This window comes from Phyllobates terribilis, unplaced genomic scaffold, assembly GCF_046119375.1.
Source record: "Phyllobates terribilis strain yellow unplaced genomic scaffold, ASM4611937v1 Scaffold_2__4_contigs__length_985480577, whole genome shotgun sequence".
NCBI lineage: Eukaryota > Metazoa > Chordata > Amphibia > Anura > Dendrobatidae > Phyllobates > Phyllobates terribilis.
This window is the reverse complement of record NW_027362762.1, coordinates 236,597,861-236,669,949: the sequence shown is the minus strand read 5'-3', so window position 1 is coordinate 236,669,949 and position 72,089 is coordinate 236,597,861.

The window sequence follows — 72,089 nt, the reverse complement described above, 5'->3', positions numbered from 1 at the left end:
CTTGCCTACCGTACCAACGTCCTCCGTGTTTCCTCTGTGCTTTATAATTATTGGGTATCCAAGCTGGACACATGGCAAGAACTGTCTCTCTATGCCTTGGAGGTCCTGGCCTGCCCTGTCTTTAGCGTTTTGCCAGGACGGGTCTTTAGTGCCGCCAGAGGCATTATAACTAGGTGTACACGCCGGTCAGCTGAAAATGCTGATAGGCTGACTCTTATCTAAATGAACAAGGGCTGGATTGGGCCAGACATCTAATCCATGGGATGATAGCAGCGGAACTTAAAATCAAATCCAGTGGCTTTTTTTGGGAAGTCTATTCCCATGCACCTCTTCACACCCAGACATGGGTATATGATTCCTGATTTTGGCTATTTTCTGTTGTCCTTTTCCTCATCCTCCACCACCATGTCACCAGGGTGACCATGATTTAACACCCACATAATATTTTTGTAAGTATGTTTACGATGCCCATCAGAATTTTTTTAGATGCCTACCTCTAACATTCTGTATGTTATACAGCATGTTCTGTTCATGTACACCCCCCAGGTGTAAATGGTTTTCAGCCCATGCACTTAGTAGGAGACCCATTCCTTAACAATGGTAACAATTGTTTTAATGAGGCCCTCCTCTATGTCTCTTCAAAGGGGTATTGTTTTTTTTCCTGAATTTGGGCAGCCCTTTCAGTCATTGCATACGCAATAACAATATAGGAGACCTGCTCCTTAATAATGGGAAATTATTTTTTTAAATCAGGCTCGCTATGTGTCTTCAAAGGTGTATTGGGTTTTTTCAAATTTTGGATAGACCTTGGATAGAGTTAGTGCATATGCTATAACAATATAGAAGACCCGCTCCTTAATAATGGGAACATTTTTTTTACTGAGGCCCTCCTCTGTCTCTTCCAATGGGTATTGTAGTGCATCCTAATTTTTGGCAGCTCTTGCAGTCACTGCATACGCAATAACAGAAAAGCAGAACCGCTCCTTTATAATGGGAACATTTTTTTTACTGAGGCCCTCTTCTATGTGTCTTCAAATTGTTATTGGGGTTTTTCCAAAATTGAGGCAAATGTTGCAGTCACTACATATGCAATAACTGTATAGGCACCCGCTCCTTAATAATGGGAAATTATTTTTTAAATCAGGCCCTCTATGTGTCTTCAAAAGTATATTGGGGTTTTTCCAAATTTTGGACAGACGTTAGAGTTACTGCATATGCTATAACAGTATAGAAGACCCACTACTTAATAATGGTAACAACAAGCATAGCCAGCTGATGGCCCTCTAACAATAGTAAGGGCCAACTGCTTTCCCTTTAACAATAGTAAGGGCCGCCTGATGGCCCTATAAAAATAGGTTTTGTGACTTTCAGAGTCCCTCCTTCATAAATGAAACAGGATGTGTCTGATCATGTCTCACAAACCACATGGCCAGATAAGGTAGTACAATGTTAAAATGACATTTACTGGTGAATGTATTTTTGACAGTTGAAAGCAATGCAAAAGTGCAAAAACACATCAAAACGCTACGTGTGAACATAGCCCAAGGTGTGGAGGAGCATTTTTGGTTTTGGTTATTTATTTTGCCTTATATACAAGTCATTAACCTGGAAAGGATGTTCCTTAACATTTTTCCCAGGAAAATCCATTTTGGTTTTGTTTTTGTATGTTTTATTGTGAGTCCGTAAAAGTGGCCTAATACTCTGACAACATTGTTCACAGTAGTGACCTTGGAGTCAGAGATGCTTCCAAGGGTCTTTCCCATGCTGTTCCCATGTCATTTGAATACTGCTCCCAATGCTTGAGTTTCCGATAGACTTACATTGGGCTCATTGGTCAGGTCGAGCACCTGATCAATCCAATTTGCTCGACCTGATCAACGAGCACCAGAGTATTTTAGTGTTCGCTCATCACTAGTACCTACACATTGCACATATGTAAGGGGAAGCAGAGATATCCCTGGAGTGTCATTGCGGGATGTCACATTAGTGGAGGAAGACTGCCATCTGCAGGCCATGCGTAATGAAATGTAATCAATTTGCACTGGAAGGTTTGCAAAGAGAGCAACTTTGGGTGCTGGACCTGATCAGGTGATTGGCAGCCCCGAGTTCCTGGATCTAAAAGCCCTGAGCACCCAACAGCAGAGAGATTTGGTGCCAGGGAGAAGAGCGGAGCAGACACAGTCCAGGGATGGCACAAAGGCCAGTGTGACAGACCTCAGGGGGAAGTCCACGTCACCAAGGTGCCGGTCACTGCCTAGCAAGGCCCAGACTATGCACGGAAGGACTCAGAGTTCCAATTACGGCAGTCAGGGTCAGGATCCATGCTGGTCAAGCTTCAAAAACACAACATCTCCTGTCAAGAGCTGGGGCCTTGTTATTTCCGCTCCAAGCCCAAAAGACTAATGTCAACGGTCAAGCCGAGAAGATCCATGAGGAGACTACAACGGGAGAGGCACGCCTGTGACTGCAGAGAGGCAGCGCAAGTTAGCAGGGCCGTCACTTCCATCTATAACATACGGTACCGGAGTCGGCTGGGATTAAGACAACAGGTTGGGAATGGGCCGGTTGGTGAGTAGGACGCGCGCTTCAATAGACTACATCAGAAAGACTTATGGCCTAGTGGGAAAACCCGGTAACCCCTGCTATGGCAGAGGTACAGAAAGAACTTATGTGGTAACTCCCGTGAATGAGCACACCCCCTTTGTGAAAAGGACATTAGTATTATATATTGAAGGACTTCCATTGCTGTTTCAATTTTATCGTTATTTGGTTCATTGTTGATTTCCTTTGTTATTATCACCAATTGTTTAGAGCTACTGTAAATTACTGTAACATTACTACTGCATTTAAGCAGAATTATACTGCTCACTGACTGTTCTTGCTTTGTGTCATCTGTGTGTTGCATCCAGACACCTGCATTACACATATACTAACATTTGTTCTGGCTGATTTCTTGTGTTTGGCTAATAAAGTTTCATATGTTTACCTATAATACTGATTTAGAAAAGTTAAGAAGTATGCTAAAGATCCTACAAATTTGTTTAATTTATAATAGCTTTAAATGTTGAGGTCTTTGGCAAATGATACAGTAGCACACATAATGTATGACATGTGTCCTTCCATAATAGGATTGGAAACACTAAATGTGTTTAGCATACAACAATATGCAGGCTTTGCAAAACATCACTCACAATTAGAGTTTGAATACATTACATCAAAACATTTAAACATTGTAATGATTTTTGTATTAAACTAAGCTGGAAATAAGACTTCTTGGCACACAAAGCAAGGAAAGTAGAGTGAAAACTAATAATAGTAATAATAAAGCAATATGTTATTTTTGAGACTATGTGGACCTTGATAAATAGCCCCCTAAGACTATTTTGAAAGCTTGTTGGCTAACAGCAGGGAGTAGAAAAAGTTTGATTATTGTTCTCCTTGTCTGTAGAACCAATTGAATATGATTTAGAAGCACTCAGTGTAAAAGAGATTGCCAGAATTTTATCTGATTCTGACCAAAATCAATTTACTGAATTCTACAGATATAACATATGGCATTCCCTGCAGGATGGGCCCAAGCATCATGACATGTTTCAGCCTGTGTGCTGGCTAAGAATAGAAATTCAAAGGGTATTTGAAATTGCATTACAAATATGCCTGTGTAATCTGGAACGACGCATGAAACAGTTGGTATGACAGGTTTTATTTAACTGGCTTTGTTAAAGTCAAGGGGAAACTAGTATGTTATGGTTGCAAACAAAATAATTCAAGACTGTCCTCAAAATATTATTTTATATGCAGATAAATAATACTGCCATTGCTAGCTGTCTGTTTGGAGTTATTACACATCAATTCATCCAATTCTAGATATGTTGTAAATTAATTAATGAATGAATCAGTTTACTTCATGATTGAGAAGACTTTTCTTAACCCCTTCACAACATCCACCATACATGTACGACACCGCGGGAGGTGCGATCCAAATCACTGTACATGTATGTAGTGACATTCGCATGGGCTCATTCACAGCACCAAAGCATTAATCAACGGGTGTCAGCGTTATATGATAGCTGACACCCTGTGGCAATGCCAACAATCTATGCTAGTGCCAATCTCGGGTGTTTAACCCCACTGATGCAGCTGTCAATAATAACAGTGAGATCGATTGACATAGCAGAAGGAAAGAGCTTTCGCTCTGTTCCAATAGGCACAACAATGGCTGCAAGGACACCCAGGTACGGTGGCCTGTAAGTTCCTGCAAAAGCAATAAATAAATAAAATAAATAATGCAAAAAGCAATGACTCTGTTGTTCAATCCACAAAAAAAAGTAAGTTCCCACTCAGGTCCATCATCTGGCAATGGAAATATAGGTGGCTTCCATGTTACAGGTAGCACAAAGGCTCTGGAAAAGTGTTTCAGCAGCTTGCCCCCCAAAAGAAATCCAGCAAATAATGCACTCTCAAATCCAAATGCCGCTCTTCCTAATGAGTCCCACAGTGTGTCTAAACCACATTAAGTGTCCACATGTTTGGCATTTCTGTAGCAATGAGAGCCCACTTAATTTAAGGGCGCATATTTTATGAAGCACTAGCTGGGCATTATGTAAGGGCACTTCAATGTATTGGGTACCATATTGGCAGATTTGCAATTTTTACTTGGCAACATCCACTGCTGCTCGTTTCTTGAAAACACCCATAGAGTAAAAATTGCCACTACACCCAGAGGGGTGTAATTTTAAAAATGGGATCACATGAGTGGGGATTCAGCTCTTCTGGCACTTAAGGGCTCTGTATATTGAGTTCTCAAACTATTCTATGATAATTTATTCTCCAAAAGTAAAATAGCGCTCTATCCCTCCTGAGTCTCACCATGTGGCTAAGCAGTACTGTAAAGCCACAAATAAGTAATAAGGTATTGCAACATTCAGCAGAAATTGTGTGACAAATTTTATGTTCATTTTCTCCTATTATCCCTTTTAAAACTTAAAAACTTGTTGCCAAGCAAATTTTATTGGAAAATTGGTAATTTTTGTGAGAAATATATATTTCTTCATTTTCTTGTATCAACGTTATAAAATTCTGTAAAGCACCTGCGGTTTCAAGATGCTCATCACACCTCTAGATTAATTCTTTGAGGGGCGTATTTTCCAAAATGGGATCACTTGTGAGGGTTTCCACTGTTTAGGCACATCTCGGCTCTGCAAACGTGACATGATGTCCGCTATCCCAGCTAATTTTGCACTCCAAAAGTAATATGGCACGCCTTACCTACCGAGTTCAACCGTGCGCCAAATCAGTAGTTTTCCACCACATATGGGGTATCGGCATACTCAAGAGACATTGAACAATGGTCCATTTTTTCCTGTTACCCCCGTACAAATGAAAAATTTGGGGCAAAATTAACATTTTTGTGGAAAAAATGTATGTTCTTATTTTCCCTGTTCAATGTTATAAAATTCTATGAAGCATCTGTGGGATGAAGATGCTCACCACACCTCTAGATAAGTTCCTTGAGGGGTGTAGTTTTCAAAATGGGTCACTTATGGGTGGTCTCTATTGTTTAGGCTCTGCAAACACAACATGCCATTTGCTATCTATCCCAGCCAATTTTGCATTAAAAAAGACACCAGACACTAGTTTTCCACCACATATGGGGTATTGGTGTACTCAGGAGAAATTTCACAACAAATTGTACTGTCTATTTTCTTTTGTTACCCTTGTAAAAATAAATTAGGGCTAAAGCAACATTTTTGTGGGAAAAATTTAATTTTATATTTTCATGGCTCAACGTTATAAAATTTTGTGAAGCACCTGGAGGTTCAAGGTGCTCACCAAACATCTAGGTAAATTCCTTGAGAGATGGCATTTGCTATTGATTCCAGTCAATTATGCATTCCAAAAGGCAAATGGTGCTCTTTCTCTTCCAAGCCCTTTCGTACTCCTAAACAGTAGTTATCCACCACTTATGGGGTATCAGCAAACTCAGCAGAAATTGCACAACAATTTGTATGGTCCACTTTCTCCTGTTACCCTTTCGAAAATGCAAAATTTGGGTGTAAAGCAATATTTTTGTTGGAAAAATTAAATTTTTTATTTTCATGGCTCAACGCTATAATTAGTGTTGAGCATTCCGATACTGAAATATCGGGTATCGGCCGATATTCGCGGTATCGGAATTCCGATACTTAATTCCGATACTTTTGCAATATCGTATACCGGAATCGGAAGTTCCCATAATGCGATGAGCCATTTTCATTTTATTCAGCCAATGAGGATCCTAAGAAGTGTGGGCACATCCTGTTAGGCATGTAGGCATCTTAACTAATGGCATGGCTGTGATTGGCTGCTGAAATGATGTCATGATGCACTATAAAAGCCGCCGCCGCCATTTTGAGCTCACTCTGCTGTGAATTCAGTTAGGGATAGGACGCTGTTGTTCTGAGGGACAGTTTTAGCTACCTATTTGGTCTATTCTGCTTTACCCAAGCTACTTTATAAATCGCTGTGCCTTGCAACGCTAGTGCACAGTTCTCTGTGCTGTTCACCGCTTTCTGCAAGGTCTGTGTGTGTGAGTGCAGCTCACCCTGTAGTGTGTGCTTCAACCATGTCTGGTTGTAGTGCACTCAGTGTGTGTCACTGCCTCATACATTGTCCTTTTTTGCCAATTCATAATTTTTCCAGATATCTCCTATTAGTGTGGTGGTTCCATCCGTATTCAGCTAAATTGGCTCCAAACACACTATATAGGAGTAGATAGAGAATTTTTTTTGGTCTTGCAGCACTAGTGCACAGTGCTCTGCATCTGTACTGTTCACCGCTGTCTGCAAGGTCTGTGTGTGTGAGTGCAGCTCACCCTGTAGTGTGTACTTCAGCCACGTCTTGTTGTATTGCACTCAGTGTGAGTCACTGCCTCATACATTGTCCTTTTTTGCCAATTCATAATTTTTCCTGATATCTCCTATTAGTGTGGTGGTTCCATCCGTATTCAGCTAAATTGGTTCCAAACACACTATATAGGAGTAGATAGAGAAATATTTTTGGTCTTGCAGCGCTAGTGCACAGTGCTCTGCATCTGCACTGTTCACGCCTGTCTGCAAGGTCTGTGTGTGTGAGTGCAGCTCACCCTGTAGTGTGTGCTTCAGCCACGTCTGGTTGTAGTGCACTCAGTGTGTGTCACTGCCTCATACATTGTCCTTTTTTGCCAATTCATAATTTTTCCTGATTTCTCCTATTAGTGTGGTGGTTCCATCCGTATTCAGCTAAATTGCTTCCAAACACACTATATAGGAGTAGTTAGAGGAGCCTTTCTGCAGCATTGGGCCCTGCAGCCCCAGCCAGATTAGTATTAGCCTCTTTTTTGTAGCCTCATCTATTGCATTGTAGGTTACCTTCCTACATTGTAATAGCTACAAAAAGTTTGTGATACTATCGGTATTACATCTTTAGGCACATCCAGTGTCTTTTTGTGACAAAAAAAACCTAAATAAAGTTCACCAAACACTCCACTTTACAGTTGTGTAGACCACATTAGCTCATTTTAAAGTCTAGTCCACACTTTATAAAATTAGTGTTTCTTATACCTGTTAGCAGCTGTTCAGGAATAAGCACACTAAGCCCTTAGTACTTTTCTGCCTATCTTTATCAGTCTACCAAGATGAAGAAGGCAGGGAGTAAGGCATGTGGTCGTGGGTGTGGGCGTGGAGTTTCTGCAGGGAGAGGACGTGAGGATTCTGTGCCTACAGGGAGAGGACATGGGGATTCTGTGCCTGCTGCGGGCACCAGTGACTCAGCATCCCCCAGTTTTACCAGGGAACAGTCCTTTATGTGCAGCTTTGTAGGAGCTAGCCGTACCCCACTGCTGCGGGAGGACCAAATTGAAGCCGTTGTCAGATGGATGGCAGCTAATGCATCGACTTCAATAAGTTCCAGATCCTCTCAGGTCCTGAGCACTGAAGAGCACCCATCTGTCTCTTCACTAGAGATGAGCGGTGTTCGACTAGAACTGTTCGCCCATCTCAAATTAGAGCTGTTTTGGGCGGTGTTCGAGTTGTTCGACGAACCCGAACGATTTGCAAAAAATTCTGCTGTTCGAGGTTATGTTCGATAACCTCGAACATAACCCTCCTGGACGTCCGATCGTGTCCGGTCTGGGGGGTCTCTGTGGTCCAATCTCTCAATATGTTGATAGTCATCTGAGACCACTTGTGGGGACCCTCCCGTCCTATGTGCAGGACACGACGGACGTCCTTACTAGGGTTGATGGCATCTCTTTGGAACCGGGCACTATTATGGTCACGGCCGATGTTGAGAGTCTGTACACCTGTATTGATCATGATCTTGGTTTGACTTCCGTCGAGCTCTTTCTTGGGGGTTCCGACCTGGACGGCCCTTCACGGGAGTTTATCCTCGAGCTCCTCCGCTTTATCCTCTGCCATAATTATTTTCTTTTTAAAGACACGGTGTACCTGCAGCGTCGTGGCACGGCCATGGGGGCGGCCTGTGCACCATCGTATGCAAACCTCTTCCTTGGTGCATGGGAGAGGGTAATTTTTGGGGACGATGGTGTCCGGGGCGCAGACCAGGTCGTGGCATGGCTCAGGTATATTGATGATGTCTTATTTTTTTGGTGGGGTTCGGCGGAGGAGCTCGATGATTTCATGGGGCGGCTTAACACCAATGTGTGGGGTATCAAATTAACATATACGCATAGCCTTACACGCTTGGACTTCCTGGACGTCACTCTGGTGGTGGACTCACACTCCCTCATCCAGACTGACGTCTACAGGAAGCCCACGGCCGTGAACTCTTTGGTGCACGCTGCCTCTGGCCATACTCCTTCTACTATTAGGGCCGTCCCGGTCGGACAATTTCTCAGGATTAAGCGTATTTGCTCGACGGAGGCCAACTTTGAAAAGCAGGCGTCATTTTTGACACAACGCTTCAAACAGAGAGGCTATAGTAATCGCTGCATCGGCCGTGGCTATGGTAGGGCCCGTTGTACCCTCCGCAGTAGTCTATTATACCCCTCTCCGAGATCACCCTCCTCTGGGTTTCCTGAGAGGACCCGCTTCATTTCCACTTATAATCATGAGTGGTTTTCTATGAGGCGGGTCCTCTCACGACATTGGAATGTTCTTGGGGCGGAGCCCTCTCTGAGGGATGTGGTGGGACAATTTCCACTCATGACTGCCAGACGAGCTAGAAATTTGGGTGATCTAGTTACTTCAAGTCACTATGTCCCACCAGCACCTAACCCTTTTGGGTCGCGCGGTCCTAGGGTTGGATCCTATCCATGTGGCCATTGCAGGGCTTGCGCTAATGTGCTTCGTTGTTCGTCTTTTATTAACTCAGATGGTTCCCGCACATACCGAATCCTCAGATATATTTCCTGTAGTACAACACACGTGGTTTACTATGCCACGTGTGGCTGTCAGAAGATCTACGTGGGTCTTACTACACGGGAATTGAGGATTCGGGTGCGGGAACATGTTCGGGACATTAGCGCAGCCAAATCTGTGTCGGACCCCCGAGAGCTCAGAACTTTACCACGACATTTTAAACAAGCTCATGATTGTGATCCACGCAGCCTGATGGTGCGTGGAATTGATGTGGTACATCTGGGCTCTCGGGGTGGTGACTACAAATTGTGTCTTTCACAAAAAGAGGCCAGATGGATTAGCACCCTGGATACCCTGGTACCGCGCGGCCTTAATGAAAATTTGAACTTTTCCTTATTTTTATGATTGGGCCCTCTGGCTTGGTGATGTTTTCCCTCAGTGTTGACTTTTTTCTGATCTTCAGTCCGTGCTTCAGTTTTTAGCCTGTTTTTAAATGTTTTTGTTTTTAACCCGTTTTCTTTACTTTTCTAGATTCGTGGCTAATAACTTATTATCTATGTGCACCTTATGGACCTCTCTTAACCTACTGTTCAAGATATCCTACAGCTGATAACTTGGAGCATCCCTCAAGAGCCCGTTGATGATTATCACCTTTCCTGTTTTTGTGGGAAATGGTTCTATGTTGACTTGTATCCATATATATTTTGATTTATATATATCTATCTTTTGGGAAATGTTTTTCAATTATTTATGTGATTGTATATGGATCCCTGTTATATTGATGCTCCTTTAAGTTGTCTTATTTATTTATTTTTTTGTGACTGAGAGCATTCTGTCTCATGGGATGTTTATTACATTACTTAGCTATATGCTCTCTGTCCTTTGTTCGTATCTCCTTCATTTACCTTCTTTCATATATTGGTGGTGCGCGTGTCCTCTGGTCCCTGGCCGTCCCGCGCCCGTGTCTGGCTGCCCTCTGTCCCTGGCGTGCTCGTGGGGGCGTTTCCTAGGCGCGCCCCCGGGCGCGCGCTCGGGACTTGGCGGCTGTGACGCGTGCGGCGGGGGGCGCGGCTCCGAGTACACGCGCCGCTTCACACCAATGGGCTTTGTCCCTACCCACCATGTGACTAGCGGTGGGCGTATATATTCAGGTCCTGTCGGGTACACTTTACAGCGCCTCTTGAAAAAGAAGAGCGAAACGCGCGTCGGGGCGCGTTTTCACTTGTAGCACCTTCTGTGGCTCCCCTGGCATCCTGCAGGCTTCCTGTCACCCCGGTTTTTTGCAACTGGGTGAGTGTTTTTATCTACCTCTTGGGTACTCTTTATACATTTATTCATTTAATATCATGGACACAGGTTAGTTAGTACCTCCTATTCCGGTTCTGCATTTCCCCTTTTTTGTTACTATTTAACATTTTGCGATTTTTGCACATGATATTGTTTATTATGTCTATTTAAATGACTGGTGTTTTATAATGGGTGAATCTTTATATTAATGTACTGCTACCATTTGTGGTTACACATTTATAGAGTGTCCCTCTGTTTATATATTGGATTATACCCTCTCTTCCTGGATTGCCCAGCAGTCTTATTGCCAGGAGTTGCCTTGTTTCTGGCACTGCCTTTTCTGATCCCCTTGCCTCGTTACTATTACCTTCTGTACTATCTTTTATCTTTGTGATGATGAATTATAAATAAAGATTCTATCCTTTTGCTATACTACTCTTGGTTTCTCCGTTTTTTTTAATATTGGATGTGAGTAGGCAATTTGAACCTGGTGCCGGACAATATGTCATAGCACCATGTTTTGTATCATAGTATATATTTGGCCAGCTTTTTTCTTATATATGTTTCTCTGTATTTTTACAGTTCCTATTTGGCCTACAATGGACTTTCGTGCACGAGACACCACTTGGCTCGCACAGTTAGATGAGTTATCTGGCAATGGGGGTTCGGTGGTGCCGGACACAGATCAGACGCTGAGGGAGAGCATTGCCAATTTTAAGGCCCTAATTAAACGGAGATGTCGCACCTGGTGGAACCACGCCTTTCTTACCAAATATATTGAGAAATCTCTGATCCCTAGAGGTTTGAGGATACAGATTTTTCCCTCCTTTAAAATAGAAGATGAATCCTTTAAAAATAATTGGGAATCCCTGGCAAACGAGTGTTCACTCGGTTTCTTGGGTCTTCTCAAGGAGCTAAGTGAAAAATCCCTTAGGGATTTGGAATCGGAGATTGATCTTCTACAGGTACAACTGAAGAAGGACTTACCCAGTGATGATCTTAAGAAACTCCAGGAGGAAATTGACTTTGACTGCCAGAAACTTGTCAAAGAAATTCAAGTGATGAAAACAAAAAAATTTCAACGCGATACATTGGATAAGTCCATCCATAGAGTGTACCGGTGGAGATCACCGGTTGAAAATTTAAGACCGAGATCTCGTAATAATTCCTTTATACGATGTAGGTCCACCTCGATTGCCTCGGGAACCTCTAGTGATGGCCAATTACCAACTACTAGCGTGGATTCTCAGGGCGGCTCCGCTACTCGATCTACTGGATGCATTCAAACGAGACCGAATAATAGGAGGAAACAGACGGTCCCGTATCAGGTTGGTGATCCCTGTGGGGTGCTCCGTGTCATGAACCTTACCAATCATACCTTGACCGGGACACAGATGGAGGTCCTTGGTATGGGCCTGTCATTTTCCCCTACTAATTCATTTGACTATTTTACGGCCCTCAAGGACCTCCACCTGTTTGCCCGGAAACTGATCTTTAAAAAAACTTCATTTCAGGTCGGATGGTGATCAGGTCCCAGCGGTGACAGAGGAGGAGGCTTTGCAACATCTGGAGGATCTCTTATCTGAACAAATAACTCCTCCCTCAGGTGGGTTGCCACAGGTTAGGAATCCGAAGTCAACGAGGTTCCCTCCCGTGTCTATTTGTCCGGCAGTGGAAATTTTTGTTAAATTAGTGGCGGAGGACTTCAAAAAACTCTCCACACGGAGAAGGTTAGACAACTTAACCTCCGCCCAACGTCAGGCGATTCAACAACTTCAAACACTTAAGGATACAGTTATTAAGCTGGCAGACAAGGGAGGAAACATCGTCCTGTGGCCCCACCATAAATATGAGAGGGAGGCCTTAAGACAGCTGAGAGACAAGGACACTTATTCTAAGTTGTCATATAACCCCACTGCCTCCTTCTCTGCCACCTTGCAGGGTATCTTGGCCCGGGCCTGTGAGAGGGGTATCATAGACAAGAGGACTGTGGAGGCTTTGACTGTACGTTCCCCCAAAACAGCTACTTTCTATCTACTCCCCAAAGTACATAAGGATGCCACTAACCCTCCTGGACGTCCGATCGTGTCCGGTCTGGGGGGTCTCTGTGGTCCAATCTCTCAATATGTTGATAGTCATCTGAGACCACTTGTGGGGACCCTCCCGTCCTATGTGCAGGACACGACGGACGTCCTTACTAGGGTTGATGGCATCTCTTTGGAACCGGGCACTATTATGGTCACGGCCGATGTTGAGAGTCTGTACACCTGTATTGATCATGATCTTGGTTTGACTTCCGTCGAGCTCTTTCTTGGGGGTTCCGACCTGGACGGCCCTTCACGGGAGTTTATCCTCGAGCTCCTCCGCTTTATCCTCTGCCATAATTATTTTCTTTTTAAAGACACGGTGTACCTGCAGCGTCGTGGCACGGCCATGGGGGCGGCCTGTGCACCATCGTATGCAAACCTCTTCCTTGGTGCATGGGAGAGGGTAATTTTTGGGGACGATGGTGTCCGGGGCGCAGACCAGGTCGTGGCATGGCTCAGGTATATTGATGATGTCTTATTTTTTTGGCGGGGTTCGGCGGAGGAGCTTGATGATTTCATGGGGCGGCTTAACACCAATGAGTGGGGTATCAAATTAACATATACGCATAGCCTTACACGCTTGGACTTCCTGGACGTCACTCTGGTGGTGGACTCACACTCCCTCATCCAGACTGACGTCTACAGGAAGCCCACGGCCGTGAACTCTTTGGTGCACGCTGCCTCTGGCCATACTCCTTCTACTATTAGGGCCGTCCCGGTCGGACAATTTCTCAGGATTAAGCGTATTTGCTCGACGGAGGCCAACTTTGAAAAGCAGGCGTCATTTTTGACACAACGCTTCAAACAGAGAGGCTATAGTAATCGCTGCATCGGCCGTGGCTATGGTAGGGCCCGTTGTACCCTCCGCAGTAGTCTATTATACCCCTCTCCGAGATCACCCTCCTCTGGGTTTCCTGAGAGGACCCGCTTCATTTCCACTTATAATCATGAGTGGTTTTCTATGAGGCGGGTCCTCTCACGACATTGGAATGTTCTTGGGGCGGAGCCCTCTCTGAGGGATGTGGTGGGACAATTTCCACTCATGACTGCCAGACGAGCTAGAAATTTGGGTGATCTAGTTACTTCAAGTCACTATGTCCCACCAGCACCTAACCCTTTTGGGTCGCGCGGTCCTAGGGTTGGATCCTATCCATGTGGCCATTGCAGGGCTTGCGCTAATGTGCTTCGTTGTTCGTCTTTTATGAACTCAGATGGTTCCCGCACATACCGAATCCTCAGATATATTTCCTGTAGTACAACACACGTGGTTTACTATGCCACGTGTGGCTGTCAGAAGATCTACGTGGGTCTTACTACACGGGAATTGAGGATTCGGGTGCGGGAACATGTTCGGGACATTAGCGCAGCCAAATCTGTGTCGGACCCCCGAGAGCTCAGAACTTTACCACGACATTTTAAACAAGCTCATGATTGTGATCCACGCAGCCTGATTGTGCGTGGAATTGATGTGGTACATCTGGGCTCTCGGGGTGGTGACTACAAATTGTGTCTTTCACAAAAAGAGGCCAGATGGATTAGCACCCTGGATACCCTGGTACCGCGCGGCCTTAATGAAAATTTGAACTTTTCCTCATTTTTATGATTGGGCCCTCTGGCTTGGTGATGTTTTCCCTCAGTGTTGACTTTTTTCTGATCTTCAGTCCGTGCTTCAGTTTTTAGCCTGTTTTTAAATGTTTTTGTTTTTAACCCGTTTTCTTTACTTTTCTAGATTCGTGGCTAATAACTTATTATCTATGTGCACCTTATGGACCTCTCTTAACCTACTGTTCAAGATATCCTACAGCTGATAACTTGGAGCATCCCTCAAGAGCCCGTTGATGATTATCACCTTTCCTGTTTTTGTGGGAAATGGTTCTATGTTGACTTGTATCCATATATATTTTGATTTATATATATCTATCTTTTGGGAAATGTTTTTCAATTATTTATGTGATTGTATATGGATCCCTGTTATATTGATGCTCCTTTAAGTTGTCTTATTTATTTATTTTTTTGTGACTGAGAGCATTCTGTCTCATGGGATGTTTATTACATTACTTAGCTATATGCTCTCTGTCCTTTGTTCGTATCTCCTTCATTTACCTTCTTTCATATATTGGTGGTGCGCGTGTCCTCTGGTCCCTGGCCGTCCCGCGCCCGTGTCTGGCTGCCCTCTGTCCCTGGCGCGCTCGTGGGGGCGTTTCCTAGGCGCGCCCCCGGGCGCGCGCTCGGGACTTGGCGGCTGTGACGCGTGCGGCGGGGGGCGCGGCTCCGAGTACACGCGCCGCTTCACACCAATGGGCTTTGTCCCTACCCACCATGTGACTAGCGGTGGGCGTATATATTCAGGTCCTGTCGGGTACACTTTACAGCGCCTCTTGAAAAAGAAGAGCGAAACGCGCGTCGGGGCGCGCTTTCACTTGTAGCACCTTCTGTGGCTCCCCTGGCATCCTGCAGGCTTCCTGTCACCCCGGTTTTTTGCAACTGGGTGAGTGTTCTTATCTACCTCTTGGGTACTCTTTATACATTTATTCATTTAATATCATGGACACAGGGTAGTTAGTACCTCCTATTCCGGTTCTGCATTTCCCCTTTTTTGTTACTATTTAACATTTTGCGATTTTTGCACATGATATTGTTTATTATGTCTATTTAAATGACTGGTGTTTTATAATGGGTGAATCTTTATATTAATGTACTGCTACCATTTGTGGTTACACATTTATAGAGTGTCCCTCTGTTTGTATATTGGATTATACCCTCTCTTCCTGGATTGCCAAGCAGTCTTATTGCCAGGAGTTGCCTTGTTTCTGGCACTGCCTTTTCTGATCCCCTTGCCTCGTTACTATTACCTTCTGTACTATCTTTTATCTTTGTGATGATGAATTATAAATAAAGATTCTATCCTTTTGCTATACTACTCTTGGTTTCTCCTTTTTTTTTTAATATGTTCGATAACTGTTCGTGCACCAAAAGCGTGTCCTGGATGTCTGGCGCTATTTAGAGCACCAATCATGCAGGGATTGTCTGTCACTCACTGTAATGCCACAGCCATGGTGGTTGTGGCATTAGAGTGTTTGCCCAAATCGATGGGAACAGTGCTCACAGTGAAACATGAAAAGCCGGCAATTCAGCAGCGGCGTACACCAGTACCCGACAATTTAGAACCGAAAGAATAGAGCTTCACACATAGATTAGATAGATAGAAACATGTCAGTCACATATATAAGAAGTACAGTGACAGTGTTGCTTACTGTACTTGTCATTTAGTGTAAAGGATTTATTAAAAAAATATATTAGTGTTTTCATGCACCGTCTCTTTAAAAAAGCCGGCCGGCAATTCAGCATCTGTACCCGACAATTTAGAATGGAAGGAATAGAGAATCACACATAGATTAGATAGATAGAAACATGTCAGTCACGCATATAGGAAGTACAATGACAGTGTTGATTACTATACTTGCCATTTAGTGTAAAGGATTTATTAAAAAAAATATTAGTGTTTTCATGCACCGTCTCTTTAAAAAAGCCGGCCGGCAATTCAGCAGGGTACCCGACAATTTAGAATGGAAGGAATAGAGCATCACACATAGATTAGATAGATAGAAAAATGTCAGTCAAATATATAATAAGTACAGTGATAGTGTTGGTTACTGTACTTGTCATTTAGTGTTAAAATAAAGGATTTATTTAAAAAAAAATTGGCGTGGGGTTCCCCGTAATTTTAGGCTCTAGCGGAGGTTAAGCAGACAGCTGGGGCAGATGTTTGAAGCCTGGGAAGGGGGTAATACCCACGGAGCTTCCCAGGCTACTAATATCAGCCCCCAGCTGAATACCTAGCCTTTACTAGCTATTAAAATGGGGGACCCCCCAAAAAATTGACGTGGGGTCCCCACTATTTTAATAGCTAGCAAAGGCTAGGCAGACAGCTGGGGGCTGATATTAATAGCCCAGGAAGGGTGCCATGAATATTGGCCCCCTCCCAGGCTAGAAACACCAGCCGTCAGCCGCCCCAGAAATGGCGCATCCATAGGATGCGCCAATTCTGGCACTTAGCCTCGCTCTTCCCACTGCCCTGTAGCGGTGGCAGTGGGGTAATAGGGCTGGGGTTGATGTCAGCTTATAATGCCAGCTGACATCAAGCCCAGGTTAGTAATGGAGAGTCATCTATAAGACACCCCCATTACTAACCCCGTAGTCAAAGTTAAAAAAAAACACAAACACCCAGAATAAAGTCCTTTAATTGAAATAAAGACACAATTCTTTATTGTTCTAAATTAAACCATACTTACAATCACGCCCATTCCAGCTGAAGCCAACGATCCCCTGCAATAAAAGAAAAATAATAAAGCAACATAATCCTTACCTTTCCATGGTTCCCACGACAGCTTCAGCTCTGCTACATCGAGATGACAGGCTGGACCACAGCAGAAAGCTGCCATCCAGCCTGTCATCCCGCAGACACTGAGAAGCGCAGGCTTAGGGCCAGCTGATAATGCCAAGCTGGCCCTAACCCCTTTATTACCCAGTGATAGTAGCCTGGGAAGCTCCGTGGGTATTACCCCCTTCCCAGGCTTCAAACATCTGCCCCAGCTGTCTGCTTAACCTCCGCTAGAGACTAAAATTACGGGGAACCCCACGCCAATTTTTTTTTTAATAAATCCTTTATTTTAACACTAAATGACAAGTACAGTAACCAACACTATCACTGTACTTATTATATATCTGACTGACATGTTTCTATCTATCTAATCTATGTGTGATGCTCTATCTTTCTGTTATAAATTGTCGAGTACAGATGCTGAATTGCCGGCCGGCTTTTTTAAAGAGACAGTGCATGAAAACACTATTATTTTTTTAAATAAATCCTTTACACTAAATGACAAGTACCGTAAGCCACACTGTCACTGTACTTATTATCTATGTGACTGACATGTTTCTATCTATCTAATCTATGTGTGAAGCTCTATTCTTTCTGTTCCAAATTGTCGGGTACCGCTGCTGAATTGCCGGCCGGCTTTTTTAAAGAGACGGTGCATGAAAACACTAATATTTTTTTTAATAAATCCTTTACACTAAATGACAAGTGCAGTAAGCAACACTGTCACTGTGCTTCTTATATGTGTGACTGACATGTTTCTATCTATCTAATCTATGTGTGATGCTCTATTCCTTCTTGTCTAAATTGTCGGGTACCGGTGTATGCCGCTGCTGAATTTGCCGGCCGGCTTTTTTAAAGAGAGTGTCTTCTGAGCAGTTTGTCAGCTTTTGGACACCTTTGAAGGTGTTTTGTATGTGTTTTTGTTTGCCTGCCATTGGTTTTAACGGTGTTCGACGGTGTTCTAAGGTGTTCGACGAACAGCTCGACGAACAGTTCCTCAAACATCCCGGTGTTCGACGAACCGAACCGATCCTGAACACTATTGGGGTGGCTCAACACTACTCTTCACCACCTGCCAAATTGCCCAGGCAGTCAGAGAGCCCTGGACAGGCGCCATGTCTACTTCTGTTCTCTGAATCTCTTGGCTTGGAAAGAGGGGGCCAGCCAAGCAGAATTCGAGAATTTGAAGAAGAGGTAGTATGCAGTGATGCGCAACTGTTTTGTCTCTCTAAATCTGAAGAGGTGGGTGAGCCAGTGCCTATGGTCAGCAGCACACCTCAGTACGCATCTGATGATGAGACTCAGGTGCCACTTTCTGGTGCGTACTGTGCTGTCGAGACTACCCAGGAGAAGCAGTTGTTTGAAGAGGGTGGTGTAGATGATGAGGTCCTTGACCCATCATGGCGTGAGGGACAGGAAGGTGGTGGGAGCAGCTCTGAGGAAGAGATTCCCCGAACAGCCCAAAAAGGAGGGAGAGGGAGGGGGCAGACTTGGTTGCCTGTAGCCTCCACTTCGGCCCCCTTTAGGAGCATGGCTCTTCCAAAATCCAAAGCGGGCGGTCCCAAGACTTGCAGTGCCTGGTCCTTTTTTGACACAGTTGCAGATGACATTTGCTTTGTCAAATGCAAGCTGTGTAATCAGAAGGTGAAAAGAGGTAAAAGTGTCAGGAACCTCAATACCACAAATATGTGGAAACATGTGGGGACCAAGCACGTGGTGGAGTTACAAAAACACACTGAAGACCTAGGCCAACCTACAGCGCCACCTACCACCTCTTCAGCTCGTGTTGTAGCCTCTTCCTCCAGCTCACACACAGCTGGTTCGGCTTCCTCACAGGATCGCCATGGAAGAATCTCTGGCACTGTTGTACAGAGACACAGTGTAATTCCACCCACAGCCCCACTTTCCCAGTCATCCTCACACTCCCAGGCCAGTCTACAGCTATCGTTAGCACAGGCATGGGAGAAAAGGCGCCCATACTCGGCAAACCACCCCCGAGCACAGGCTCTGAATGCTGGCATTGCTAAACTACTGGCCCTTGAAATGCTATCATTCACGCTGGTGGAGACTGACACCATCCGTACCTTTATGGCATTGGCAGTCCCACAATACAACGTGCCCAGCCGCTTTTATTTCAGCAGGCAAGCCGTCCCTGCCCTGCAACATCATTTGGAGGGAAAAATTAAACATGCACTACATAACGCCGTCAGTAGCAAGGTCCACCTGACCACCGATGCGTGGACCAGTAAGCATGGACAGGGACGATACCTTTCCCTCACTGCCCATTGGGTAAATGATGTGGAGCCGGGTACAGATCTTGAGAGTGGCGCTGTACGTGTTCTGCCAACTCCAAGGATTGCAGGAATCCAGTCTGTACACATTGACTCCTCCTCATACTCCAGTTCCTCTGAATCAGCGATGCAGGAGCCGTCACGGTCTACCTCCACATCGACCCGTGAACGGTTACCTGTTATGATGACCGATATGAGCACAGCCATGGCCAAACGCCAACAGGCCGTATTAAAATTAATTTATTTGGGGAATCGAAGCCAAACAGCGCAGGAGCTCTGGAATGCCATCAAGCAGCAGAGCGACATGTGGTTTGTGCCAGCAAATCTCCAGCCAGGCATGGTAGTGTGTGACAATGGCCGAAATCTGGTGGCAGCTCTGGGCCTAGGCAACCTCACTCACATCCCATGTCTGGCACATGTACTCAACTTGGTCGTGCAGAGTTTTTTGAGGGACTATCTGGACCTTGATGCACTGCTTCACAAGGTCTGAATAGAGTGCGCTCACTTGCGGCATTCCAGCAATGCAAGATCACGCATTGCAGCTCTGCAGCGTCGATTACGTCATCCGGAACATCACATCATATGTGACCTACCCACCAGGTGGAATTCAATGTTACATATGTTGGAGTGGTTGTGTGAGCAGCAGGCAGCAGTAATGGAGTACCAGCTGCAGCAGGCGCAAACAAGTCGCAGTGCGCGCCGTTCACACTTCACCACCACTGAGTGGGCCTCTATGAAGGACATTTGCCACGTTTTGCTTGCCTTCGATTATTCCACGCGGATGGCGAGTGCAGATGATGCACTAGTCAGCATGACTATCCCCCTTATCTGCCTGATTGAAAAAACACTGCAAGCACTAAGGGACGAGGTTTTGGAAGAGGTGGAGGATGAAGAGTCACAAATGCCATCTGCTTCTCTACAGTCTGCGCAACGTGGTTCCTCACAAAGGCCTAGGCAGGGGACACTTTGTGAGGAGGATGAGGAGGAGTCAATGGATGAGGATGACATCTGTCCAGAGGAGGGAGGTACACAATGCTCTAGTAGTCAGTATCTAGAGCTAGGGTGGGGTGATGCAGAGCAGGCAGAGATCACGCCTCAAGCAGGGGACAGCATTTCTTGGCCAGTTGGCAGTCTGCAGCACATGGTTGATTTCATGCTGCAGTGCCTGAGAAACGACCACCGCATCGCCCACATTCTCAACACGGCTGATTATTGGGTGTCCACCCTCCTAGATCCTCACTACCGGGACAACTTACAAAGCCTCATAACACCGTTGAACCGGGAGCGTAAAATGCGGGAGTACCAAGACGCACTGGTGCATTCCATCATGTTCTCCATTCCAACCGAGAGCAGTGCTGCTAGTGCTTTACAAAGCAGCTCAGTGCGTCGAGGCAGTGGAGGAAGCTCTGCACAAAGAGGGAGCAGAAGCAGCGCCTCAGCACAAGGCAAGACCAGTATGGCCGAAATGTCGCAAAGTTTTGTGTCCCCGCCGCCACAAATATCTACACCATCACAGACGGCTCCAGTCAGCAGGAGGTAAGCTGGATACATGGCCAGAGATTAGTCAGTATGCATTGGAGGTGCTAGCTTGCCCTGCTGCTAGTGTATTATCGGAACGTGTCTTTAGTGCCGCAGGTGGTGTACTAACAGACCGTCGCATGCGACTATCCTCCGATAACGTTAACCGGCTTACTTTTCTCAAAATGAACAAGGCCTGGATCTCTCATGAATTTGCCAGTCCTCTTCCAGAATAAATAATTGGTGGGCAACAATATCCAGGTCTCCTGTTGTGTTCATGTTTCTACCACCTGAACTGTAATCCCTGAGCTCCAACACCGCCAGTTGGCGCTCTGAAGTGCCGTCTGCACAGTCAACACTTGCTGCCGTGTTATTGGGGTTCAGTAACGTCAGCTGTTCTCCTGCTGTGCAGACGGCAATTTCTCCTGCTCTGTCCACCTTCTCACTACTACAGATTTTAAAGTTGCTCCAATTACACCTCTGGCTCCTCTGTTTTCAGCATTATCCCTGAGCTCCAACACCGCCAGTTGGCGCTCGGAAGTGCTGTCTGCACAGTCAACACTTGCTGCAGTGTTATTGGGGTTCAGTAACGTCAGCTGTTCCCCTGCTGTGCGGACGGCAATTTCTCCTGCTTTGTCCACATCCACTGTACTAGTGATTTAAAACCTCCTCCAAATACACCTCTGGCTCCTCTGTTTTTAGTATATACCCTGGGCTCCAATACCGCTAGTTGCTGCTCAGAAGTGCCGTCTGCACAGTAAACTCTTGCTCCAGTGTTATTGGGGTTCAGTAACGTCAGCTGATCCCCAGCTGTGTGTCCGGCAAATTCTCCTGCTTTGTCCACATCCACTGTACTACTGATTTAAAACCTCCTCCAAATACACCTCTGGCTCCTCTGTTTTAGTATTTACTCTGGGCTCCAATACCGCTAGTTGCTGCTCAGAAGTGCCGTCTGCACAGTCAATGCTTGCTCCAGTGTTATTGGGGTTCTGTAACGTCAGCTGATCCCCAGCTGTGTGTCCGGCAAATTCTCCTGCTTTGTCCACATCCACTGTACTACTGATTTAAAACCTCCTCCAAATACACCTCTGGCTCCTCTGTTTTTAGTATTTACCCTGGACTCCAATACCGCTAGTTGCTGCTCAGAAGTGCCGTCTGCACAGTCAACGCTTGCTCCAGTGTTATTGGGGTTCTGTAACGTCAGCTGATCCCCAGCTGTGTGTCCGGCAAATTCTCCTGCTTTGTCCACATCCACTGTACTACTGATTTAAAACCTCCTCCAAATACACCTCTGGCTCCTCTGTTTTTAGTATTTACCCTGGGCTCCAATACCGCTAGTTGCTGCTCAGAAGTGCCGTCTGCACAGTCAACGCTTGCTCCAGTGTTATTGGGGTTCAGTAACGTCAGCTGATCCCCAGCTGTGTGTCCGGCAAATTCTCCTGCTTTGTCCACATCCACTGTACTACTGATTTAAAACCTCCTCCAAATACACCTCTGGCTCCTCTGATTTTAGTATTTACCCTGGGCTCCAATACCGCTAGTTGCTGCTCAGAAGTGCCGTCTGCACAGTCAACACTTGCTCCAGTGTTATTGGGGTTCAGTAACGTCAGCTGTTCCCCTGCTGTGTGTCCGGCAAATTCTCCTGCTCTGTCACATTCACACTACTACAGATTTTAAAGTTGCTCCAATTAAGCCTCTGGCTCCACTCTGTTTTTAGTATTTACCCTGGGTTCCAGCACCGCCAGCTGTTTCCCAGCAGTGTCTTTGGCACGGGTACTCCCTCGTGCCCAGCCTGGTTCCAGCACGCCAGCTGTTTCCGGGTAGTGTCAACGTCACTTTGCCTCCAATGCGTTGTCCTGTCGTGTTGCGATCGGGTTAGCCGACTCTATGGTGCCTGCAGTTTAGGTGACTCCTATGTGGGCTGCGGGATCTGGCAATGAAGGCTGGTTCCATAGTGCCAATAGGACAAGCACCCCCTGTAGGACTGTGGGTTTTGGTAACTGCGGCCGGATCGCGGCCTTGAAACTTTTTTTTACATGGGTACCTTCTGCTACCCATCCGGGTTCCAGTACCGTCAGCTGGTTCTTGGCAGTGCCTTTGGATTAGGTGCCTCCTTCTCGGTATCCAAGTTCCACCAACGTCTGCTGGTCCTTGGTATTGCTTTCTGGCACAGGTACCTCCTGCTTAGTAACCGAGTTCCAGTACCGTCAGCTGGTCCTCGGTAGTTCCATTGGCTCTTGTACCTTCTACTACCCATCCGGGTTCCAGTACCGTCAGCTGGTTCTCAGCAGTGCCTTTGGATTAGGTGCCTGCTTCTCGGTATCCAAGTTCCACCAACGTCTGCTGGTCCTTGGTAGTGCTTTCTGGCACAGGTACCTCCTTCTTAGTAACCGAGTTCCAGTACCATCAGCTGGTCCTCGGTAGTTCCATTGGCTCTTGTACCTTCTGCTACCCATCCGGGTTCCAGTACCATCAGCTGGTCCTCGGTAGTTCCTCAGCCTTCTTGTACCTTCTGCTACATTTCCAAGTTCAAGCTTTTTGAAATGGTTCTTGGTAATCACTCTGGATCTCCCTGACGAGGACCCTGAAGACAAGGACCCTGAAGACCAACCCGAAGATGACGAGGACCCTGAAGATGATGACCCTGAAGATGAGGACCCTGAAGACCACCCCGAAGAAGACGAGGACCCTGAAGACCACCCCAAAGAAGACGAGGACCCTGAAGACGAGGACCCCGAAGACGACGACCCTGAAGACCACCCCGAAGAAGACCAAGAAGATGACCCTGAAGAAGTTGACCAAGAGGACAAAGAAGAGAAGACAACCACCAAGATACAGAAGAACAAAAAGCGGAAGAACATTAAGCATAAGACTAAAAATAAGAGCAAAAGATAATATCTAAATTATAAGCAGAAGATGACTAAGCAGTGTATGGGGGTGAGTCCGTTCCTCCTCGTGGTGCCCCTGGAAAAGACCTGCTGCTGCAGGCCAAACTGAACGCGGACAAATCCTGTTGTAAATCTTTTGTGACGGGCAGAACGAAAGGTGTAATGTCCAAACTTTTAAAGATAACAACTACAGGAATGCCCGTCACAAATAAGAATATGATGAAGAAGAAGAAGATGAAGAAGAAGAATATGAAGAATGTAAAAAAAAAATAATAATACGAAGAAGGTGAAGAAGAAGAAGATGAAGAAGGTGAAGAAAAAGTGGATGAAAAAGATGCTGATGCTGAGGATGATGAAGGAGAAAGTGTGGGAGAAGTAAAAAAGAAGGTGAAGAGCATGGAAGTAGTGAAACATAAATATCTGACAAAATATAAAAATACTTAACATAGTCAATATTTCCGTAACTCAGAACGTCTTAAAAAAAATATTAATTCCTGCTATTCCATTTGATTGGGCTAAACCTCTATGCCTTTATTGTCTCCCCCACCTCCCCCAATACATTCTACATTATTGTTAGTTGTTTTCCTTCATGTAGAATTAACCTACAAGGAAAGAAAGGGTTTATTTTCATTCCGATATTTCTGCCCCATTGACTTGCATTGGTTTCCGGTATCGGAATCGGCGATATCCGATACTTTTTCGGTATCGGTCCGATCCAATCTGATCCGATATTTCCCGATATCGGAAGGTATCGCTCAACACTAGTTATAACATTTTGTGAAGCACCTGAAGGTTCAAGGTGCTCACCAAACATCTAGATAAATTCCTTGAGAGATGGCGTCTGCTATTGATTCCAGCCAATTATGCATTCCAAAAGGCAAATGGTGCTCTTTCTCTTCCAAGCCCTTTCGCCTTCCTAAACAGTAGTTATCCACTACTTATGGGCTATCAGCAAACTCAGCAGAAATTGCACAACAATGTGTATGGTCCACTTTCTCCTGTTACCATTGTGAAAATGCAAAATTTGGGTGTAAAGCAATATTTTTGTTGGAAAAAGTAACATTTCCATTTTTCCGTTTATCCACATAATTGATGCATGGATTATGTTAAATATTATTTTTTCATTCAGCATGTTGACTGCAGCATGACTGTCTGCTTTTTCATCATTAATTGATTTTTTTTATATAAATGTGTATGTCTGATTAGGGGTATGTAGGTTTTGGAAGGGACAGCCACCGTGGAGCGGGGACACCAAATTGGCTCACTATCCGCTGTCAGGCAGGATATCAGCCCTGTTAGGGAATTATAGGGTGAGCTTGGATGTGTATGGTCTCATACCTATTTCAATAACCCTTCCCCCTTCCCCCATATACTATTTTTATCTGAACTTTATGGATATTTGTCTCTCTATATATATTGCTATGAGTGCTTTTAAATATATCAATTAAAAGTTACATTTTAAGTTTATTTTGAGTTTTCTTTGGTCTGTTTTTGATTGGCATGCCCCAAGTGTCTACTTGGCCTTTCACTTTTGCTTTTTTGCGTTGAGGTTGGGATTTTTTCCACTGTAAAGAAAAAAAAATGGTGACGATATGGCGACTAGTGTTGAGCACAAGTACTCGCTACTTGAGTTTGCATCGGATGCTCGGGTATGCACCGAGTATCGCAGCTCCTTGAGTGACATGCTCAAGTCTCCGCTCCATATGTTTCACAGCTGTTATAAAGCCAAAAAAACATGAGGGGATTGCCTGCCATACATGAGCAATCCCCGCATGGTTTTGCTTGGGTGTCTAACAATCGTGAAACATGCGGGGCGGGGACTCGAGCATGTCACTCGAGCACCCGCGATACTTGGTTCATAATGAGTACCCAATGCAAACTCAAGTAGCGAGCACTTGCGCTCAACACTAGTCGCCGTCTCGTCATCATTTTTTCAAAATGAGGTCACTTGTGGGGGTTTACACTGTTTATGGAAAACAAAAAGGGAGTTAGGAGGGGAATAGTCAGCTCACAACTTGTTGATCACCAATCTTCACCTGAGTGGCCACGCACGGAGCCGTCCTAGTCTTGGACATGTAGAATCAGAGCAGGAAAAAAGAGCAACAAATCCTCCAGCGATAGCTAGAAAAGGGTGGAAAAAAATCATAATTTTATGTAAATATGTTAAAATATATGGTTACAGGTCACCACGAGATATCCAAGAGAAGGTAAGTGTAGACCAACGCGTTTCAGCTTAGTGCCTTAATCATGGTATTATGGTACCAACTGAGATCTCCCCTACTGTATCACATTAGTATCAGAAGAAAGTATTTTTTAGTATGGATGAGGCCTGTATAACATAGAAGATATGCTCCAAACAATTTCAAACTGAGATCTCCTCTACTGTATCACGTTAGTAACAGAATAAAGTATTTTTTTTACTGTGGATGAGGCCGTATAACATAGATGATATGCTCCAAGAAATTTCAAAATGACATCTAGCCTACTGTGTGACGTTAGTAACAGAAGAAAGTATTTTTTTTTACTGTGGATGAGGCCTGTTTACAATAGAATATATGCTCCAAGAAATTTCAAACTCAGATCTAGCCTGCTGTATCACGTTTGTCACAGAAAAAAAGTATTTTTTTACTCTGCATGAGCTCTACTATTCAGTTGAATTTTACCGCCACAAATTGCAAGGTGGGCTATGGCATGCTGCATCTTGTTAGTTACAGAAAAAAAAAAATTTTTTTACTCTGCATGAGCTCTGCATACAGCTGAATTTCACTGCCACAAAATGACAAACTGAGATATGGCTTGCTGTATCATATTAGCAACTGAAAAAATATATTTTTAAAGGTGTACTCATGCATGGAGCACAATAGAAGCAGTACACAAGAGACTTCTATGAAATGTGCCCTTCTGTCTTTGCACCTCACTAATAGCACAAGAAAAAGAAAATCTGCTGGAAGGTCAATTTCACAGCTACACAGGACACTAGCTATTTAAACTATCTAACTTAGAAGCAAGTGTCTAGCTAACTAGCTAAAAACTCTAATGAATCCAGGGGCAGTGTCAGGAGTAGCCTCTCTGTCCTGTTATAATCACAGAATGGTGCTAAAACAACATATCCGCTCTTTATATAGAGAGGGACATGTGATTTCACCAGCCAATGGCACAAGCCCTTGTGTCTGGACATTGTGGATGGTTCCTGCACCCTGATTGGCTAGCCACAATTTGCACACATAAAGATAGAAAAAAAAAAAAGATTACAAGCATGCCGCTCCTTTGAGCTCATCAAACACATCCCCCCCGCTCATAATACACCACCACTATCCTAGCCAAAGTGCTAAAAATACTTTAGTGGCAGCGCAATCATTTCCCGCAATTTTACAGATTTTTGCCAATTTTAAGACAAAATGCTCGTGTTTCCTATCATGAATCCGAATGTACCATACTCATGCCGAATTAGAAATTGGAGATCATTTTTCGAATCTATTCACTCATCTCTTGTTATTTTTGGGGGGTCTATTTCCATGCACGTCTTCACACCCAGACATGGGTATACACTTCATGATTTTGTCTATTTTATGTCACCCTCCTCCTTCTCGTCATCCTTCACCACCATATGAACAGGGTGACCATCATGCAACACCCACATACATTTTTTAAGGGTGTTTATGATGCCCTTAGAATCTATTTTTTGAGGACAATCTCTAACATTCTGTATGTTATAAAGTATGTTCATGTATACATTATGTTCATGTATACCCCCAAGGGGTAAATGTTTTTCAGCCCATGCACTTTGTGCATGGGCATTACCAGTATAGGAGACCCACTCCTTAATAATGGAACAATTTTTTTTAATGAGGCCCTCTTCTACATCTCTTCAAAGGTGTATTGGAGTGTTTCATAATGTTTAGCAGTCCTTGCAGTCACTGCATATGCAATAATAGTATAGGAGACCCATTCCTTTTTAATGGGAATTTTTTTAATGTGGCCCTTCACTATGTGTCTTCAAATTGGCATTGAAGCACATTCGAATTTTTGGCCGCCCTTGCAATCTCTGCATACAAAATAACAGTATAGGAGATCCACTCCTTAAGAAGGGAAAAAAATAAAGTCCTGAGGCCCTTCACTACATCTATTCAAAGTGGTATTGGAGTGCGTCCTAATTTTGAGCAGCACTTGAACTTGGCTGCATATGCAATAACAATATAGAAGGTCCACTCCTATGTTGTATGTTGCACTTGTTGAAGAATTATTTAAAAAAATCCCATCTGACAACACTGGCGGCAGAGGTCACAGTGTCTTGGACAACCAAGGAATACAGGGAATGGAGAAACAAAGCAGATGCAGCAGAGGCAGGAAAACGCTGTGAAAGGTCTGGGCCAGTTTTCCCCGACCCTCCCAGCTCCCAGGCCCTTATGTGCAGGTTATTCTGACAAAGGGGGAATAGTTTTGGTAGATGCTGAAGGACTACCTTGGCGACCATACCAGTGTCCGCGATGATTCCTCTTAGCCTTACAACTATTGGGTATTTAAGCTGAACATGTGGCATGAACTGTCTCTCTACGCCATGGAGGTCCCGGCCAGTAGCTTTTTGTCAGAGATGGTTTTTAGTGCTACCGGGGGTATTTTAACATATGCGCAATAACAGTATAGGAGACCCACTCCTTAATAATGGGAAGGCCAATTCAAATCGATTTTAAATTCTACAATATTACCTCTCTTATCTAAAAATTCGTGACTGGAATAGCATATTACACCAATCCAGCCAGGTATCATTGCCTTATACTGCATACTGCTGCTGCAAAAAAAATCTATTCTATTCTCTATTGATACTGCTGTTAGCTGCATTTACAATAGGGACAGGTGCAAGGTATCATCAGCTGTAGATGAGTGTTGTCCATTGTCGTTGTATACATCTCTTCCACAGTCCATTATGTGATATTTTCCATGCACTCGTTGACCGATTCATAATTTTTAATGGTGATCTGTAATTAGAAGATGATGAAAGCAGACAGGGTTGCTTGTGTTCCTTCAAAGTTTGGTGGTACAATGTACCAAACAAACCTTTTTGGAGCCAGCTAAATTCTATTTTCTATTGTGCTATATTACCTCTCTTATCTGAGACTCGTGTATTGGTGACCTATAGCAGTTGGGATAGCGTCTTGCAGGCATCTAGTCAGGAATTATTGTAGTATACTCCTATTGATAACAATGTTAGCAGCTTTTAAAATAGGGACAGATGCTAGATTGCATTATCAGCTGGAAATTAGTTTTCATTTGGATGTGTCTGATCATGTCTCACACACCACATGGCCAGATATGGTAGTGAAATGTTAAAATTACATTTACTGGTGAATGTATTTTTCACCGTTGAAAGCAATGCAAACGTGCAAAAACGCATCCAAAATTCTATGTGTGAACATAGCCCAAGGTGTGGAGGAGCATTTTTGTTTTTGGCTATTTATTTTGACTTATATACAAGTTATCCTGGAAAGGATGTTTACATATTTCCCAGGAAAATCCATTTTGGTTTTGTTTTTGTATGTTTTATTGTGAGTCCGTAAAAGTGGCGTAATACCTCTGACAACAGTGACATGGGAGTCAGAGATGGTTCCAGGGGTCTTCCCCATGCTGTTTCCATGTCATTTGAGCACTGTTTCCATTGATGTGACCAATTTTTAGGCCCCCTCCAGACCTCGGGGAAGGCCGCCAGAAAAATGACTTACATTGGGCTCGTTACTCAGGAGGAGCACCCGAGCATTACGTTTTTCTCAAACCGAGCAACGACCACCCGAGCATTTTATTGCTCACTCATCATTAGAATTTACAGTATATAAGTTGGCAATTGACGTTTAATGTATTGGTAGATGGCAAACTAAACTTTAGTGACCAATGCTCCTTTAGATTCAAATAACATAATAGTAACATTAAAAGAGGAATAAATGCTCATTACAAGAACATATTTTTGCCCTTATACAAGTCAATAGTGCGATTACACTTAGAATGCTGAGTAAAATTTTGTTCTCCAGTGTATAAAAAGGACATCGCTGAATTAGAGTGGGTGCAGAGGAAAGAAAACAAGGCTTTTTAAGTGAATGAGTGAACTTTAGTACCAAGACAGATAATCAAACTAGAGCCTATTCAGTTTGGAAAAACAAAAGCTTATGGGTGACCTTATTACAATGTACAAAAATAAGTGATGAGCGAGCACTAAAATGATTGGGTACTCGTTGCTCGGGTCGAGCAAATTGGAGTGCTCGGTCCGAGTAACGAGCCCAATGTAAGTCTATGGGAAACTCGAGCATTTATTCGGCGGCTCTCCACGGCAGTATGCAGAGGGCCTAAAAATTGCCCACATAGATGGCAACAGTGCTCAAATTACATGGGAACAGCATGAGGAAGACCCCTGGAAGCATTTCTGACTCCCAGGTCACTGCTGTCAACAACGCTGTCAGAGGTATCACGCCACTTTTAGGGACTCACAATAAAACACACAAAAACAAAACCAAAATGGATTTTCCTGGGAAATATGTTAAGGAACATCGTTTCCAGGATAATGACTTGTATATAAGGCAAAATAAATAACCAAAAACAAAAATGCTCCTCCACACCTTGAGCTATGTTCACAAGTAGCGTTTTTGATGCATTTTTGCACTTTTGCATTGCTTTTAAACAAGACAAATGCATTCACCGGGAAACCTCATTTTAACATTTTACAACCTTATCTGGCCATGTGGTGTGCGAAACATTATCAGACACATCCTGTTTCATTTCTGAAGGAGGGATTGTGAAAGTCACAAACACTATTTTTACAGCCTTACTATTCTTAAAGGGCCAGCAGTCAGCTATGCTTTGTTGTTCCCATTATTAAAGAGTGGGTCTCCTATATTGTTATTACGTATGCAGTGAATGCAAGGGCTGCCAAAAATTTGGACACACCCCAATACCTCTTTGAAGAGACATAGAGGAGGGTCTCAGTAAAAAATGTTTCCATTATAAAGAAGTGGGTCTCCAGTAGTGGTAATGCCCATGCTGTGACTGCAAGGGCTGCCAATATTTGGGAAAAACCCCACTAACAATTTAAAGACACAAAGAGCTGGACCACAGTAATGAGTACAACATGTTACCATTAGAAAGGAGAGGGTTTGCTACCCAGTAAAAGGGTATGCAGTGAGTCCAACGGCTGCCAAAATTTAGGAAAAACCCCACTTACAATTTAAAGACACATAGAGCTGAGCCAGAGTAACCACATGTTCCCTTTAGAAAGGAGAGGGTCTAATATCCAGTTATCCAGTTATATGGTATGCAGTGAGTCCAAGAGCTGCCAAAATTTAGGAAAAACCCCGCTAACAATTTAAAGACACATAGAGCTGGGCCAGAGTAACGACATGTACCCATTAGAAAGGAGAGGGTCTACTATCCAGTTATAGGGTATGCAGTGAGTCCAATGGATGCCAAAATTTAGGAAATACTCCACTACCAATTTAAAGACAAATAGAGCTGGGCCACAGTAACGACATGTTCCCATTAGAAAGAAGAGGGTCTGCTATCCAGTAATAGGGTTTGCAGTGAGCCCAACGGCTGCCAAAATTTAGTAAAAAACCCCACTAACAATTTAAAGACACACAGAGCTGGGCTACAGTAATGACATGTTCCCATTAGAAAGGAGAGGGTCTGCTATCCAGTTATAGGGTATGCAGTGAGTACAACGGCTGCCAAAATTTAGGAAAAACCCTATTACCAATTTAAAGACACATAGTGCTGGGCCACAGTAACAACATGTTCCCATTAGAAAAGAGACGGTCTGCTATCCAGTAATAGGGTATGCAGTGAGTCCAACGGCTTCCAAAATTAAGAAAAAACCCTACTAACAATTTAAAGACACATGGAGCTGTGCTGCAGTAATGAGTATGACGTGCGCCCATTAAAAAGGAGTGGGTCTCCCATACTGTTTGCCTATGCAGTGAATACGGTTGCCAAAATTTTGGAGGCACTCCAATGTCCCTTACAAGAGATGTAGAGGTCGGAGGGCCTCCTGAAAACAATGTTCCTATTATTAGGAAGTGGGTCCCCATATTGTTTGCCTATGTAGTGAATGTAATGGCTGCCAAAAATTTGGAGGAAATCCAATGTACCTTGCAAGAGACGTAGACATGGTGATATGGTTGATATGATGGAGATATGGAGCAGGATGTGGAGGATGAGGATGAGGAGAAGGAGGAAGACAAGAACAAATAGACAAAATCAGGAAACGTATACCCATGTCTTGGTGTGAAAACAGAGGTGCATGGGAATTGAGTTAGACCTCCCAAAAAATACACTGTATTGGAGTTTATGCAGCTATCATTTGGTGGTGTTGAGAAATGTGACCCAATCCAGTCCTTGTTAATTTTTATAAGAGTCAGCCTGTCAGCATTTTCAATTGACAGGCAGATGCGCCTATCAGTCATAATTCAACCCGTGGCACTAAAAACATGCTCTGACAAAATGCTAGCAGCAGGACAGGCCAGGACCTCCAAGGCATAGAGAGCCAGTTCATGCCATATGTCCAACTTGGATACTCAATAATTATAAGGCACAGAGGAATTACGGAGGTTGTTGGTACAGTCGGCAAGGAACTTCACCATCTTCCGAAACTTTCCCCCACTTGTTAGTCACAGGGCCTGTGCGATGGGAGGGTCTGAGAAAACTGTCCCAGAACTTTGACAGTGTTCCCCTGCCTCTGCTGGATTGCATTTGTGTCTCTCTCGCCTGTACTTCTTTGTTGTCCAACAAACTGTGACCTCTGCCGCCAGTGTTTTCAGATGGGAATTTTTTAAATAATTCCTTAGAAAGGGCCTTCTTGTACTGCCTCATTTTATTAGGCCTGTCCTGAACGGGAATAAAAGACAGAAAGTTCTCCTTGTAGTGTGGGTCTAGAAGTGTCACCAACCAGTAATGACTGTCACCCAAAATTTGGACAACGCGAGGGTCACGTGGAAGGCAGCATGCCATAAACTCAGCCATGTGTGCCAGACTGCAAAGAGGCAAAACTTCCGTGTCCTCACCAAGATGGCGACTGACCATGCTCTCCACTTCATCCTCGTCCTCTTCCTCCTCATCCCTGTCCTCAGGCCATCCACACTGAACAGACAGCATGAGAGTTGTGTAGGTAGTACTGTCTATAGCGCAGGAAACTAGCTACTGTTCTTCCTCCTCCTCTTCCTCATTGTCACCCAATCCACGTTGGGATGAGATGAGGCTGGGTTGTGTGGAATCACGTATGATTCCTTGCTCCATCTCATCATGCTCCGCCTGCAATTCATCCTCTTTAATTGTGAGCAGAGAGCTTTTCAGAAGACAGAGAAGTGGGATGGTGATGCTAATTATGGCGTCATAGCCGCTCACCATCTTGGTGGAGTCCTCAAAGTTTTGGAGGATGGTACATATGTCTGACATTCATGTCCACTCCTGAGGTCTTATGTGTGGAGTCTGAACTGAATACCGATAGCCTTGTTGATGCTGGTAGTCAACAACTACCGTCATCTGCTCTCAAATCCTTCCCAACAATAGCAATGTAAAGTTCCAATGCGTGGGGACATCGGAGATCAGTTGGTGAGCTGGAAACTGTAAATGATGCTGAAGCATGGCAAGGGGGGTGGAAGCTGTAGCTGACTTTCTAAAATAGGAACACAGGTGGCATACTTTGACAAGCAGATCTGTCAGATCCGGGTAGGTTTTGAGAAACCGCTGAACCACTAGGTTAAGCAAATGGGCCAGGCATAATACGTGTGTGAGCTCGCCTCACCTCAGAGCCGCCACCAGGTTCTGGCCATTGTCACACAAGACCATGCCTGGCTGTAGGATCAGTGGTGTCAGCCACAGATCTACCTGCTCTTTCAGAGCTGTCCACAACTCTTCAGCATTGTGCGGTTTGTCACCTAAGCATATTATCTTCAGCACAGCCTGTTACAGCTTGGCCGAGGCTGTGCTGCAGTGCTTCCAGCTTGCGACTGATGTGGTCATTTCTAAGATGGAGGATGAAGAGTAGGAGGATGAGGAGGTGCAGGAGCTGTAGAATGTGGGGGCAATCCTGATTCACCCAGGGCCCGCAATCCTTGAAGTCAAGAGGAGGTGTCCCGTCCCAATGTCCGAATGAGTCCCGGCTTCCACTATATAAACCCAATGTGCTATCTGTGAGATGTACCGTCCCTGCCCACAAGCACTTATCCACATGGTTAGGTGGACTTTTCCAGTAAGTGCGTTGTTGAAGACACAGCTAAGTTGTGGGACTCGTGCTCGTGTAATGCAGGGACGGCACAGTGGGAGAAATAGTGGTGGCTGCGGACCGAATACCGAGGGACGGCCACCGCTATCAGGTTGCGGAAAGCTGTTGTCTCCACGAGCCTAAAAGGCAACATTTTGAGCGCAAGCTTTCGTGAAATGTGTGAATTTAGTAGTGTGGCCTGTGGGCGTTGGCTGCATATTTTTGCTTGCGTTCCAAGGACTGGGGTAGGGACAACTTTATGCACTGCTGGGACAAGTATGTGGACGTGCTTGCTGATGGAGCTAGTTGAGAGTGTGCAATGACACGTGCAGGGCGGGAGGCATGCACGCACGCAGAAGCAGTGGTGGCACCCGCAGACACTGTTTCTGGACCCACTTAGTAGGGTGCTTTGCTGTCATGTGCCTGATCATGCTGGTGGTGGTAAGGCACTAGTTTTGCTACCCCTGCTTATGATGGCCTGGCAGGTGGTGGAAATGGCCTTTTTGGGGTTATCTGCAGAGTCTTAAAAAACAACCAGACTCTGGAAAACATAAAAGTTGTACTGGCAACTTCTGTCGTGTTGGCGTTATGAGGAACGCTTTCCCGCCTTGTGTCTGCGGCTACAGCACTGCTTCTCCTTGCCTGTTGTGATGCTATGCATCCCTCCCCCTGTGTGCTGCTGTCTTCACTCTGTATGTCCCGGTGCCAGGTTGGTTCAGTTACTATATCATCTACCACCTCGTCTTCCACTTCTGCACCCTGGTCCTCCTTCTGACTTTCTGGCAATTGTGTCTCATCATCATCATCATCATTCACCTCTTGTGACAGTAATTGCACATTCCCACCATTTCCGTTGTGTGACCGTGGCTGCTCCATCTACATCTACATCTACGTCTTCCCGAATCTACAAATGGAAAAAGTGAACAGCTCTTCTGAGTGTCCAAGTGTGGGATCAGTTATCTCCGGGCACTCGGCATGGTGTGAGGAAGGAGGATCAGGGTGAGGAATATGCAGTCCAGACTCATGGCTACTGAGACTTGACCATGTGGAAGACAGGGGGGTGGTGGTGGCAAAGTAACTGGAAGCATTATCTGCTATTGAACCAACAACCTTTTGACACTGCTCTGGGTTCAATAGTGGTGTACTGTGGTCCCCTAGTAATTGGGACAGGAAGGTCGACAAGATGTGGGTGTTTATTGTGGCACAATTTCAGCTTGTTCACGGCCACGTCCTCGGCCTCGGCCTCTGCACGCACCATCACGTTCACTTCCCCGTCCCTTGCCACGCACATTTCCCATTTTAAATGGAGGACAATATTTTCCACGTTCACGAGAAATGGTTGATTTTCGAACGCAGTTATATGTGATTTGTCTGACAGAGAGACACAATTTTAAATAGCAGGCCTGTAATTTACTAATATTATTCTACACAAAGAACTAGTGTGAATAGCTTGGCCGACACACTATAACAAAATGTAAATGGAAGAAATGGCTGATTTTGGAACACTCTCTTATAGGTGATATGTCTGACAGAGAACCATGGTTTAAAATAGCAGGCTTGCAATTTACTAATATTATTCTACACAGAGACCTAGTGTGAATAGCTTGACCAACACACTGCAACAAGATGAAAATGGAAGAAATGGCTGATTTTGGAACACCATTATTGGTGATATGTCTGACAGAGAACCGCGGTTTTAAACAGCAGGTCTGTAATTTACTAATACTATTCTTCACAGACACCTAGTGTGAATAGCTTGACCGACACACTGTCACGAAATGAAAATGGAAGAAATGGCTGATTTTGGAATTCTCTTGTAGGTGATATGTCTGACAGAGAACCACAGTTTTAAATAGCAGGCCTGTAATTTACTAATATTATTCTACACAGACACCTAGTGTGAATAGCTTGACCGACACACTGTAACATATTGGAAAAGGAGGCCAGTATTTCAACATTCAGTTCAAATTTCGGGATTTTTATCGCTGAAATGTGGAACAGATCTGGCTGTATTCTGCAGTGCTAACAAGCAAATGGAGCAGAAAAATTGGGTGCTCTGGATTGCTTTTTAAGCAAATAACCAGGATTGAGATAAAAATTTGCTCTGACCCCTGATATCTGTGGCTATGTCTACAAATATCTGTAATTATTAGAGTAGCAGCAGACAGGATGTTCAATGGACCCTCTTGCGCTATATGCACTGCCTGCCTGCCTAACTCTTGCCTAGCACTGATTATATGCAGCTCAATTAGTCCTCAGGAGGACTGATAGTTCAGATGGATATATACACTGTGTGCAGAATTATTAAGCAAGTTGTATTTTAGAGGATTATTTTTATTATTGATCAACAACTATGTTCTCAATCAACCCAAATGACTCATAAATATCCAAGCTTAATATTTTTGGAAGTTGGAGTGGTTTTTTTTTAGATTTGGCTATCTTAGGAGGATATCTGTTTGTGCAGGTAACTATTACTGTGCAGAATTATTAGGCAACTTAATAAAAACCAAATATAATCCCATCTCACTTGTTTATTTTCACCAAGTAAACCAATATCAGTGCACACAATTTAGAAATAAACATTTCTGACATGCAAAAACAAAAACAAAAAAAATTAGTGATCAAAATAGCCACCTTTCTTTATGATGACACTCAACAGCCTTCCATCCATAGATTCTATCAGTTGCTTGATCTGTTTTCAATCAACATTGCGTGCAGCAGTCACCACAGCCTCCCAAACACTGTTCCGAGAGGTGTACTGTTTTCCCTCCCTGTACATCTCACATTTTATGATGGACCACAGGTTCTCTATGGGGTTCAGATCAAGCGAACAAGGGCGCCATGTCATTATTTTTTCTTCTTTTAGACCTTTACTGGCCAGCTACACTGTGGAGTAGTTGGATGCATATGATGGAGCATTGTCCTTTATGAAAATCATGTTTTTCTTGAACGATACCGACTTCTTCTTGTACCACTGCTTGAAGAAGTTGTCTTCCAGAAACTGGCAGTAGGTCTGGGAGTTGAGCTTCACTCCATCCTTAACCCGAAAAGGTCCCACAAGTTCATCTTTGAAGATACCAGCCCATACCAGTACCCCACCTCCACCTTGCTGGCGTCGGAGTCGGAGTGGAGCTCTCTGTCCTTTATTGATCCAGCCTCTGGCCCATCTATCTGGCCCATCAAGAGTCACTCTCATTTCATCAGTCCATAAAACCTTTGAAAAATCAGTCTTGAGATATTTCTTGACCCATTCTTGACGTTTTATCTTATGTTTCTTGTTCAAAGGTGGTCGTTTTTCAGCCTTCCTTACCTTGGCCATGTCCCTGAGTATCGCACACCTTGTGCTTTTTGATACTCCAGTAACGTTTCAGCTCTAAAATATGGCAAAACTGGTGGCGAATGGCATCATGGGCAGTTATTTTGTGCCTTTTTTGGCCAACACGCTTCTTGCGACCCTTTTAGCTATTTGCCATGAAATGCTTGATTGTTTGGTGATCACGCTTCAAAAGTTTGGAAATTTCAAGACTGCTGCGTCCCTCTGCAAGACATCTCACAATTTTGGACTTTTCAGAGCCCGTCAAATCTCTCTTCTGACCCATTTTGCCAAAGGAAAGGAAGTTGCCTAATAATTAAGCACACCTTATATAGGGTGTTGATGTCATTAGTCAACACCCCTCCTCATTACGGAGATGCACATCACCAGATTTACTTAATTGGTAGTTGGCTCTCAAGCCTATGCAGCTTTGAGTAGGACAACATGTATAAAAAGTATCAAAGTGATCAAAATACGCATTTGCCTAATAAGTCTGCACGCGGTGTATATATATATTTATATATATATATATATATATATATATATATATATATATATATATATACAGTACAGACCAAAAGTTTGGACATACCTTCTCATTTAAAGATTTTTCTGTATTTTCATGACTTTGAAAATTGTACATTCACACTGAAGGCATCAAAACTATGAATTAACACATGTGGAATTATATACTTAACAAAAAAGTGTGAAACAACTGAAAATATGTCTTATATTCTAGGTTCTTCAAAGTAGCCACCTTTTGCTTTGATCACTGCTTTTCACCCTCTTGGCATTCTCTTGATGAGCTTCAAGAGTTAGTCACCGGAAATGGTTTTCACTTCACAGGTGTGCCCTGTCAGGTTTAATAAGTGGGATTTCTTGCCTTATAAATGGGGTTGGGACCATCAGTTGTGTTGTGCAGAAGTCTGGTGGATACACAGCTGATAGTCCTACTGAATAGACTGTTAGAATTTGTATTATGGCAAGAAAAAAGCAGCTAAGTAAAGAAAAACAAGTGGCCATCATTACCTTAAGAAATGAAGGTCAGTCAGTCTGAAAAATTAGGAAAACTTTGAAAGTGTCCTCAAGTACAGTTGCAAAAACCATCAAGCGCTACAAAGAAACTGGCTCACATGAGGACCGCCCCAGGAAAGGAAGACCGAGAGTCACCTCTCCTTCTGAGGATATGTTTATCCGAGTCACCAGCCTCAGAAATCGCAGGTTAACTGCAGCTCAGATTAGAGACCAGGTCAATGCCACACAGAGTTCTAGCAACAGACACATCTCTACAACAACTGTTAAGAGGAGACTTTGTGCAGCAGGCCTTCATGGTAAAATAGCTGCTAGGAAACAACTGCTAAGCACAGGTTACAAGCAGAAGAGACTTGTTTGGGCTAATGAACCAAAGGAAAGAACATTAGATCAGTGGAAATCTGTGCTAATCTGATGAGTCCAAATTTGAGATCTTTGGTTTCAACCACCATGTCTTTGTGTGATGAGGAAAAGGTGAACGGATGGACTTTACATGCCTGGTTCCTTCCGTGAAGCATGGAGGAGGAGGTGTGATGGTGTGGGGGTGCTTTGCTGGTGACACTGTTGGGGATTTATTTAAAATTGAAGGCATACTGAACGAGCATGGTTACCACAGCATCTTGCAGCGGCATGCTATTCCATCCGGTTTGCGTTTAGTTGGACCATCATTTATTTTTCAACAGGACAATGACCCCAAACACACCTCCAGGCTGTGTAAGGGCTGTTTGACCAAGAAGGAGAGTGATGGGGTGCTATACCAGATGATCTGGCCTCCACAGTCACCAGACCTGAACCCAATCAAGATGGTTTGAGGTGAGCTGGACCGCAGAGTGGAGGCAAAAGGGCCAACAAGTGCTAAGCATCTCTGGGAACTCCTTCAAGATTGTTGGAAAGCCATTTCCGGTGACTACCTCTTGAAGCTCATCAAGAGAATGCCAAGAGTGTGCAAAGCAGTCATCAAAGCAAAAGGTGGCTACTTTGAAGAACCTAGAATATAAGACATACTTTCAGTTGTTTCACACTTTTTTGTTAACTATATAATTCCACATGTGTTAATTTATAGTTTTGATGCCTTCAGTGTGAATGTACCATTTTTAAAGTCATGAAAATACAGAACAATCTTTAAATGAGAAGGTGTATCCAAACTTTTGGTCTGTACTGTATATGTTGTGGAATACCTTTACTAACAGGACATTCAATGGACCCTCTCGCACTATATGCACTGCAGTCTGCCACATACACTGCCTGCCTGCCTAACTCCTGCTATCACCACTGAATATATGCAGCTGGATTAGTCCTCAGAAGGACTGCTAGTTCAGATATATATATATATATGTTGTGGAATACCTATACTAACTATAAACAAGCAAATCTCTCCCTGACTCAGCAGCACCTCTCCCTACTCTGCCTGTTTCTGGGGTAGACAAGCATAGCGTCGCCTGGTCTTTTATAGACCTGATGTTGTTGTGCGGCCAGCCAATCACTGAATTGCCCACCACCAACATGGCTACCGCATTACAGTGCATGCCAGGCAATCCCTGCATGTTCATTGGCTCTCTAAAGAGTGCCAAACATGCAGGGAGGGGAACCGAGTTCCCGCCCGAGCAACCAGGAAATACTCAACTAGTGCAGAGGTTCATTATTGTAAGAGAAGTGAGATTATGGAACTCTCTGCCAGATGATGTTGTAATTGTTGATTCACTGCTAAAGTTCAAGAAGGACCTGGATGCCTTTTTAAAAAATATAATATTACAGTTAATGGGTACTTAATTCTGTGATGGGATATTGATCCGAGGAACTAGTCTTATTGCTGTATGTGGATTCAGGAAGGAATTTTTCCCCTAATAGGGCATCTGCCTCATGGGGTTTGAAGCTTCCTCGGGATCAACATGTTAGGCTATAGGATGAACTCAGTGGACTTATGTCTATCTTCAAACTTAAAAACTATGAAACTTTGTAGTAAGCTTCTTTCTGTTCCCCTATTTATGCAATAAGTTTGATTCTTTTCCAGTATTGTCAGGATTTCTGCTGTCCTTCTACAATTTGACCACTAGTGGCTGCTATTTTTCACCTTAATAATTTGGATAAGCGCTGGACTTTTTTCCCTCAGTGGAATCCCCCAGCTGTTGTGACATCACACAGATACTAAGCGCTCACATCCTTCATTATATGGTGTCCTGGAGGTGTGACCGGCTGGCACACCTATCAGGCTGTCTGCAGTTCTTCTCACCCATGATCTTCATCCCTGTATCCACCTAGTGCAATGGCTGCATGTACCTGAAAGCCCAAGTCTCTGAGAGTGTTTGCAGCCCTCTATCTCCGGCGTTAATACGCAGTTTGAACTCATTTTCTGCAACACTCACAGCTTGTTCTACAGACTCCGGCACTTGTCCATCACCTCTAGTTTCAGTTGTGAATTCTTCAAAGGACCCCTGGAGGCTGCACACGTACAGTATAGACCAAAAGTTTGGACACACCTTCTCATTTAAAGATTTTTCTGTATTTTCATGACTATGAAAATTGAACATTCACACTGAAGGCATCAAAACTATGAATTAACACATGTGAAATTATATACTTAACAGAAAAGTGTGAGACAACTGAAAATATGTCTTATATTCTAGGTTCTTCAAAGTAGCCACCTTTTGCTTTGATGACTGCTCTACACACTCTTGGCATTCTCTTGATGAGCTTCAAGAGGTAGTCACCGGAAATGGTTTTCACTTCACAGGTGTGCCCTGTCAGGTTTAATAAGTGGGATTTCATGCCTTATAAATGGGGTTGGGACCATCAGTTGTGTTGTGCAGAAGTCAGGTAGATACACAGCTGATAGTCCTACTGAATAGACTGTTAGAGTTTGTATTATGGCAAGAAAAAAGCAGCTAAGTAAAGAAAAACGAGTGGCCATCATTACTTTAAGAAATGAAGGTCAGTCAGTCTGAAAAATTGGGCAAACTTTGAATGTATCCCCAAGTGCAGTTGCAAAAGCCATCAAGCGCTACAAAGAAACTGGCTCACATGAGGACCGCCCCAGGAAAAGAAGACCAAGAGTCACCTCTGCTTCTGAGGATAAGTTTAACTGAGTCACCAGCCTCAGAAATCGCAGGTTAACAGCAGCTCAGATTAGAGACCAGGTCAATGCCACACAGAGTTCTAGCAGCAGACACATCTCTACAACAACTGTTAAGAGGAGACTTTGTGCAGCAGGCCTTCATGGTAAATTAGCTGCTAGGAAACCACTGCTAAGGACAGGCAACAAGCAGAAGAGACTTGTTTGTGCTATACAACACAAGGAATGGACATTAGACCAGTGGAAATCTGTGCTTTGGTCTGATGGGTCCAAATTTGAGATCTTTGGTTCCAACCACCGTGTCTTTGTGCGACACAGAAAAGGTGAACGGATGGACTCTACATGCCTGGTTCCCACCGTGAAGCATGGAGGAGGAGGTGTGATGGTGCGGGGGTGCTTTGCTGGTGACATTGTTGGGGATTTATTCAAAATTGAAGGCATACTGAACCAGCATGGCTACCACAGCATCTTGCAGCGGCATGGTATTCCATCCGGTTTGCATTTAGTTGGACCATCATTTATTTTTCAACAGGACAATGACCCCAGACACACCTCCAGGCTGTGTAAGGGCTATTTGACCAAGAAGGAGAGTGATGGGGTGCTACGCCAGATGACCTGGCCTCCAAAGTCACCAGACCTGAGCCCAATCGAGATGGTTTGGGGAGAGCTGGACCGCAGAGTGAAGGCAAAAGGGCCAACAAGTGCTAAGCATCTCTGAATCTTGGAAGGCCATTTTCGGTGACTACCTCTTGAAGCTCATCAAGAGAATGCCAAGAGTGTGCAAAGCAGTCATCAAAGCAAAAGGTGGCTACTTTGAAGAACCTAGAATATAAGACATATTTTCAGTTGTTTCACACTTTTTTGTTAAGTATATAATTTCACATGTGTTAATTCATAGTTTTGATGCCTTCAGTGTGAATGTACAATTTTCAAAGGCATGAAAATACAGAAAAATCTGTAAATGAGAAGGTGTGTCCAAACTTTTGGTCTGTACTGTATATCTTCATTTGGACTACCATTTTCTCCAAGACAGGTAGGAATCACTCTATTTATATTTTATGAGTGGTTTGCAGCGCATCTCTTTTCTTTTTATCACCTTAATAATTGTTCTGCAATCCCACTCCTTACCACTTGAGGCTGCTGTTGTTTTCTGAAATTTCTCTTTACTAAAATGGCAGATTCTGAACTTGTGGAATCCATCTTGTTTCCTGTTTGGGCCTACTTAAAGCCACATGGATCTCTCACTCATTGCTTGAGTATTGTGTTTAGCTGTTTAGTCTTGTTTCAGTCTCCATCTACTGGATTGTCTTACCCAGACTGTTCTCACCTATCCACGGATTCTTTACTACAACTCCTTTGCTATATCTAAGTACATCTATAACTGCTTGCTGTTCCTGCTCGTGCTCCTTTGGCTACTGGCTTCCAGTAATGCTAGTGCCAGTATTGTAACAAGTATCTTCAGTAAGCTCTGTTCTGTTCCCTTATCTATGTAGTAATCTTAATTATGCTCCCATATCTATATAGTAAGCTTAGTTGTTTTCCTGTATCTACAGTTGAAATCAGAAGTTTACATACACTATATAAAAAGACACATATGCATGTTTTTCTCAATATCTGACATGAAATCAGAATGAACCTTTCCCGTTTTAAGTCAATTAGGAATACCATAATTTTTAATATTTGCCAAATGCCAGAATAAGGAGAAAGAGATAATGTTTTAAGGCATTTTTATTACTTACTGCAAAGTCAAAAGTTTACATACACTAACATTACTATGCCTTTAAACAATTCTGGACTGCCCATATGATGATATCATGTGTTTGGAAGCTTCTGATAATGCTTTGCCAACATCTAAGTTAAATAGAGACACACCTGTGGATGTATTTTAATGCACACCTGAAACACACTGCTTCTGTAGCATCATTGGAAAGTCTAAAGAAATCAGCCACGATATCAGGAAAAGAATTGTGGACTTGCACAAGTCTGGCTCATCCTTGGGTACAATTTCAAGATACCTGAAAGTTCCTCGTTCATCTGTACAAACAATTATATGCAAGTACAAACAAGATGGGAATGTCCAGCCATCATACCACTCAGGAAGGGGACAGGTTCTGTGTCCCAGAGATGAACGTGCTTTGGTCTGACATGGACATATCAACCCAAGGACAAAAACAAAAGTCCTTGTGAAGATGATGGCAGAAGCTGGTAAAATCGTGTCTATGTCCACAGTGAAATGAGTACTGAATCAACATGGGCTAAAAGGCCACTCTGCCAGCAAGAAGCCATTACTTCAAAAGAAACATAAAAAAGCCAGATTAATATTTGCAAAAGCACACAGGAACAAAGTCCTTAAGACAAAGAACCAAAGACATGTCCTGTGGTCTAATGAAACTAAAATTGAACTTTTTTGGCATATTGACCATCGTTACATTAGGAGGTAAAAGGGAGAAGCTTGGGAGCCTAAGAACATCATCCCAACTGTGAAACAAGGGGGTGGCAGCATCATGTTGTAGGGTTGTTTTTCTGCAGGAGGGACTGGTGCACTTCACAAAATAGATGGCATCATGAAAAAAAAGATTATGTGGCAATACTGAAGTAACATCTCCAGACATCAGCCAGGAAGTTAAAACTTGGGCGGAAATGGGTCTTCCAAATGGACAATGACCCGAAGCATACTGCCAAAATGGTAACAAAGTGGCTTAAGGATAGCAAAGTCAATGTTTTGGAGTGGCCAGCACAAAACCCTGATCTAAATCCTATTGCAAATTTATGGGCAACGCTGAGAAAGCAGGTGCGAGTAAGGCGAACTACAAACCTGGATGAGTTACACCACTTTTTTCACAAGGAATGGGCCTAAATTCTCACCAACTATTGTGAGAAGCTCGTGTAAGGATATCTCAAATGTTTTACCCAAGTCATTCAGTATAAGCAATGGTACCAAATACTAATGAAATGTATGTTAATTTTTGACTTTGCAGTAAGTAATAAAAATGCCTTAAAACATTCTATCTCTTTCATTATTCTGGCATTTGGCAAATATTTAAAATTATGATAATCCTAATTGACCTAAAACGGGAAAGGTTTATTCTCATTTCATGTCAGAAATTGAGAAAAACATGCATATGTGTCTTTTTCTGTAGTGTATGTAAACTTCTGGTTTCAACTGTATAAATATTTATATATATACAGGTACATACTACGGCTTGCTGTCCGCCACCAGTGGGTGTATACAGCCAAAAATGATTCATGACAGAGCAGAAGGTGACTCCGTCTGCATCATTATAGTAAATGGCCCCATTGGCGCATACGTCCAAATCCCATTTTACGTGGCAGTTCAGACTTAAAGGGGTTGTGAGTAGAGATGAGCGGTGTTCGACTAGAACTGTTCGCCAATCTCAAATTCGAGCTGTTTTGGGTGGTGTTCGAGTTGTTCGACGAACCCGAACGATTTGCAAAAAATTCGGCTGTTCGAGGTTATGTTCGATAACTGTTCGTGCACCAAAAGCGTGTCCTGCATGTCTGGTGCTATTTAGAGCACCAATCATGCAGGGATTGTCTGCCACTCACTGTAATGCCACAGCCATGGTGGTTGTGGCATTACAGTGATTGCCCAAATCGATGGGAACAGTGCCAACAGTGAAACATGAAAAGCCGGCAATTCAGCAGCGGCATACACCTGTACCCGACAATTTAGAACCGAAAGAATAGAGCATCACACATAGATTAGATAGATATAAACATGTCAGCCACATATATACGAAGTACAGTGAAAGTGCTGCTTACTGTACTTGTCATTTAGCGTAAAGGATTTATAAAAAAAAATAATAGTGTTTTCATGCACCGTCTCTTTAAAAAAGCCGGCCGGCAATTCAGCAGGGAACCCGACAATTTATAACAGACAGAATAGAGCTTCACACATAGATTAGATAGATAGAAACATGTCAGTCACATATATATGAAGTACAGTGATAGTGTTGGATACTGTACTTGTCATTTAGTATTAAAACAAAGGATTTATTATTAAAAAAATTGGCGTGGGGTTCCCCTTAATTTTAGGCTCTAGCGGAGGTTAAGCAGACGGCTGGGGCAGATGTTTGAAGCCTGGGAAGGGGGTAATACCCACGGAGCTTCCCAGGCTACTAATATCAGCCCCCAGCTGAATACATAGCCTTTACTAGCTATTAAAATGGGGGACCCCCCAAAAAAAATGACGTGGGGTCCCCCCTAATTTAATAGCTAGCAAAGGCTAGGCAGACAGCTGGGGGCTGATATTAATAGCCCAGGAAGGGAGCCATGAATATTGGCCCCCTCCCAGGCTAGAAACACCAGCCGTCAGCCGCCCCAGAAATGGCGCATTCATAGGATGCGCCAATTCTGGCACTTAGCCTCTCTCTTCCACGCTGCCCTGGTGCGGTGGCAGGGGGTAATAGGGTTGGGGTTGATGTCAGCTTATAATGCCAGCTGACATCAAGCCCAGGTTAGTAATGGAGAGGCGTCTATAAGACACCCCCATTACTAACCCCATAGTCAAAGTTAAAAAAAACACAAACACCCAGAATAAAGTCCTTTAATTGAAATAAAGACACAATCCTTTATTGTTCTAAATTAAACCATACTTACCGTCACGCCCATTCCAGCTGAAGCCAACGATCTCCTGCAATAAAAGAAAAATAATAAAGCAACCTCATCCTTACCTTTCCATGGTTCCCACGACAGCTTCAGCTCTGCTACATCGAGATGACAGGCTGGACCGCAGCAGAACGCTGCCATCCAGCCTCTCATCCCGCAGACACTGAGAAGCGCAGGCTTGCTTGCGCTGCTCAGCGTCTCTCTGTGACGACATCCAGATGAGCCGAGTTCATGTCCAATGAACTCAGCTCACCTCATGTACGTCACTGACAGCGTGGGAAAATTCTCACGCTGAAGCGGTGAGTGCAGGAGAATTCTCCCACGCTGTCAGTGACTTGCATAAGGTGAGCTCATGTCCAATGAACTCAGCACACCTCCTGCACGTCACTGACAGCGTGGGAGAATTCTCCTGCACTCAGCGGTCAGCGTGAGAATTCTCCCACGCTGAAGCGCTGAGTGCAGGAGAATTTTCCCACGCTGTCAGTGACGTGCATAAGGTGAGCTCATGTCCAATGAACTCAGCTCACCTCCTGCACGTCACTGACAGCGTGGGAGAATTCTCCTGCACTCAGCGCTTCAGTGTGAGAATTCTCCCACGCTGAAGCGCTGAGTGCAGGAGAATTTTCCCACGCTGTCAGCGACGTGCATGAGGTGAGCCGAGTTCATTGGACATTAACTCGGCTCATCTGGATGCCCTCACAGAGAGACACCGTGGAGCGCAAGCAAGCCTGCGCTTCTCAGTGTCTGCGGGATGACAGGCTGGATGGCAGCACTCTGCTGCGGTCCAGCCTGTCATCTCGATGTAGCAGAGCTGAAGCTGTCATGGGAACCATGGAAAGGTAAGGATGATGTTGCTTTATTATTTTTCTTTTATTTCAGGAGATCGTTGGCTTCAGCTGGAATGGGCGTGACGGTAAGTATGGTTTAACTTAGAACAATAAAGAATTGTGTGTTTATTTCAATTAAAGGACTTTTTTCTGGGTGTTGTGTTTTTTTTAAATACTTTACTAGAAATTCATGGTGGTCATGTCTAATATTGGCGTGACCCCATGAATTTCGGGCTTAGGGCCAGCTGATAATGCCAAGCTGGCCCTAACCCCTTTATTACCCAGTGAGCCACCGCATCAGGGCCCTGGATGAGTTGGGTACAGCGCCAGAAGATGGCGCTTCTATGAACGCGCCATTTTCCGGGGTGGCTGCGGACTGCAATTTGCAGCGGGGGTGGCCCAGAAAGCTTGGGCCTCCCTGCGCTGCGGATTCCAGCCCCCAGCTGCCTAGTTGTACCTGGCTGGACACAAAAACAGGGCGAAGCCCCACGTCAATTTTCTTTAAATTATTTCATGAAATAATTAAGAAAAAAAGGGCTTCCATATATTGTTGTGTCCGGCCAGGTACAAATAGGCAGCTGGTGGTTGGGGGCAGCCCGTTCCTGCCTGCTGTACCTGGCTGGACACAAATATAGTGCGAAGCCCCACGTCAATTTTTTTTAAATTATTTCATGAATTTCCTGAAATAATTTAAAAAAATTGAAGTGGGGCTTCGCACTATATTTGTGTCCAGCCAGGTACAGCAGGCAGGAACGGGCTGCCCCCATCCACCAGCTGCCTATTTGTACCTGGCCGGACACAACAATATAGGGAAGCCCTTTTTTTCTTAATTATTTCATGAATTTCATGAAATAATTAAAAAAAATTGAAGTGGGGCTTCGCACTATATTTGTGTCCAGCCAGGTACAGCAGGCAGGAACGGGCTGCCCCCAACCACCAGCTGACTATTTGTACCTGGCCGGACACAACAATATAGGGAAGGCCTTTTTTTCTTAATTATTTCATGAATTTCATGAAATAATTAAAAAAAAAGTACGTGGGGCTTCGCCCTATTTTTGTGTCCAGCCAGGTACAACTAGGCAGCTGGGGGCTGGAATCTGCAGCGCAGGGAGGCCCAAGCTTTCTGGGCCACCCCCGCTACAAATTGCAGTCCGCAGCCACCCCGGAAAATGGCGCGTTCATAGAAGCGCCATCTTCTGGCGCTGTACCCAACTCATCCAGGGCCCTGGTGCGGTGGCTCACTGGGTAATAAAGGGGTTAGGGCCAGCTTGGTATTATCAGCTGGCCCCAAGCCCAAAATTCATGGGGTCACGCCAGTATTAGACATGACCGCCATGAATTTCTAGTAAAGTATTTAAAAAAAACACAACACCCAGAATAAAGTCCTTTAATTGAAATAAAGACACAATTCTTTATTGTTCTAAATTAAACCATACTTACCATCACACCCATTCCAGCTGAAGCCAACGATCTCCTGCAATAAAAGAAAAATAATAAACCAACCTCATCCTTACCTTTCCATGGTTCCCACGACAGCTTCAGCTCTGCTACATCGAGATGACTGGCTGGACCGCAGCAGAACGCTGCCATCCAGCCTGTCATCCTGCAGACACTGAGAAGCGCAGGCATGCTTGCGCTCCTCACTGTCTCGCTGTGACGGCATCCAGATGAGCCGAGGTCATGTCCAATGAACTCGGCTCACCTCATGCACGTCACTGACAGCGTGGGAAAATTCTCACGCTGAAGTGCTGAGTGCAGGAGAATTCTCCCACGCTGTCAGTGATGTGCATGAGGTGAGCTCATGTCCAATGAACTCAGCTCACCTCCTGCACGTCACTGACAGCGTGGGAAAATTCTCCTGCAATCAGCGCTTCAGCGTGAGAATTTTCCCACGCTGTCAGTGACGTGCATGAGGTGAGCCGAGTTCATTGGACATGAACTCGGCTCATCTGGATGTCGTCACAGAGAGACGCTGAGCAGCGCAAGCAAGCCTGCGCTTCTCAGTGTCTGCGGGATGACAGGCTGGATGGCGGCGTTCTGCTGCGGTCCAGCCTGTCATCTCGATGTAGCAGAGCTGAAGCTGTCGTGGGAACCATGGAAAGGTAAGGATGAGGTTGCTTTATTATTTTTCTTTTATTGCAGGAGATCGTTGGCTTCAGCTGGAATGGGCGTGATGGTAAGTATGGTTTAATTTAGAACAATAAAGGATTGTGTCTTTATTTCAATTAAAGGACTTTATTCTGGGTGTTTGTGTTTTTTTTAACTTTGACTATGGGGTTAGTAATGGGGGTGTCTTATAGACGCCTCTCCATTACTAACCTGGGCTTGATGTCAGCTGGCATTATAAGCTGACATCAACCCCAACCCTATTACCCCCTGCCACCGCACCAGGGCAGCGTGGAAGAGCGAGGCTAAGTGCCAGAATTGGCGCATCCTATGAATGCGCCATTTCTGGGGCGGCTGACGGCTGGTGTTTCTAGCCTGGGAGGGGGCCAATATTCATGGCTCCCTTCCTGGGCTATTAATATCAGCCCCCAGCTGTCTGCCTAGCCTTTGCTAGCTATTAAATTAGGGAGGACCCCACGTCATTTTTTTTGGGGGGTCCCCCATTTTAATAGCTAGTAAAGGCTATGTATTCAGCTGGGGGCTGATATTAGTAGCCTGGGAAGCTCCGTGGGTATTACCCCCTTCCCAGGCTTCAAACATCTGCCCCAGCCGTCTGCTTAACCTCCGCTAGAGCCTAAAATTAAGGGGAACCCCACGCCAATTTTTTTAATAATAAATCCTTTATTTTAATACTAAATGACAAGTACAGTAACCAACACTATCACTGTACTTCATATATATGTGACTGACATGTTTCTATCTATCTAATCTATGTGTGATGCTCTATCTTTCTGTTCTAAATTGTCGGGTACCGCTGCTGAATTGCCGGCCGGCTTTTTTAAAGAGACAGTGCATGAAAACACTATTATTTTTTTAAATAAATCCTTTACACTAAATGACAAGTACAGTAAGCAACACTATCACTGTACTTATTATATATGTGACTGACATGTTTCTATCTATCTAATCTATGTGTGAAGCTCTATTCTTTCTGTTCTAAATTGTCGGGTACAGATGCTGAATTGCCGGCCGGCTTTTTTAAAGAGACGGTGCATGAAAACACTAATATTTTTTTTAATAAATCCTTTACACTAAATGACAAGTGCAGTAACCAACACTGTCACTGTACTTCTTATATGTGTGACTGACATGTTTCTATCTATCTAATCTATGTGTGATGCTCTATTCCTTCTTGTCTAAATTGTCGAGTACCGGTGTATGCCGCTGCTGAATTTGCCGGCCGGCTTTTTTAAACAGAGTGTCTTCTGAGCAGTTTGTCAGCTTTTGGACACCTTTGCAGGTGTTTTCTATGTGTTTCTATGTGTTTTTGTTTGCCTGCCATTGGTTTTAACGGTGTTCGACGGTGTTCTAAGGTGTTCGACGAACAGTTCGACGAACAGTTCCTCGAACATCCCGGTGTTCGACGAACCGAACCGAACCCGAACACTACGGGGGTGGCTCAACACTAGTTGTGAGGTCTAAATCGATAAGTCGCTCTCTGTGACTGCAGACTTATGAACCCCCCTGGCGCACAAACTGTGCACCGTGGGATTCGCCAGTTTCTGAGCTGGAACCGAAGAGTAGGTATGCGTGATATATACTCCCGGCCACAGCCCGCCAAGTGGGCGTGGTCTCGCTTCCATACACTTGCATGGAGCGAGGCCATGCCCTCTAGTCGTCCACCCTCACTGGATGGCTGCATCTCTAGCCGCGGCACGGCCTCGCTCAATACAAGTGTATGAAGTGAGGCCACGCCCACTGGATGGTCTCTTGCCAGGAGTATGTATAACATATACATACCCTCCGGTATCGGCTCAGAAACCGGCGGACAATCCCTTTGATCCCTGACGGAGCCACTGAATGTAGCAAATATTGCAATGTCAACCCGGCGATACTAGCCATCATCTTATTTCTGTTCTCAGTACCTCTCCTGTGGTGCCCTGCAAAGTTAGGCGTCACAAATGTCTGAACTCTGTTCGTGTGAGAAGTCAGCTTTTCAGCCATTTTTACACACACAGATGTAATTAGTGTAAGTGCCATTGTGAGGTCTGGGGGGGTAGAAGCCCCCACAGTAGAATTAATGAGCCCAGGAGAAGCAACCTTTTGCCCCTTGGATACAGTAGTACTAGAGATCAAGAAGGGCAGCCAGTCCATTTGCTGTGGTCGCTGTCGGGACTCCAACGAAATCTATGCAGCCACTTGGGACATAGTGTCCTGCAAGGTTCAAGAAGTGCCTAACTGCCAGACGACGTCTGTTAGGGATCAGAAGAGATGTCTTGATACGATCCTTAGTTGTCATTGGTGGGAAGAAAGCTGAGGTACTTTCCTGAAATCCTGAGGTGCCATGGATGTCAAGGTCCAGTCTGACAGAAGTTTTAGTGCACTTATAGTCAGAGCCGGGTAATATACATATGTGACTCAGAGACTGCTCCCTTATATATTGAATTAACTGTAGTCACACGGTGACGTGTTTCTTTTCCTCTGATTGTTCCACTCCTTGTTTTGGTTTAAAATACTGATTTAAAATACTGATTTAATACTGAAGGAGTGAACATGGCCTAAAGATAAATATGTGAATGTAGAGCTATTGGATCATGTGTGTGCCTTTATCTTTGTATGCACTATACTAAGCTATTACAAAACACAAGAAAAAAAATATGATAAAGTAAACCAGAAAAAGTGGGACAAAAGTACATCCTTTTTGACCTCTGCTTGATGAGTGGAGCCCTAGGCAGGGGCATAACTCCAATTGGTTCAGGGGTTGCAGTCTCACACAGGCCGTGGAACCTAAGGGGCCAAAACGATCCTTTAAGCCCATATGAGAAGACTCTTATTACAGGCCCATGATTGGGAGTAGACCTGTTGGAGATTTTGCATTGGGGCCCCTGAACTTCAAGTTATACCACTGGCCCTACGGTTACATTTATTGTGGTTGATAGCTTGTATGCCAAAAAAACTCCTAAGTGAACATTATCTAATTTCTGAGCCCATCATCCACAAAATTAAAAGGCCATCTCAAATGGCAACGGCTATGAGCATTATCAATTGGAGAATTGCAGCCCGGTACCTTGTCACTTCTGGTACCCCTGCCCGCCTGAGTATAGCTCAGCTCTGCTTCATGAACACTGTCATTTTGTAACCACATTAGTATTTTAACAGTAAATATTGCAAGAGGCTGGCACCTATATAGCTGTGTAAAGCCTGTTCTGACAATGATAAACTCTTCAGGGCAAACTCTGCAGTCAGGAGCATTAGAATATACTAATTAGTGCATGATATATATATGAGTTATCCAGTCATTTGTTTATTTACCTACCATAAAGATAAATAGATAGACAGATAACCTCAGACTCCACACAGAATGCAGGACTCACTGCTACAAAATGGTACACTGATGATAGCAGCCAGGTGGACCATTTTATGACGTACCAAACCAGCCCACCAGGCATCTGCCCGATGGGGCAGATTAGCAGTCCGGGCCTGCAAATAGTGCTATATGCAGCGGTAGTGAGGAGAGCTACTACACATTGCCAGAAAAGAGCTGGGTTAATCAAACCATGAAGTGCTGATGACTCAGTGTGCTGAATAACTGTGGAGAGCTGTAATCATCATCATCAACTGGTCGAGTAAAAGCGAGATTTTTCATATTGCACCTGAGGTCTAGACATTGTTTATTGAGACGGGCTGATCCTGCATCCCTTCCACAACTTCTCCCTTTTTATTCAGCTGAGGACGGCCAAACAGCCGGCAAGACCACCGTGACCATTGGCCGAAATTATGCACCGGCTCAGTGGAGACTGACCCAGACACTCCAGACATCTTCTGCTAGTTGTGACTAGCTGCATAGCTCTATTGTTTATTAAGTTGACCAGAAGTCACTTCTCAATGTAAGTGTACAACAGTCAGAACGGGGTCCTCGTAGACTTACATTGAGCGCTTTGGACTGTTAGGCTATGTGCCCACCTAGCACATTTGATGCAGAGCGTTTTTGCCTCTCTCTGGTAGAAAAAACACATGCAGATTTACATGCATTTTTTTCTGCCAGAGAGAAGCGTTTTTACATCCGTTTTTGCATGCGTTTTTTCAAGTTCTTTTCCAAGCGATTTTGAGCATCACTTTGAAAATTGCTTGAGAAGTTGATCACACAATATAAATCCATGCAACCGGCATGGATTAATAATGTGTGAACAACTTAGATGCTTTAAATGCAGCATCTATAGTAAAAAAAAAATTATTAAAACGTTAAAAATAAAAAAAACCTGTCTATTCACCTCTCCGGCGGCCCCCGGTCTGCTCTCCGGTCTCCTCCAGTGTGCTCCCGGCCGCGTCTTCTCTCTTAAGCGTCCTACAGTGTACTGTCAGGACCTGCAGTGACGTCATTTAGTCAGCTGATGGTCACGCGACCATCACCTGACCTCCGACGTCAGCGGTTGCGTGACCATCAGGTGACTAAATGACGTCACCGCAGGTCCTGACAGTACACTGTAGGACGCTTAAGAGAGAAGACGCTGCCGGGAGCAGACTGGAGGAGATCGGAGGAGATCGGTGGCCGGCGGAGAGGTGAATATACAGGTTTTGTTTATTTTTAACTTTTCTATTTCTTTTTTTCACTGCGTGGTAGCCAGGATGAAGAGGAATTGTAGTCTCCTCTTCATCCCAGGTACCACACGCACCGCGTAATCGTGGTAGAAATGGTCATGCTGCGTTTTGCAAACCAATGAGAATTCGGCGCACAAATTAGGGCATCATGTGCACAGCACATTTGAATTCACATTGCTTTGCATGGCAGACTGTTTTACAAGCGTTTTCGCGGCCGTGACAGTGTTGCTTACTGTACTTGTCATTTAGTGTAAAGGATTTATTAAAAAAAATAATAGTGTTTTCATGCACTGTCTCTTTAAAAAAGCCGGCCGGCAATTCAGCATCTGTACCCGACAATTTAGAATAGAAGGAATAGAGAATCACACATAGATTAGATAGATAGAAACATGTCAGTCACATATATATGAAGTACAGTGATAGTGTTGATTACTGTACTTGTCATTTAGTGTTAAAATAAAGGATTTATTTTAAAAAAAATTGGCGTGGGGTTCCCCGTAATTTTAGGCTCTAGCAGAGGTTAAGCAGACGGCTGGGGCAGATGTTTGAAGCCTGGGAAGGGGTAATACCAACGGAGCTTCCCAGGCTACTAATATCAGCCCCCAGCGGAATACCTAGCCTTTACTAGCTATTAAAATGGGGGACCCCCCCCAAAAAAATGACGTGGGGTCCCCCCTATTTTAAAAGCTAGCAAAGGCTAGGCAGACAGCTGGGGGCTGATATTAATAGCCCATGAAGAGTGCCATGAATATTGGCCCCCTCCCAGGCTAGAAACACCAGCCGTCAGCCGCCCCAGAAATGGCGCATCCTATGGCACTTAGCCACGCTCTTCCCACTGCCCTGTAGCGGTGGCAGTGGGGTAATAGGGCTGGGGTTGATGTCAGCTTATAATGCCAGCTGACATCAAGCCCAGGTTAGTAATGGAGAGGCGTCTATAATACACCCCCATTACTAACCCCATAGTCAAAGTTAAAAGTAAACACAAACACCCAGAATAAAGTCCTTTAATTGAAATAAAGACACAATCCTTTATTGTTCTATATTAAACCATACTTACCACCACGCCCATTCCAGCTGAAGCCAACGATCTCCTGCAATAAAAGTAAAATAATAAAGCAACCTCATCCTTACCTTTCCATGGTTCCCACGACAGCTTCAGCTCTGCTACATCGAGATGACAGGCTGGACCGCAGCAGAACGCTGCCATCCAGCCTGTCATCCCGCAGACACTGAGAAGCGCAGGCTTGCTTGCGCTCCTCAGTGTCTCGCTGTGACGGCATCCAGATGAGCCGACAATGAACTCGGCTCATCTCATGCACGTCACTGACAGCGTGGGAGAATTCTCCTGCACTCAGCGCTTCAGCGTGAGAATTTTCCCACGCTGTCAGTGACGTGCATGAGGTGAGCCGAGTTCATTGGACATGAATGAGCTCACCTCATGCACGTCACTGACAGCGTGGGAAAATTCTCACGCTGAAGCGCTGAGTGCAGGAGAATTTTCCCACGCTGTCAGTGACGTGCATGAGGTGAGCTCATTCATGTCCATTGAACTCAGCTGACCTCATGTACGTCACTGACAGCGTGGGAGAATTCTCACGCTGAAGCGCTGAGTGCAGGAGAATTCTTCCACGCTGTCAGTAACGTACATGAGGTGAGCTGAGTTCATTGGACATGACCTCGGCTCATCTGGATGCCGTCACAGCCAGACACTGAGGAGCGCAAGCAAGCCTGCGCTTCTCAGTGTCTGCGGGATGACAGGCTGGATGGCAGCGTTCTCCTGCGGTCCAGCTTGTCATCTCGATGTAGCAGAGCTGAAGCTGTCGTGGGAACCATGGAAAGGTAAGGATGAGGTTGCTTTATTATTTTACTTTTATTGCAGGAGATCGTTGGCTTCAGCTGGAATGGGCGTGATGGTAAGTATGGTTTAATTTAGAACAATAAAGAATTGTGTGTTTATTTCAATTAAAGGAATTTTTTCTGGGTGTTGTGTTTTTTTTAAATATTTTACTAGAAATTCATAGTGGTCATGTCTAATATTGGCGTGACCCCATGAATTTCGGGCTTAGGGCCAGCTGATAATGCCAAGCTGGCCCTAACCCCTTTATTACCCAGTGAGCCACCGCACCAGGGCCCTGGATGAGTTGGGTACTGCGCCAGTAGATGGCGCTTCTATGAACGCGCCATTTTCCGGGGTGGCTGCGGACTGCAATTTGCAGCGGGTGGGGCCCAGAAAGCTTGGGTATCCCTGCGCTGCAGATTCCAGCCCCCAGCTGCCTAGTTGTACCTGGCTGGACACAAAAATAGGGCGAAGCCCCACGTATTTTTTTTTTAAATTATTTCATGAAATTTATGAAATAATTAAGGAAAAAAGTGCTTCCCTATATTGTTGTGTCCGGCCAGGTACAAATAGGCAGCTGGTGGTTGGGGGCAGCCCGTTCCTGCCTGCTGTACCTGGCTGGACACAAATATAGTGCGAAGCCCCACGTCAATTTTTTTTTTAATTATTTCATGAAACTAGATGGTGACCGGATTCTAACGCATCGGGTATTCTACAATATGTATGCGGCAGACCCGGCGCAATCAGCAGAGCGGTGTTTAAATTTGGCGACAAAATCGCTGACTGGTCGCGGCCAGCAAGCGCGACCAATCAGCAAAGCGGTGTTGAAATTTGGCGACTATATCACTGATTGGTCACGGCCGGCGGTCGCGACTAATCAGCAGAGCGGGGTTTAAATTTTGCGCCAATAATGCTGATAGGTTGTGGTCACGACCAATCAGCAAAGCGGTGTTTAAATTTGGCGCCAATAATGGTGATTGCTCACGACCTCGACCATTCAGCAGAGCGGTGTTTAAATTTGGCGGCAACAATGTTGATTAGTCGCGGCCGGCGGTCGCGACCAATCAGCAGAGCGGGGTTTAAATTTGGCGCCAATAATGCTGATTGGTCGCGGCCGGCGATTGCGGCCAATCAGCAGAGCGGTGTTTAAATTTGGCGTCAAAATCGCTGATTGGTCGCGGAAGGCAACTGTGACCAATCAGCCGAGCAGGGTTTAAATTTGGCGGCAATACTACTGATTGGTCGCGGACGGCGACCGCGATCAATCAGCAGAGCGGTGTTTAAATTTGGCGCCAATAATGCTGATTAGTCGCGGCCGGCATCAGCGACCAATTAGCAGAGCGGGGTTTAAATTTGGCGCCAATCTCGCTGATTGGTCGCGGCTGGAGTCCGAGACCAATCATCAGAGCGTTGTTTAAATTTGGCGACAATCTCACTGATTGGACGTGTCTGGCGTCCGCGACCAATCAGCAGAGCGTTGTTTAAATTTGGCGCCAAGCTCGCTGATTGGTCGCGGCCGCTATTTAAATGTGGCGCCCAAATCGGTGATTGGTCGCGGGCAGCGTCCGCGACCAATCAGCAGAGCGATGTTTAACTTTAGCGCCAAGATCACTGATTGGTCGCGTGCGGAGAGCGCGACCGATCAGCTAATCGTATTGGTGAGGACCGGGGAGCTCCGCTGCCTGGTCGAATACTTCCGTTGCGAGAAGCCGGGAGATGAGCGACTGCTCGCAGCAGAAGTATCCCGACCCGCAGCGCCGCTCCCCGGTCCTCCCTTGACACCCTAGCCGCTGATGTCCCCACAGTATCCGCATGGTGTTACAAAGATATGGACATTTGTGTTAAAAATCGCTGATTGGTCGCTGGCGCTGCCCGCGACCAATCACCGATTTGGGCGCCAAATTTAAATATCGGTCGCAACCAATCACCAATCTTGGCTCCACATTTAAACACCGCTGTGCTGATTGGTTGCCGACGCTGGGCGCGACCAATCACCGATTTTGGCGCCACATTTAAATAGCGTCCGCGACCAATCAGTGCAGCGGTGTTTAAATGTGGAGCCAAGATGGGTGATTGGTCGCGGAGGATATTTAAATTTGGCGCCCAAATCGGTGATTGGTCGCGGGCAGTGCCAGCGACCAATCAGCGATTTTTAGTACAAATGTCCGGACCTTTGTAACACCATGCGGATATTGTGGGGACATCAGCGGCTAGGGTGTGAAGGGAGGACCGGGGAGCGGCGCTGCGGGTCGGGATACTTCTGCTGCGAGCGCCCGCTCATGTCCCGGGTTCTCGCAGCGGAAGTATCCGCACAGGCAGCGCCGCTGACATCCATGCGGCTAGGGTGTGAAGGGAGGACCGGGGAGCGGCGCTGACATCCAATTGGTCGCGGTCGCTATTTAAATGTGCCGCACAAATCGGTGATTGGTCGCCGTCTTGACCGCGACCAATCACTGATCTTGCCGCCAAAGTTAAACACTACTGTGCTCATTGGTCGCGGGCGCTGCCCGCGACCAATCACAGATTTGTGGGCCAAATTTAAATATCGGCCGCGACCAATCACCGATCTTGGATCCACATTTAAACAACGCTGTGCTGATTGGTCGAGGCCGATATTTAAATGTGGCGCCCAAATCGGTGATTGGTCGCGGTCTTGGCGCGCGACCAATCACTGATCTTGCCGCCAAAGTTAAACACTACCGTGCTGATTGGTCGAGGACGCTGCCCGCGACCAATCACCGATTTGTGCGCCAAATTTAAATATCAGCCTCATGCACGTCACTGACAGCATGGGAAAATTCTCCTGCACTCAGCGCTTCAGCGTGAGAATTCTCCCACGCTGTCAGTGACGTGCATGAGGTGAGCCGAGTTCATTGTCGGCTCATCTGGATGCAGTCACAGCCAGACACTGAGGAGCGCAAGCAAGCCTGCGCTTCTCAGTGTCTGCGGGATGACAGGCTGGATGGCAGCGTTCTGCTGCGGTCCAGCCTGTCATCTCGATGTAGCAGAGCTGGAGCTGTCCTGGGAACCATGGAAAGGTAAGGATGAGGTTGTTTTATTATTTTTCTTTTATTGCAGGAGATCATTGGCTTCAGCTGGAATGGGCGTGGTGGTAAGTAGAGTTTAATTTAGAACAATAAAGAATTGTGTGTTTATTTCAATTAAAGGACTTTATTCTGGGTGTTTGTGTTTTTTTTTTACTTTCACTATGGGGTTAGTAATGGGGGTGTCTTATAGACGCCTCTCCATTAGTAACCTGGGCTTGATGTCAGCTGGCATTATAAGCTGACATCAACCCTAGCCCTATTACCCCACTGCCACCGCTACAGGGCAGTGGGAAGAGCGAGGCTAAGTGCCAGAATTGGCGCATCCTATGGATGCGCCATTTCTGGGGCAGCTGACGGCTGGTGTTTCTAGCCTGGGAGGGGGCCAATATTCATGGTACCCTTCCTGGGCTATTAATATCAGCCCCCAGCTGTCTGCCTAGCCTTTGCTAACTATTAAAATAGGGGGGACCCCACATCATTTTTTTGGGGGGGTCCCCCATTTTAATAGCTAGTAAAGGCTAGGTATTCAGCTGGGGGCTCATATTAGTAGCCTGGGAAGCTCCGTGGGTATTACCCCCTTCCCAGGCTTCAAACATCTGCCCCAGCCGTCTGCTTAACCTCCACTAGAGCCTAAAATTACGTGGACCCCCACGCCAATTTTTTTTTAAATAAATCCTTTATTTTAACTCTAAATGACAAGTACAGTAATCAACACTATCACTGTACTTATTATATATGTGACTGACATGTTTCTATCTATCTAATCTATGTGTGATGCTCTATCTTTCTGTTCTAAATTGTCGGGTACAGATGCTGAATTGCCGGCCGGCTTTTTTAAAGAGACGGTGCATGAAAACACTATTATTTTTTTTAATAAATCCTTTACACTAAATGACAAGTACAGTAAGCAACACTGTCACTGTACTTCATATATATGTGACTCACACGTTTCTATCTATCTAATCTATGTGTGATTCTTTTTTCCTTCTATTCTAAATTATTGGGTACAGATTCTGAATTGCCGGCCGGCTTTTTTAAAGAGACAGTGCATGAAAACACTATTATTTTTTTTAATAAATCCTTTACACTAAATGACAAGTACAGTAATCAACACTGTCACTGTACTTCATATATATGTGACTGACATGTTTCTATCTATCTAATCTATGTGTGATTCTTTATTCTTTCTATTCTAAATTGTCGGGTACTGAATTGCCGGCCGGCTTTTTTAAAGAGACGGTGCATGAAAACACTATTATTTTTTTAAATAAATCCTTTACACTAAATGACAAGTACAGTAACCAACACTATCACTGTACTTATTATATATGTGATTGGCATGTTTATATCTATGTGTGAAGCTCTATTCTTTCTGTTATAAATTGTCGGGTACCGCTGCTGAATTGCCGGCCGGCTTTTTTAAAGAGATGGTGCATGAAAACACTATTATTTTTTTAAATAAATCCTTTACACTAAATGACAAGTACAGTAAGCAACACTGTCACTGTGCTTCTTATATGTGTGACTGACATGTTTCTATCTATCTAATCTATGTGTGATGCTCTATTGCTTCTTGTCTAAATTGTCGGGTACCGGTGTATGCCGCTGATGAATTGCCGACCGGCTTTTTTAAAGAGAGCGTCTTCTGAGCAGTTTGTCAGCTTTTGGACACCTTTGAAGGTGTTTTCTATGTGTTTCTATGTGTTTTTGTTTGCCTGCCATTGGTTTTAACGGTGTTCGACGGTGTTCTAAGGTGTTCGACGAACATTTCGACGAACAGTTCCTCGAACATCCCGGTGTTCGACGAACCGAACCAATCCCGAACACTACGGGGGTGGCTCAACACTATTGAAGACGCCATGATTTTTTCTGTCCAATAAAGCATCCAACTTTAATTGTTAATATCAGTTGACCTCTCTCTAACTCTGCCTTCCCGCTATATATCACCCATTGTATCTGTTGCTGTTGGTTTCATTTAATTAACCCAAGAAGCTGAGTTTTCTATCAACAATACCTATACAAAGCTTGTATCCTTCATTTATTATTAAAGAGATTGTATTGATCATTTCAAAATTCTCACAGTCTTACCATTCTGTTACACAAAGCATGAATTATTTATTACATTTGTGATTTTTGTTTTCATTTCTTTTTCTTTTTTTTTTGTACATTTATTCTTGCTTGGATTTTGTTTTTCTGGCTTTTAAAATAGGCTCAACTAATCAATCCAAAGTTTACAATTTACTTTTTATTCTTGTCATTACTTTATAATTCAGAAGAGCAGATGCAGCCATACTGTATGTCCCTTTGTTTAGTAATGGAATATTCTGTGATAGAAAAATCATCACCAAAACTCGCTTTGTCATAGAAAATCTTAGGACAACCTTCCAAGTAGCAGGGATCTCGGGTGCCAGTGAAAACAAACAAATATTGCATATTGTGAAAGAAGAAAAAACTGGCACTCACCGTCCCTTAAAATCTTCCATTATTCATGAAGTTTAAAACATGGCAGCAGGCTGAGAATGCAACTCAGTGAGAACGATGGCCACTTCGCGCTCCTCTGCGCTTAAACGGGTCCTGAATTCCTAACCCGTTGAAGCGCAGAGGAGCGCAAAATGGCCGTCATCCTCACTGAGTTGCATTCTCAGCCTGCTGCCACGTTTTAAACTTCATGAATAATGGAAGATTTTAAAAGGAACCTTTCAGCAGGATTTTGCCAAGTAAACTACAGGCATTGTCATGTTGGCACTGGTTAATATGATACCTGAGGTGAAGAAATCCGTCTTATGGTTCTTGTCTAAAGAGTGTTTGCAGTTATGAGTTAATGATATGCTCGTGCTCCCGGGCGGGACTGTAGGCAGGGTCTTATCCTGTTGCTGTAGGCCAGATCAGCAAGAAAAGACCTTCCCACAGGCCTGCCCTGAAGCCCAAGTATGTTCCTCACCATAGAGGCAGACAGACTGTCTCTTTCTGTCTTATACATCAACCATTCAACCGTACACAGCCTCCTCCAGAAACCCTGCCACAGCAGCACAGAGTATGTCAGCGATTCCACCACAGCAGCACAGAGTATGTCAGCGATTCCACCACAGCAGCACAGAGTATGTCATTGACTCCACCACAGCAGCACACAATATGTCAGCAACTCCAACACAGCAGCACAGAGTATGTCAGTGACTCCACCACAGCAGCACAGAGTATGTCAGCGACTTCACCATACCAGCACAGAGTATTGTTTTTTTATTAAATAAGTATTCTTATAAAATAGATTATAGAATATTTTTAAATATTATTCTCCTTGGAATGGGATGAAGAACCAAACTACATGAAAACATAACTCCAACTTTGAATATACACTTACATCATGTCTGCTCTAGTTTCTCAGTTTTATTTCCCAATCATGAAACAAACCCACACTAAGACCATTTTTAGATTAATCCATTTAGATTATAGTATATATATAATATAAAATATTAAATGGCAGCAGTTTGTTAAAAGCTCTTGGATAAAATTACTGTGCCTGTTTATGGATTAGGCAGGTTGATCACCTGTTGAATATGGCCCCAGGTATGACTCCATTTCTGATCAGTAGGGGGCTGACTTCTGAGAGCTTTACTGACCAATGGAGTAGAAACCAGTATAGCAGTAGATAAAAATTAGCAGTTCTTTTGAGTTTTTAGGGGGATAGTAGCTTAGGCCTTATCACTTGCCTGATGAGTTTATGTTTCAGCGTCTGCAGTTGCCACCTTAATAGCTTCTTTTGAACATTGTCAAAGCAACACTGGGTCGCTTGGTAACCAAACTTAACCATCTTTATATGCATAGTTTGATGAAAAACGTGATCCAATGGACTTTTACAATAGGTATCTGTTGGGATCTAAATCACTAAATATCCATGTCATACAGAGGTTTTAAAATGTGTTCAGTTCCTTAAAATAATCTGTTATTCATCTCCAATGATATTATCCGTGCACAGACAGGAACATAATGTATATATACTGTATCCTCACCCATCCCTTGTAGACTGTGAGCCCGTGCAGGCAACATCCTCTCTCCCCCTGTACCAGTCAGTGACTGTTCATGATTATTATACTGTTTTTTTATTATGTATAACCCTTTTCACATGTAAAGCACCATGGAATAATGGTGCTATAATAAATTATAATAATAATAAATATATATAAATATGATGTGGCACAAAAATAAAAAAATAAACTTTTGTAACAGAACAGCAGGGTCCTCTCTCCCATTATATCTGTCTGTCACGTAGCTCTGAATTACTAATGTATACTTTTTGTACTGATCAGCAAAAGGGTAACAATGTTTTGAACTTTTGACTTTCAGGCTCCATATCTCACCATCCCCTACTGCTTCGAACTTGGGACTACCATCATTTCATAGATAATCATCTTGGCTATCTGATATATAAATTTGACTTGCAACTAGTGTTGAGCGAGCATGCACGACACTGCTCGGCACTCGCCTGAGCATCTCACTACTCGAGATGTTCGGCGAGCACCGAGCATTTTCGGGTTACTTGGGCGGGAGCTCGGGTCTCCGCCCTGCATGTTTGGCGCTCTTTACAGAGCCAATGAACATGCAGGGATTGCCAGCCAGTCACTGTAGTGCCGCAGCCATGTTGGTTGTGGGCATTACAGTGATTGGCTGGCCGCACAGCATCACCTCAAGTATTTAAAACTGGGCGCCGCCATCTTGGACACAGTCACTCCAGATCAGACAATGTAGGGCGAGTGCTGCTGAGCTAGGGAGAGATTTATACTGCAAAATAGGTAGTGTAGCGTCTCTAAAGCCTGCCAAATCAAACAAACAGTCCTTCTGAGGACTAATATCCATCCCAGATATCAGGCAGGCAGGCTGTATAGGAGATGCAGTGGTTATACCAACAAACACTGCATTACAGTCCTGTGGGCTGCTGCTGCTCAAATTGCTAGACTTAGCCCCAGGTCTCAGGGGCAAGGAAAAATCCTTTTTTTTTTCATATAAATCCTCTTTTTTTTTTTCCTCAGTCAGACTGTACAAATACTCGTCTTATTAACCTTTTGGTATTTCCCACCCCCCCCAAAAAAAAATTGAATGCGTCTGTGAGTGTTCAGACACAAATATATCTGTTTAAGAGTCTGGTTTCGGCCAGATAACTAGAACTGTCGTTTTGCAGTTTCACGGTTCAAATCTCAGTATTATCCACTTTTTTGCCTTTTTTCTATAAAAAAACAGTTTGAGTGTCTCACTGACTGTTCAGACACAAATATATCTATTTAAAAAAGTCTGGTATACGCCAGGAAATTAGGACTGTGGTTTTCCTCTTCCACGGTTCAAATCTGGGTGTAATCCACCTTTTTGCCTTTTTTACATAAAAAAAACAGTTTGAGTGTCTCGCTGACTGTTCAGACACAAATATATCTGTTTAAAAGATTCTGGTGTAGGCCAGAGAAATAGAACTGTGGGTTTCCTCTTCCACGGTTCTAATCTCCTTTTTATTACCCTTTTGCCATTGATAGTGTGAGTGTAAGCTATTTTACTTCATTTACAATGGGAGAGGGGCGTGGCAAGGGACGTGGAACTGGACGTTCTGGTGATGGTACGTGCAGAGGACGGGGCCGTGGCCATGGTGAAAATGTGCCACAACCAACAGCCACGTCTTCTCGCTCCCACTTCTTGACCGAATTACTAGGTAAGCACACAACAACACCACTATTGCAAACTGATCAGTGTGAACAGGTTATTAATTGGATAGCAGATAATACTTCCAGTCACTTGGGCACCACCACCTTTTTTCTGTCTTCCACACAGTCAAGTCTTAGTAGCCGTGAGTCTCGACGGCATACTCCTCCTCACCCTGATGCTCCTTCCTCCCACCATGCCGAGTGTAGTCAGACAGCAATTGATCCCACAGTTGGACACTCTGAAGAGCTGTTCACTGGTCCATTTCCATATTTGGGCCCCTCGCCTGCTCCGCTTGAAGTGGTGGAAGAGGAGATCCCATGTAGCGATGCCCAAATATTTGAACAGCCACGACCACAGGAAGGCGACGCTGGCAATTTGCACAAGAGGTGGATGATGACTAGACACAATTGCCACGAAGTGAGGAGGAGGACCGTGGTGCAGAAGTGGAAGTGGAGGAGGTGGTGGATGATCTAGTAATTGACTCAATATGGCAGGAGGACATGCAGAGCAAGGCCAGCAGCAGATAGGGGGAGAGAGGAAGAGTTCCCCAACATGCAGGAAGAAGCAGTGTGGTGGCCACAGACAGAAGGCTGGCAACCGTTCCCCGTAACACCAACACAAGGGACGTTGCCAGTACAGCAGGTAGGTATTCCAGAGTCTGGAATTTTTTTAAAGTCTTCGCTGATAACCCCAAAAAGGCCATTTGTACCACCTGCCAGGCCAGCATCAGCAGGGGTGACAAAATTACCAGCCTGACCACCACCAGCATGATCAGGCACATGGCAGAAAAGCACCCGACTTTGTGGTGCGAACCCCAGGGTCCACGACCAGTGTCAGCGGGTGTCACCACTGCTTCTTCCGCTGTTGTGTGTGTAAGAGAACCCCCTGTTGTGCGTGCAAGGCAATCCCCTGTCCATACTGCATGCAAAGATGCCCCCTCCTCTCAGTCTTCACTTGTTATGGCAGTTTCTCAAGAAACAGCATCAACGTCCACGTCCCACCACAGCGTTCAATTGTCCATATCCCAGACCTTTGAATGAAAGCGCAAATTCGCAGCCAACACCCCACTGGCCACAGTCCTAAATTCACACGTTTCACGACTGTTTGGAAATGCTGCCTTTTAGGCTGATGGAGACTAAATCCTTCCGCAACCTTATGGCGGTGGCCGTCCCTCGGTACTTGGTCCCCAGCCGACACTATTTTGTCCAGTGTGCCATCCAAGCACAACTCAAGCACGTGTCCCAAAACATCTGCCGTGCCCTCAACAATGCAGTTACTGGGAGAGTTCACCTGACAACGGACACGTGGACAAGTGATTGTGGCCAGGGATGGTACATCTCCGTGATGGCACACTGGGTAAAGATAGTGGAAGCCGGGACCCAGTCGGACCTTGGGACGGAACATATCCTCCCCACACCGAGGATTGCGGGCCCTATGTCAGTCAGAGTTGCCCCCACAGTATACAGCTCCTGCGCATCATCCTCCTCCTCCTCATGTTCAGCCTCCATCTCACATATCACCACATCAGTTACAAGCTGGAAGCACTGCAGTACTGCCTCAGCCAAGCGGCAACAGGCTGTGCTGAAACTCATAAGCTTAGGTGAGAAACCTCACACTGCTTGTGAGTTGTGGACAGCTGTGAAAGAGCAGGCAGATCTGTGGCTGAGACCGCTGACCCTACATCCAGGCATGGTCGGGTGTGACAATGGCCGTAACCTGGTGGCGGCTCTGAGGCGAGGCGAGATCACGCACGTACCATGCCTGGCTCATGTGCTTAACCTCGTGGTTCAGCGATTTCTTAAATCGTGCCCCGAGTTGCCAGATCTGCTCGTCAAAGTACGCCGCCTGTCAGCTCATTTTCGAAAGCTGGCTACAGCTTCGGCCGCCCTTGCTGTGTTGCAGCAGCGTTTGCAGCTTCCGGCACACCGACTGGTGTGTGATATCCCCACATGTTGGAACTCTACCCTCCACATGTTGCAAAGGATTTGTGAGCAGAAGAGAGCAGTTGTAGAGTACCAGCATCAACAAGGCCGTCGGTATTCAGTTCAGACTCCAGGAGTGGACCTGGATGTCTGACATATGTACGATCCTGACAAACTTTGAGGAGTCCACCAAGATGGTGAGTGGCGATGACGCCATCGTTAGCGTCAGCATCACACTTGTCTGTATTTTGCAACGCTTTCTGCAGAGAATTAAAGACTAGGCATTGCAGCCAGAGTATGATGAGATGGATCAAGCAGCCGTAGCGGACGATTACACACAGCCCAGCTTCATCTCATCCCAATGTGCATTGGGGGACAATGAGGGAGAGGAGGAGGAGGAGGAAGATTAGGAGCTGGTATCATGCACTGTAGATGGTAGTACCTGTACAACTGTCATACCGTCGGTTCAGCGTGGGTGGCCTGAGGACAGGGGGGAGGAGGAGGAGGAAGAGGAGTGCATGGTCAGTCATCATCTTGGTGAGGACATGGAAGTTTTGCCCGTTACCAGTCTGGCACGCATGGCTGACTTTATGTTGCGCTGCGTTATCCGTGACCCTCGCGTTGTCAAAATGTTGGGTGACAGTCATTACTGGTTGGTGACACTTTTAGACCCCCGCTACAAGGAGAACTTTCACTCTCTTATTCCTGAGGTGGAGAGGTCTACAAAAATGGGGCAGTACCAGAAGGCCCTTGCTGCAGAACTGTTAAAAAAATTCCCATCTGAACACGCTAGCAGCAGAGGTCACTGTTCGTAGCCCAACCAAGGCGTACAGGCGAGAGAGACGCGACTCCAATCCAGCAGAGGCAAGGGAATACTGTCAACGTTCTGGGACAGTTTTCTGAGACCCGCCCAGTTTACAGACCTTGAGGGGCGGGGTACTCTCACAAGGAGTGGACAGTTTCAAAAGATGGTGAGGGAGTACCTTGCCGACCGTACCAGCGTCCTCCGTGATTCCTCTGTGCCTTTTAATTATTGGGTATCCATGCTGGACACTTGGAATGAACTCGATCTGTACGCCTTGGAGGTGCTGGCCTGCCCTGCCGCTAGCGTGTTATCGGAGCGTGTTTTTAGTGCCGATGGGGGAATTATAACGGATAAGTGCATTCGCCTGTCAACTGACAATGCTGACAAGCTGACCCTTATCAAAATGAACAAGGGCTGGATTGGGCCAGACTTCTCGTCAACACCAAATGGCAGCAGAGTAACATAAAGTCAAATCCACTATACGGAGGTGTATTCCCATGCACCGCTTCACACCCACACATGGGTATACGCTTCCTAATTTCGGCTGTTTTTTGCTCTTCTCCTTATCCTCAGCCTCCACCACCACTATACCACCAGGGTGACCGTGGTCCGTGTTGCCTGCATTGCAAGTTCCTCCGTCCGAAATTTTTGCAGCTTCAGCATGGAAGGCATAGGCAAAGACTATGGGAGACCCACCCCCCAATAATGGTAAAAATGTTTTTAATATGCTGTACTGCATGGATTTTGTAAGGGGCACTGCAAGTTCCACCGTTCTAATTTTTGGCAGCTTTTGCTTTGAAGGCATATGCAAAGACTACGGGAGATCCACTCCCCAATAATGCGAATAATGTTTTTTATATGCTGCACTGCATGGCTCTTGTAAGGTGCATTGCAGGTTCCTCCGTCCTAATTTTTGGCAGCTTTTGCTTGGAAGGCATAGGCAAAGACTATGGGATTTCACTCCCCAATAATGGGAAAAATGTTTTTATTATGCTGTACTGCATGGCTCTTGTAAGGGGCATTAAATTGTCTTGTTAAGCTACTGTGACCTCAACGTCTCTTCCAAGGGTCATTGATATTGTCTTTTTATTCCACCGGGACCTGCACGTCTCTTCCAGGGGGCATTGATATTGTCTTTTTATTCCACTGTGACCTCCACGTCTCTTCCAAGGGGCATTAAAACCGTCTTGTTAAACCACTCTGAACTCCACAGCTCTTCCAAGGGGCATTGAAATGTTGTTTTTAATTACCTCGAACCTCCACGACTCTTCCAACGGGCATTGCATTTCCTCCTAATTTTAGTCAGCTTTTGCTATTCAATGCATAGGCGAACACTAAGGAATAACCACTCCCCAATACTGGATAGAAGGTTTTTAGTACGCTGTAATCCACGTCTGTTTCAAGGGGCATTGCAGTTCCTCATAATTTTTTGGAAAGCCTTCCATTCACTGCTTAGGCCAACAGTGTACAGGAGACCCAGTTGTTATAAATGGAAAAAACAATTTAGTTAAGGCCCTCTGACCTCCATGTCACTTCCAAAGTGCATTGGAGTACCTCGAAATTTTTGGTAGGCATTGCACTCACTGTATGCCCTATAACTGTGTAGCCAAACCACTCCTTTTGGTAGAGAAACATATCCTACAAGACATGTGTGGTTGACTGGCCTGATATTGATGGGAATTGTCCCTGTTCCTCCTGCTCTTTCTCCTTTGCCACCACCTCATCCATCATTCATCACCTGAAGCTTTGTTTAAACGGGAGTCATAGAACTGGGATAGTAGCAGGAAAACATCCAGCAATCCTCGGAGGAGGTAGGATATGCGCCAAAACGCTGACCACCTCAGGCCTAGCCGCTACTACATACATGTGCTTGCATTCCAAGGAACAGAAAGCTAAGAAGATGGATGGCCTCATGATCATGAATAATTTACTCGTTGTGTATGAGGCCGACCACTGCTGCTGTCTACCTTCTGAACTTTGTGTTGAAGCCTGATTGACCCAGGACCCGCAATCCTCTTCTTCATCCCAGTGTCCAACTGTGTCCCGGCTTCCACAATATTAACCCAGTGTGAAGGCATCAGTGAGATGGACCATCCCTGGCCACATTCACTTGGCCACATGTTTGTAGTTAGGCTGTCCTTCCCACTAAATGCATTGGGGAGGGCACAGGTAATGTTTTGTTATGCGTTCTTGTGTATTAGGCGCACCGGGACAAATAGGGGCGGCTGGGGACCGTTTATGGACACCCGGCCGCCCCCCCGGCGGCTGGGGACCATGTGTGGGCACCAGGCCACGGGGCGGCTGGGAACCGAGTATGGACACCCGGCCGCCCCCTGGCAGCTGGGGACCAAGCGTGGACACCCGGCCGCCAGGCGGCTGGGGACTGAGTATGGATACCAGGCCGCCGACGCAGCCATGAGGTAGTGGCCAGATTCAGCCTCCTCCAAACTAAAAGGGCCCATTTCAAGTGCAAGCTAGCAGTATAGTATTATAGCCTGTGCGTGGGTGGGTGGTTGGTTGCATATTTGCGCTTGCATAGCAAGGAATGGGGGAGGTACAATTGAACACTGCCCTGGGACAAGGACTTGCACGGGGATAGTTGCAAGTCTGCATCTTCTGATGCAGCAAGGATCACTTCTGATGGGCACACTTTTAGGCAGTGACCTTGGTGTCAGAGATGCTTCCAGGGGTCTTCCCCATGCTGTTACCATATCTTTACATCACTGTATGCATGTGTCACATAGCACATGGCCAGATAAGGTTGTAAAATGTTACAATGACATTTCCCGGTGAATGCATTTGTCACGGTTGAAAGCAATACAAAAGTGCAAAAATGCATAAAAAATGCTACTTGTGAACATAGTCCAAGGTGTGGAGGAGTATTTTTGTTTTTGGTTATTTATTTTACCTTATACACAAGTCTTTACCCTGGAAAGGATGTTCCTTAACATATTTCACAGGAAAACAGTTTCAGTTTCGTTTTTGAACGTTTTATTGTGAGCCCATAAAAGTGGCTTAATGACCACGTTGTTGACAGCGGTGACCTGGGGGTCAGAAATGCTTCCTGGGGTGATCCCTATGCTGTCCCCATGTCATTTGAGCACTGTCACTATCGTTTTGGGCACTTTTTAGGCTTTCTACAGACTGCTGGGGGTGCCGCCGCAAAAATGCTCGGGTCTCCCATAGACTGACATTGGGCTCGTTGCTCGGGTCAAGCACCCGAGTATCACATTGAGCTCAGCCCGAGCTTCGAGCACCCGAGCATTTTAGTGCTCGCTCAACACTAAATAGGATCTTTCTTTAGTATAAAAAACAGCGTCACCAATTTAACAACAATGTAATCACATTGTTCCGCTCATGCACCTCTTCTTCCATCTCTGAAATGACCACATCAGTCACAAGGTGACAGCACTGCAGCACTGCCTTGGCCAAGTGGCAACAGGCTGTGCTGAAGATAACATGATTAATGCTTAATTGACAAACCGCCCAGCGCTGCAGAGTTGTTGAAAGCTGTAACACAGCAGCCTGATCTGTGGCTATCACAGCTGAACATACAGCCAGGCATGGTCGTGTGTGACAATGGGCGGTACCTGGTGATGGAGAAATGACAGCCGGGGTAGATACGGTTTCCCTCTATGCCAGTCCTTTCACCGAGCTAAAGAATATGGCTGTGGTGAAATACAACTCCAACTGAGAAGCTGTTTCAGATTGAAAAACATTGTGCCCACCAGAAGATTTGATTTTGAGGACTAACCTTTCTCCCCCGCTCCATAGCCCCATAGCAGCTGCAAATTTAGTGCTATCATGAACTCTCCTGAGGTAGAAGCCAAGGCACACCAGAGGATTCTCTGGTGGGACTGTCCAACCCTGCCGAGAAGCAGTCCTGGCTAAGAAAAGTGTGTGGAAAGGTTCCCCGACACTCTATGGCTGCTTTTTTACTGAGGAGGAAACCCACGCAAAACATGGGGAGAACATACAAAGTCCTTGCAGATGTTGTCCTTGCTGGGATTTGAACCCAGGATCCCAGCGCTGCAAGTTTTCAGTGCTAACCACTGATCCAATGTGCTGCCGTTCACCCTCTAATATCTAACAGGCTGGAGAAACTTGCACCTGCTGCCACTCTATCTTCAGCTCCTTTGTCAGAAAATGTATTTGGGCAGCCACTCATTCTACCAAATAAAATTCCTGAGAAGGAAATTGGGGATGGTTTCGCTACTAGTACTGGGGGCAGTGCTAATACTAGTGCGTTGTACCAATACTAGTGCGTTGTACCATAGTTTGCTGGAAATATTCCAGGTTGGTAGGAGGCAAGCAAATTCTCACAGAAAAGTACCAGCAGTTAAGTTCAAGGACCTGCGCTTGTAGAAGACAGAGACAACACCGGGAGAAATAGTGACGGCTGGGGACCGAGTATGGACATGAGGCATGTGTTCTGAAAAGCTTCCGCCTCCACGAGCCTAAAGGGCCACATTTCAAGCGCAAGCAGCTTTACAGGACTTCCTTTGAGAAATGACACGCAGGGTAGATAGGGTTTCCCTCTATGCCAGTCCTTTCACCGAGCTAAATACAACTGTCAGCAAAAACAGCTGTGGACTGCCTCCGTACCGTCCCTGGCCACATTCACCTGTCTATGTTTTTGTGGTTAGGCGGTCCTTCCCAGTAAGTGTACTGGGGAGGGCACGGGTAATGTTGTGGGACCCGTGCTTGTGGAAGGCGGAGGCGATATCGGGAAATATAGTGGGCGCTGGGGACCGAGTATGGACACCTGGCCGCCACCGGCATGAGGTTGTGAAAAGCTTCTGCCTCCATGAGCTTAATAGGCCACATTTCAAGTGCTAGCAGCTGGCAAAAATTTGGCAGTATAGTATTGCAGCCTGTGGTTGGGTGGGTGGTTGGCTGCCTGCATACTTGCGCTTGCATTCCAGGGAATGAGGTAGGGACAACTGAACGCTGCAGTGGGACAAGGACGTGGACGGTGATTGTTGCAAGTCTGCAATGACAGGTGCATTGCGGGAGGCATCTTTGCATGAGCCAAGGATCACTTTTGATGGGCACACTTTTAGGCAGTGACCTGGGAGTCAGAGATGCTTCCAGAGGTCTTCCCCATGCTGTTCCCATGTCTTTTCAGCACTGTATGCATGTGTCTGATGATGTGTCACACACCACATGGTCAGATAAGGTTGTAAAATGTTA